General features: G+C 50.4%; 2 protein-coding genes across 2 annotated transcripts; both read left to right on the top strand.

The window, feature by feature from the left end:
• Positions 1 to 34,804: 34,804 nt before the first annotated feature.
• Positions 34,805 to 37,354, top strand: LOC123395774 (probable inactive receptor kinase RLK902). The gene has a single exon (XM_045090803.1). It carries the CDS (start codon positions 35,227 to 35,229, stop codon positions 37,186 to 37,188), a length of 1,962 nt encoding a protein of 653 aa, XP_044946738.1. The 5' UTR covers positions 34,805 to 35,226; the 3' UTR covers positions 37,189 to 37,354.
• A 7,966-nt stretch (positions 37,355 to 45,320) lies between these two features.
• Positions 45,321 to 47,184, top strand: LOC123398405 (probable cinnamyl alcohol dehydrogenase 8C). The gene is made up of 3 exons (XM_045092878.1): positions 45,321 to 45,754; positions 45,888 to 46,001; positions 46,083 to 47,184. The coding sequence occupies exons 1-3, from the start codon at positions 45,483 to 45,485 to the stop codon at positions 46,960 to 46,962; spliced, it is 1,266 nt and encodes a 421-aa protein (XP_044948813.1). The 5' UTR covers positions 45,321 to 45,482; the 3' UTR covers positions 46,963 to 47,184.
• Positions 47,185 to 72,089: the final 24,905 nt, after the last annotated feature.

Genomic DNA, 72,089 nt, shown 5'->3' with positions numbered 1-72,089 from the left:
AAGACGGACTCCTCTTGTCACAACTAGTATTGAAGCAATTATGAACATCCTCCGTCCTGAGATACTAAGAAATCTGAATGATGGTGATATGCACAAGAATCCCCTGGAGCTCAACTCCCAGAAAGAAATCAAGTCAGATAGGAGGCACCAAGACAGAACTTCGTCACATCGATATCATATATATTTCAAAATACCCGCGTGATCCTAATTTTTTTTTGAGCGAGAAGAGGAGTAGAATTAAGATTTCTTAAGTCAAGAACCTCACCAGAGCATAGAAGAGGAGAAAAAAGAAACCTACTCTCCGATATAACTAAGAGTCAAAACATTTTACTAGACTCGACTCGCCCAAGTTCGATCACACAAAGGCTCCTATGGTCGTAAGGCTCTGACTACCAACTTGTAACGACTAAGTTGCGGCCCTCTCCTTATTTGGGGGCGAGGCCTCAAAAGGGGAAAGGGGCGCATCTACGCGTTTCGCAAACGGGATAATCATCACATTACATAAATAATGATTAACAAGTGGGGCATACACTTGCCATCTGTTAAGTATATGTCATATAGCTTACAGACACACATTATTCAGAGTAGCAGCAAGTCCAGCTACGGACTTAAACAGAAAAACAGATGATCTAACCCATCTTGTATGCTAGCCCACGATCGTGACCACGGCCTCAGTCTTCCGGATATTTCACATACAGACGGCTAGAGTCCTCATCAAACTCCCACTTCAGCTGGTTGTCATCAGCATCTCCTGCATCGGGTGTGCCTGAACCTGTTGGGGTTTGAAGTAATCTGTGAGCCACGGGGACTCAACAATCTAATGACCTTGGTACTGAATCTAGTCAAGTTATTAGGTGACGAAGGTTTAGTATATGGGTTTGCAGCAACCTAAGCATATATGGTGGCTACTTACATTGAATAGAGTATCATATGGTGGTATACACGAGCGATCGAGACTAAATGATCACTAAGTGATCCTGAACACCTACTTACGTCAAACATAACCCCACCATGTTCCCAATCGAAGAGTGGTCTACGAAGGAGACAGTCACGGTTACGCACACAGTTGGCAGTTTTATTAGAGTTACTCCAAGTTGTCTACAACTGGATGTTAACATATTATCCATGTTTGCCACATAACCGCAGGCACGGCTTTCCGAAAGATTAAACCCTGCATGGGTGCTCCAACTAGTCCATCACAAACTGCCACGGGCCGGAAAGTAATCCTCTATCACAAAACTCGTGATTTCGTCGGATTCCTCAGAGGAAAACCTCAACTTTGAGGAGACCCAAAGTTTCACCGGGATTCCTATACGCAAGATATATCGCTAAGGTAAGACAAATCTGGCAAGACCTCCCGACGGGTCGACGAACTCGATAGGAGCCGCTTATCTCGTTCTCAGGACACGGTCGGATGAGCGTAGCGTACAGTGGCCTGATAGAAATCTCCCGAGTTGCCCCGGGTTGTTGATTAAATCCTCGGGGTAGCTATTCCCTATGCAAATTATTATTAGGTGATTACCAGATTAAAACCAATGTTGGGTCCTGCCAGACGAGCCTTAACACTACACGATTTATCAAGGGGGTCCCCATAACAACCCCGAACGTGTTAGGAGCGATCAGTTATGGAATCAAACACCGGTAACCGAAACTAAGGCGGCAATAACGGAACAAATCACCTGGCAAAAGGCTAGGCCTTCCTTCATTTACCAAGTATATAGGTGCATTAATTAAATAACAGTTTAAACATAATGATATCAAAATACTCATGTTATCACATGAGACAGCTGGTACCTGCAACTAGCAAAGCTACTCATTAGAGGTTCAGCAAGCCTACCTAGCCAAACAACATTTGTTAGGAGAGGAAGGTGTCTGGGGTTCATGGAAATGACAGGTGGCATTTATATCAAGTGGTAGGCAGCGAGCATGTATTGAAGGAAACGTGATTCTAAGCATAACAAAGCTAGATACGGTATCAAGGTCACGGTCATCTCGCTTGTGATGTCTTCAGCTTGGAACTGCTCTTGATCTTCCTGCACGTACTCTCCAGAATCCACGTACTCGCTCTCTGATCCTGATGCTACCCAAGGTAAAATAACATCCAATGAACACCAACACAACATTATGCAACAAGCAACATGATGCATGTGTGAAGAAGGAAGCATGCATCACTATACTAGTCACTTTCATATGCATTAGTTGAGTTAATTGAATTCTGGACAGAACCTCATATTAAGTTATCTTGACATGCATGGAGATGGCATGAACATGTGTATTACGAGAAAACAATGCCAAAACATATAAAGAACGTAGAGAACGGAGTTACGGTTCAACCGGAAACTACGAAACAAGATATGGAGACCTACGGTTCAAATCAGCCACAAACACACTCCAATGGCACTCCCCTGGTGTTACCATGTTGCCACATGATCAAGCCACAAAATATAAGTGGGGTGGTGCATGGAGACACACCACACCATCAACAATTCCCACACAAGCTTCAAATCAACAAAAACATGCAATCTGTTTTTAACAGCATCATAGCAGTTTGTGTGCAATATTTAAAGTAGCTACAGCCATCCAAATGAGCCAAACAAGATATGAGGCAAAAGCCATCCAAAACCTCTACAACCCTGACCAAGAAGTTAATACGAAATTTTCACCCATGAGCAGATCTATGGACACAAACTTGGACAAAATATTACACATTCTGGGACTTAGTGAAAATCACAGATTTTCACAAATCTGTCAGTTTCAACCAAGTGCCAACTTTGACAAGGCACAATAGGTGCATACAAATTCCTAAGAACAAAAAAAGACCCCATGCTGTAGAGGGTTTCACCCACTACCACTACATCAAGGATTCATCCTCAATGGGTCAAGGCACCACCTAATACAAAGCACTAAACATGGCATCATGACAGAAAATAACAGTTTTATGAAGTTGCTCTAAAGTGAAATCTGATTGCACCAATGGATTCCTGGGATGATTCTACCCCAAAATCATATATAATAAATGGGTACTTGCATGTAACATCAAGACACAAAGCTAGCTCGAAAACTACCACCTAGAATCCAATATGTTATATAGGAACAATATCACATGTAATAGTAGCACATGTTGCATCATCTACACCTACACATGCACACACACAAGCCCCACACACCACTACATCACTTCATAGTGGCAAGAATGAGGGGTTAGACCCTCATGCACAAGTGCATATGCACCCATGCACACACACACACATGCATGAGCACATACACACACATACATGTGCTCACACACACACGCCCTATAATAGTATGTGCAACATGAGGGTTAGGCCCCCTTGCACATGTGCATATGTGCACCCACATGCACACACACACGCACACTCACATGTGTGCACACATTCACTCATGTGCACACACACATATACACACTAGTGCACACACCACCTCTCATGCACACACACATGCACTCATGTGCTCTCACACACATACTAGGCATTAAAAGAAATAAACACCCCCTATTTTTTTAAAAGAAACCTACAGCAAATGGCAGCAAAAGAGAAGAAAGGGAAAAAATAACATAAATTAAAAAAAATCAAAAGGGAGGCCCTGGGTTCGAACCCACAACCTCCTGCACCACTTCTCTCATGTGCACCACTGGGCTACCGCGCGTAGCTGCACTATTAGAGGGGGGACTCCCTCTTAAGCAGGCCCTGCCAAGCAAACAACACCAAGGGAAAAATCCCAGATTTTAAAAGGGGCGCTGGGGCTCGAACCCCAGTCCTGCCTCATGCGAACAATGCCAGCTGAGCTGGTGCGATGCTACTGTCCTAACGGGGATCCACGATAGGGAAACATGAAAAAGGCGGGGCCTTGCTCTGCTTTTGCAGAGAGGCGCCGGCGACGAGGCTCATCGGAGCATGTCGTCCTACACACATTTACGACTACGGGGGTCTACTACGGCTACACTACGTCTGCGAGAGGGAAGCCTCGGCCATGATGCAGACGACGACGCCCATGCACGCGCATGCCACAGCAGTTGCGGCTACTGCTACGTCGCCGGAACTACATGCGCAGGAGCGCTCTACCTTCGGCCACGACTGGCGGCAACCGAGGAGAAGGAGGGGGAAAAGGGGAAGACTTGCTCACCCCAGCACGAGGCTGCGTAGCCGAAGCAGGGGATGTCGTCGATGAAGTAGAGGTCGCCGGAGCAGGGAAGTAGTCGACATCGAGGAGGGCGTTGGAGGGGTCCTCTCCTCACCCTAAGCACGGGAATGGAACCCCACCACCTACCGCTTGCACCTGGACCAGACGGGGAGGAGGCGTTGGCGCGGGACCGCCAGCGACGAGCTCTACCAGGAGCCGGCCATGGCGTTGGAGCAGATCGGGTGCGCCCCCGACGGCACCAGAGAGGAGAGGAGGGGGAAATGGAATGGTCTAGGGCTGGAGAGGGCTATGAGCTGCTTATATGGCCTCGGGATGCGCGCTTGGAGCCGCAAGATCGAAGAGGGGAAGGATCGGTGGTGGAGGTGGAGTCATAGAGGGTGACGACAGCGAGGAGGAAGAAGGAGAGGCGAGCGGGCTGCGCGGGCGACAGAATAGTTGCGGCCCAGGGAAGAAGGAGGGAGCGAGCCCACGTGGGCCTCACTGAATAAAACAAAAGGCTTTTCTATTTTAAAATAAACAACACCAACCAAAATGCCATAGCCTCACAGGGGTTTAAAAAAATAAAATAAATTTACTTAGGGCATAAGGGAATTATGCCCTATTTAAATAAAATATAAAAGTGATTTTTGGAGCAACTAAATTATATTCAAAATAGAAATTAAATATGTTGTTTTGTTGATAAAACCCAATATGACTTAAGTTGTAAAACCCCAAGACAACACCCCTTCACACACAAGATAAAACAACAAATGATCAACATTTTTAAAATAGGTTTTAAACAAGTTAATTCATGAGCTCAACTATTAATAGAGAAGGGGTTTTGAAACCTTGTTTAAAACACCATTGTTTTTCAAAACACCACAACATCAAACACAAGCACACTAGCATTCATAATCACATGAGACTCATGATGACAATCAACATCAACACAATGGGATTGCCATGAATGCAATGAATGCCATGATGCAAGATGGAGACACAAACAAAGCCACATGAAATGATAACTCTTATAGCATTGAAAACATGGTTCCAAAACAGGAAAGGTTCCCAAATTGGCAAGGGTTACATGTGGGCATTACAGGAGGGCCCCAAATTGAACATCAACGTCCACAAAACCTTTTGTGTTCTACTCGAGATAACATCTACGCATGAACCTAGCTCTGATACCACTGTTGGGGAACGTTGCATGGGAGACAAAAAAATTCCAACGCACACGAAGACCTATCATGGTGATGTCCATCTACGAGAGGAGATTAGATCTATGTACCCTTGTAAATCGCTAAGCGGGAAGCGTTTAAGAAACGCGGTTGATGTAGTAGTACACGTTCGTGATTCAAATCACCGTCGTCCCACGATCCGTTCCGATCTAGCGCCGAACGGACGACACCTCCGCGTTCAGCACACGTACAGCTCGATGACGATCTCGACCTTCTTGATCTAACAAGAGAGACGGGGAAGTATATGAGTTCTCCGGCAGCGTGACGATGCTCCGGTGGTGGTGACGATCTACTCCTGCAGGGCTCCGCCCGAGCTCCGCAGAAATCCGATCTAGAGGTAAAACTACGTGGTATAGGTTTGAGTTGCACGTGGCAAAAGTTGTGTCTCAAAAAGTCGTAAAACCATCAGTATATATAGGAGGAGGGGAGGGGCTAGTCTTGGGGCTCAAGGAGCCCCAAGGTTCGTCGGCCGAAGGGAGGAGGTGGACTCCCACCCTATTTCGGTTTGGGGGAAGGAGTCCACTCCTTCCTTCCCACCTCCCTCTTTCCTTTTGTCGTGGGTATAAGCCTGACAATAGATGTGTAGGGTACGAATGAGATAGGTAGAGTCCTAGCTACGGCGAGGTTGTATGAGTTCGGGCCCCTCTGCGGTGGAGGTAACAGCCCTACGTCTCAGTGCTCTCGGAGCTTGTTACCGAGTGTGATATGGAGTACAAAGATTTGCTAACCCTTTTACCAGTGGGGGAGGGCGGCTTATATAGAGTGCGCTGCCCTCCACAACGGTTCTGATTCAAGGGTGGAGTAGTGGAGATTGAATGCATATGTTATAGGTAACGTATGCTCTAAATGCTAGTAAATGCACCCGGAAACGTACAGCAGTTTCCCTCCAGAGAGGTTACGACGCACTGAGTGTATCCAGTCGGTAGGCCCGGTGTTCTCCGAATGTTAGTCTCCGACTGGATGATTCCGGGCCTGCTACCGAGTGGATGATGGGGGCACCTTAATTCAGTCAGGGCATACTTAAGGTCCTGTCCCTTGTGTGGGGTAGCCCTTGGGTAGGACGTGTAGGGCACGCCTATGACCCTACCCTAGGACTATGACCCCATCATTAGTCCATGAATGGATTCGGGTTGAAACGTCGAAGCAGTGCTTGAGGTTCAGATCTCACTGAACTAGGTTCGGCTTGGGCGTTGCTTGCCCTTATCCATTTTATCTCTCTCTCTCGACCAATGCTCCGAGTGGAAGTGCTTGCGAAACAGACTGTCGGGAACCGAGTGCTTCCACGACATCTTTTGACGCGACCGGTCAACTGACAGCGGTGGATTTTCCGGGATCTCAAATTTTGGGTTCCGCGCGCTTAGCGGGGACGACGTCAACGCGCTCGAGTAGCGCCTGACTCCTCGATCCTCGCGCCTTCAACTCCTCCACTGATATCGCCGCGGCTGGTTGGGCAGATAAGATTCCGGGCCCGCTCGTCAGCGACCCAGTCGGTGCTCTATTTAACTCTGGGCGACGAGACCTTTCGGTTACGCTCGCCGAATCCTTTGCTCTTGCTTGCTCCGTCTTCCTCGCCACCTCCTGCGCCTATACGCCCTTCTCTTCCCCTCCTTCTCGAGAGCTCACCGCCGCCGCCATGACCAAAGGTCAGACCAGCAAGATGGAGGCGAGGAAGAAGAAGACCAAGGCGGCGGCTGCTCAGCGGTGGCAGCGACCGTTGCCGGCGGGGTGGATCCAGGGAGACTTTCTCCCCTCCACGGTGACGGTGGGGGACCTGCTGGAGCTGGTAGAGCACGGCCAGCTCGTGCATAAGTCCTGGAGGCTGCCGGCGGACGACGAGGTCGAGCCGGCGCCACGGGAGGGGAGCGCGTCTTGCTCCTCAGCCATGTTCACAAAGGTTTCTCTCTGCCCCCGCATCCTTTCTTCAAAGGTATCATGAATCATTTTGGTGCTCAACTCCATCACTTCCCTCCGAATGCCATCGCCCACCTTTCTGCCTTCATTGTTTTGTGCGAGTGCTTTATCGGTTGCCCCCCCATTGGGGTTTATTCAAACATATCTTCTCCGCCCGGTCTCAAACCATCAAACGTCTTAGTCAGTCGGATGACAAGACGCATCTCCTCCAGCTCTGCGGGGGTTTAGGGTTTCAGAAAAAGAGTCGGAGCAGCTACCCTGCTCTCAAGTTGAGCGAGTCGGTTAGGAACTGGCAGTCGACGTGGTTCTACTGCCAGGACATAGCCTGTCCGAACGCGTCGACTGGGCTGCCTCCATTTAGTCTAGACCGTCCTGCTCCGCCCAAGCAACTCGCCCTCTCGAAAGCCGAGAAGAACGACATCCAGCCTTTGGTCGAGGCACTCGTGGATGTTGTCAGGAGGGGGGTCACCGGTATTGACCAGTTGGAAGTCTTCATCGGTCGGCGAATACAGCCTCTGCAGGCCCGCCACCACGCTATGTGGCACTACACAGGGCCCAAGGATTCCACTCGGACCAACGTGGAGGGCATTCTCGAGGAGAAGGCTACCTCATGGGTGCTCCAAATCACGGGTCCCTGTGAGAACCCCAAAGGAGCCCGTCGAGTGACGCCTTACAGCGCGGATAACCCTCCACCGAATCAGGTGAGTAGCATTAGCCAAGTGCATTGAACTGTCTTGATTTCAGTCGTTTATTTATATCTCCGTGTGATGCTTAATGTTTCCGACTGAACCTCATGCAGGAGTGGACCAACTGGTCCTCCCCCGTCTCGAACGGGAATCCGGAGGAGGAGGAGGAAGAAGGCAGCCAGGAGGGGAGCGTGGAGAGCGACGAATACGTCTCCGACAGCGGGGAGTTGGAGGAGGAAGACAGCGTGGAAGAGGAAGAGGATGAAGAGCCAGATTCGCCACCTCCGCGGCCAGAGCATCGGAGTAAGCGTCGGCATGAACCTGCCGTCCCTTCAGCCCCTCCCACGTCGTCGAGTGCTCCGCCTGCTGCCCCGGCGGTACCGAGTGTTCGAGGCACCAAGAGGACCAGGGACGCAGCCGCTGAACTTGCAGGCCAGTCCTCCAGGGCGCCCAAGCCGAGTGGGCCCAAACCTAGGAAGGCTCTGCCGCGGATGAGGATGGCCATCCCCGTCACCTCCACGTAAGTGAATCTAACTTTCGGCTCTTTCTGTTGACCGAGTGAACTCCTGCTTTACAAGTCGAATGGACTTCACTCGACAGGGTTGCCACTTCTGCGACCTCGCCGGCCCGCCAAGGGGACGACCCCATGGACACGAACGACGTCGTTCTGTCTCAGCCAGGTATGTTGTGGGAGAGTCGGGTATTTTATTCCTGTAGACTGCGCCATCCTTTTCTTTTTTTGAGGCGTTATGTTATTTGGCTTGTCAGGGGCGATCTGCCTGGACGAGGGTGACCAGGGGAGAGTCGACCCCGTCGTGGAGCCTGTCCTAGAGCCTGTCCTGGAGCCTGTCCTTGAGGCCGCTCTTCCTGCTGCCGCCCCTGCCGCCAATGCTCCCCCGACCGAAGTGCCTCCACTGACTGAACCGGTGCCGGTGGGTGAGTAACCTACTGGGGCGGACCTTGGGATGCCCCAGGAACTTCCCACGATTCCCGGTTCGTCGAATGCTGAATTCAGCATTCGGTGTGTCCCAGAGGAGCAGGTGGGGGCGGCAAAGGGGGCCATGATCCAGGCGGAGCTGATGGCCGGAGAGGCCAAGAGGGCTTATGACTCCGTTGCGGCCTTGTACCGGCGGAGCTTGGAGCTGCGCGATGACATCCGAGTAAGTAGTCTAGTAAGTACTTACTTTTCTTCTGTAACCCACTGGGTGTTGTCTGCTGTTTGCAATGGGTTCACTCCGAGTGAACCCAGTGGGTGTAGTCCCCGAGACTTCTGTCGAGTGCTTGCACCGACAGTTGTCTTTATACATTTGGTCTTTAGTTTAGTTGTGTCCGTAGACAATATTTCCGAGTGCAAGTACTTATTGCAGTCGGAGCGCTCTTGCGATAAGAGTCTCCGAGAGTAAGTTGCACGCAGGTGGAGTAGTATTAGCCCCTGAGGCGTAGGTGAAAACATGCATCTCAATAGGGCGGGCCTACTTGAGGTGCATGCCAGTGGGGTCACTCTTAGTGAACCCACTGGGTGTAGTCCCCGAGACCGCTGTCGACTGCTTGCGTCGGCAGGGGTCTGAAGAACTTATACTGTGTATTGAGAAACTTGCTGATTACCCTTTGTTTCATGGTGTAGAAAACTTGTGAAATGGGAACTGCTTATGAAGCCTTGAGGGCGGAGAGGAACCAGTATGCTGGTGAACTGGAAGCTGCAATGCTCGCCATGGCCGGCATGAAGGACGCGCTGGAAGTTCGAGAGAAGTCCTTGGAGGAGGCGCTGGAGGCAAACAGGGTGTTGGTGGCAGAGGTGGAGAGACTGAAGAAACAGAGGAATGAACTGCACAATCTAATGGCTGTTCGGAACAAACGATGGACAGCTCAGGAGAAGTATGTCAACGACTGGGCTGTCCAGATGATGACTCGTCTGGCAGGTAAGTCTTATGCTTTGTCGAGCGGTTGTACCGTGTGACGAACACTCGGTTTTTACTATCTGTTTGCTCGTTTGGTGCAGATTTTTGTGGTGACGCCGAAGCTGAAGCGGCGGCTGTAGAGCGGTCCATGAAGGACAATGTGCCACTCAGCGAGGACGCCAACCGGGATCTGCTCCGGGCACATATCCGTGTAGGCAAAGTGGGTCCTTTCGTTAGCCGACTGAGAGAAGTCATCGGCCGCATTGAGAAGGAGCTTTGGCCCAGAAGACGAGTCACGACAGGAGATGGAGACTCTGTTGGGGCGACTGGAGGAGATTCTGGACCGAGTGCAATCCTGGAAGAAATCGGCAGCGCGTTGCGGTGCTGACGTTGCGCTGTCCTTGGTCCGAGTCCATTGCAAGGAGGTGCGGGAAGATAAGCTGAAAGCACTGAAGGTCGCCAACACGAAGAAGCTTCAATTTGAAGACTTCATGGAGACGTTCCTTGAGACTGCCACCCGCATCGCTGATGGAATCGACTTGGACACTTTTCTGGAGCCCTCTAGTCCTGACGCCGGCCCAGCTGACGCGTGATCAAACTTTATCCTCGGTATGCCGAGTGTTTACCTGTAAGATACTGTGGCCACTTCTGTTGGCCGTCATACTTTTAGATCGGTGCGGGTAATCTTGATCCGCACTGAGTCAGCTATCGTTTTTGGACTTATGTTGTCGGAATGAAAACATTTAGTCTTTTTTTGAAATGTTGTTTCGAGTGGAACACTTAGTGCGTACTCGGAGAAGATTAAGACTTAGGTGATTCTTGGTCACGTCTAAGACCCCGAGTGGGACTTGTAGTGCACACTCGGAGGAGATTAAGACTTAGGCGATTCAGGATCGCAGCTAAGTCGCCGAGTGTGATGTATAGTTCACGCTCGGAGGAAGTTATTACTTAGGTGATTCTTGATCACAGCTAAGTCTCCGAGTGCGACGTATAGTCCACACTCGGAGGGAGTTATTACTTAGGTGATGCAGGATCGCGACTAAGTCCCCGAGCGCGACGTATAGTGCACACTCGGAGGAAGTTAAAACTTAGGCGATGCAGGATCGCGGCTAAGTCCCCGAGTGCGACGTATAGTGCACACTCGGAGGAAGTTAGTACTTAGGCGATGCAGGATCGCGGCTAAGTCGCCGAGTGCGATGTGAAGTGCGCACTCGGAAGGAGTGAATACTTAGGTGATTCTTGATCATAGCTAAGTCCCCGAGTGCGACGTGAAGTGCACACTCGGAGGGAGTTATTACTTAGGCGATGCAGGATCGCGGCTAAGTCCCCGAGTGCGACGTATAGTGCACACTCGGAGGAAGTTAAAACTTAGGCGATGCAGGATCGTGAGTAAGTCCCCGAGTGCGACGTATAGTGCACACTCGGAGGAAATTAGTACTTAGGCGATGCAGGATCACGGCTAAGTCGCCGAGTGCGACGTGAAGTGCGCACTCGGAAGGAGTGAATACTTAGGCGATTCTTGATCACAGCTAAGTCCCCGAGTGCGACGTGAAGTGCACACTCGGAGGGAGTTATTACTTAGGCGATGCAGGATCGCGGCTAAGTCCCCGAGTGCGACGTATAGTGCACACTCGGAGGAAGTTAAAACTTAGGCGATGCAGGATCGCGGCTAAGTCCCCGAGTGCGACGTATAGTGCACACTCGGAGGAAGTTAGTACTTAGGCGATGCAGGATCGCGGCTAAGTCGCCGAGTGCGACGTGAAGTGCACACTCGGAAGGAGTGAATACTTAGGCGATTAGGATCGCGGCTAAGTCCCCGAGTACGACGTATAGTGCACACTCGGAGGAAGGCAGTACTTAGGCGATTCGGGATCGCAGCTAAGTTTTTTTTTTGAGAACTCTGAATCTGCACAAAACTGAATCTGCTGAATATATTATTTCTTCAAACTTGTTCGTTACACTGCTTCAGTCGACGATCACGTATAAAAACGCTTGAGGAGATCTCCGTTCCATGCACGCGGCTCGTCTGTCTCCCTCTGAATGTTGTATAGTCTGTATGCTCCGTTGTTCAGCACCTTGGAAATGATGAAAGGCCCTTCCCAGGCCGGAGCCAACTTGTGTGGTCTTTGCTGATCCACTCGGAGCACTAAATCGCCAGCTTGGAATGTGCGACTCCTGACGTGACGTGCGTGAAAGCGTCGCAGATCTTGCTGGTAAATTGTTGAGCGAGTGAGTGCCATCTCGCGCTCCTCCTCTAGAAGATCGACTCCATCTTGCCTTGCTTGTTCCGCTTCGGCTTCGGAGAAGAGTTCGACTCGCGGGGCATTGTGACACAGGTCACTCGGAAGGACCGCTTCTGCTCCATAGACGAGGAAGAACAGCGATCGCCCCGTTGATCGGTTTGGAGTGGTGCGGAGGCCCCAAAGTACTGAAGGTAACTCGGTGACCCATGCACCAGCAGCATGTCCTACCTCTCGCAAGAGTCGAGGCTTCAAACCTTGAAGGATAAGTCCATTCGCACGCTCAGCTTGTCCATTGGATTGCGGATGTGCTACTGAAGCAAAATCCACTCGGATACCCTTACTCGCACAGAAGCCTTTGAATCTGTCCGAGTCAAAGTTTGTCCCATTGTTTGTGATTATGCTGTGAGGCACCCCGAATCTGGAAATGATGTCCCTGACAAACTTGACAGTTGTTGAGGCATCGAGTTTCTTGATGGGCTTGGCTTCTATCCATTTGGTAAACTTGTCGACTGCCACCAACAGATGTGTGTAGCCTCCTTGGCCTGTCTTGAATGGTCCGACTGTGTCTAATCCCCAAACTGCAAATGGCCACACAAGTGGGATTGTCTTTAGTGCAGATGTTGGCTTGTGGGACTTGTTGGAGTAGAACTGACAGCCTTCACATCGGTCGACCATAGCTTTGGCCATCTCGTTAGCCTGCAGCCAAAAGAATCCAGCTCTGAACGCCTTGGCGAAGATTGCTCTCGAAGAAGCGTGATGGCCGCAGGTTCCCAAGTGGATATCCTCTAAGATCAACTGTCCTTCCTCTGGGGCAATGCAACGTTGGAGGACGCCTGAAACACTCTCCTTGTACAATTGACCGTCAATGACAGTGAATGCCTTCGACCTGCGAACTATTTGTCGGGCTTGGACTTCATCTTCTGGAAGTTCTTGTCTCAAGATAAATGCCATGATCGGCACAGTCCAATTGGGAACGACTACCAGAACCTCTATGACCAGATCAACCATAGCAGGCACATCGACTTCAGTCGGATCTGTTGCGCTTTTGGGTTGTACTGGTTCTTCACTGAAGGGATCTTCTTTGACTGAGGGAAGATGGAGGTGCTCGAGGCAGACGTCGCTCGGGATTGGTCTCCGAGTGGATCCGAGTTTCGCTAACTCATCAGCTGCTTGGTTCTTCAGTCTCGGAACATGATGAAGTTCTAGACCTTCAAACTTCTTCTCCAGCGTCCTAACTGCATTGCAGTATGTCGTCATGGTGGGGTTCCTTAAGTCCCACTCTTTCATCACTTGGTTACCCACCAAGTCCGAATCGCCGTAGACCATCAGGCGACGGACGCCGAGTGAGATGGCCATGCGCAATCCATAGAGAAGAGCTTCATACTCTGCCTCGTTGTTAGAGGAATCAAAGTGTATCTGAAGCACGTACTTGAGCTTGTCACCTTTTGGCGATATGATCACAACACCAGCGCCTGATCCATTCAACATCTTAGACCCATCGAAGAACAATGTCCAATGAGCCGAGTAGATGTGAGTCGGTTGCTGTTGTTCTACCCATTCTGCTATAAAGTCAGCCAGGGCTTGAGACTTAATAGCTTTCTTGGCCTCGAACTTGATGTCGCAGTACAGCATCTCCATCGCCCACTTCGCCACTCGGCCCGATGCGTCCCGATTGTGGAGAATTTCCGACAACGGAGCATCAGAAACGACAGATACCGAGTGGTCTTGAAAATAATGGGCCACCTTCTTCGCAGTCATATAGATCCCATAGATAAGCTTTTGATAATGGGGGTACCCCTGCTTGGAAGGGATCAGGACTTTGGAGACGTAGTACACTGGCCGCTGAACTTTGTATGCCTTGCCTTCTTCTTCTCGTTCGACTGTAAGAACAGTACTGACGACTTGATTTGTAGCCGCGATATATAGAAGAAGGGGCTCTTTACTGAGCGGAGCAGTAAGAACCGGCTGGGTGGAAAGTAGGACTTTGAGGTCGTCGAATGCGATTTGAGCTTCGTCTGTCCACTCGAAGGTATCTGACCTCTTCATGAGTCGGTACAGAGGAAGTGATTTTTCGCCGAGTCGACTCATGAACCTGCTCAAAGCCGCTAGGCAACCTATGAGCCGTTGAACATCGTGTATTCTGACCGGCCTATCCATTCGGACGATGGTCCCGATCTTTTCGGGGTTAACATCGATCCCTCGTTCGGAAACGAAGAAACCGAGTAACTTTCCGCTGGGAACACCGAATGAACACTTGGCTGGGTTTAGCTTGATATCGTACCTACGAAGGCTGGCAAATGTTTCTGCCAAGTCAGTCAGCAGGTCGGAACCTTTGCGTGACTTGACTACGATATCATCCATGTATGCCTCCACATTGCGACCGATCTGGTCGAGGAGACATTTTTGGATCATGCGCAAAAAGGTAGCTCCTGCATTCTTCAGACCGAAAGGCATAGTGATGTAGCAGAAGCACCCAAACGGGGTGATGAAGGCTGTTTTTAACTCATCGGGACCATACAGACGGATCTGATGATAACCCGAGTAGGCATCAAGGATTGACAAACGCTCGCATCCCGCAGTCGAATCAACAATTTGATCTATGCGGGGGAGCGGAAAATGGTCTTTCGGGCAGACCTTATTGAGGTGCTTGAAATCAATGCACATTCGGAGTGATTTGTCCTTCTTGGGCACCATGACGACATTGGCGAGCCACTCGGAGTGGTGAACCTCGCGAATGAAGTTGGCAGCCAGCAGCTTGGCCACCTCTTCTCCGATTGCCTTCCTCTTGTGTGCGGCGGACCGACGCAGGCGCTCTCGGACGGGCCGAGCGACGGGATCCACATGTAGTCGGTGCTCAGCCAACTCCCTGGGAACACCCGGCATGTCAGAAGGCTTCCATGCGAAGATGTCCCAGTTCTCACGGAGGAAATGGGTGAGCTCGGCTTCCTATTTAGGATCGAGGGTGGTGGAGATGTTCGTCGGGGCGGCAGACTCGTCCGTCGGGTGGATGCTGACTTTCTTCGTCTCTCCCGCCGACTGGAACGCGGACTCAGAAGCTCGTTTCTTCGAGCGCATCAGGTCGGCTGGGTCGACTGTCTTCTTGTACTCTTCGAGCTCAAGTACAGCCATCTGCTGGTCGGCGATCCTTGATCCCTTTTGCAGACACTCCTCAGCTCGCTGACGGTTGCCGGTGATGGTGATAACGCCTTTTGGACCTGGCATCTTCAACTTCAAGTACACATAGCACGGGCGTGTCATGAAACTCACGTACGCCGGACGGCCCAGAATTGCATGGTAAGCGCTCTGGAAATCCACCACCTCGAATGTGAGCTTCTCCTTGCGAAAGTTTTTGTCAAAGCCGAAAGTGACGTCCAACGCGATTTGGTCGAGTGACTTGGCCTTCCGTCCTGGGACGACTCCGTGGAACTGCATATTGCTCTCGCTGAGTCTGGACATCGGAAACCCATTCCCTTGAGGGTGTCGGCGTACATGATGTTCAGTCCGCTACCGCCGTCCACGAGGACTTTGCGCAGTCGGACTCCTTCCACTACCGGGTCGACGACCAGAGCCTGTCTTCCTGGAGTGGGGACATGCGTTGGATGGTCCGACTGATCGAAGGTGATCGCAGTCTGAGACAATCTAAGGAACTTGGGAGCAGTCGGAACGGCCATGTTGACCTCTCTGTTCACTAGCTTCAGTCGACTCTTGCTTTCGACGTCAGCAAAAATCATGAGGGTTTCATGGACTTGGGGGAAAGGATCCTCCTTATCCTCCTCATCTTGTTCAGGATTCTTCTCACTCGGTTGTCCTTCGCTGAACCCCTGGATCAGGAGATGACACTGCCGAGTGGTATGCTTCGCGTATATGGGATTGCCTTCTTTGTCCATCTTCGTGTGTATTGGACAAGGCTGGTCCAGGATGGGATTATTGAACGGCTTCTTCTTGGGGGTAAACTGCACTTTCCCTTTGCCCTTGAACTTGGCGCTGGTTACAGCTGCAGCTTCTGCTTGCGGTGTGGGTCGAACCTTCCGTTTCTGCTTCCGAGTGTTACCTCCGTCGGTATCGCCGACTGTCTTGTGTTTGCCGCTCCGGATGCGGTCTTCTTCCTCGCCATTTGCATAACGAGCAGCTATCTCCATCATCTTGCTCAAGGAGATGTCATCTGTCCGGCCGAACTTTAGGTACAACTCTCTGTACCGTACGCCTGCCTTGAATGCGCAGACTGCTTGATGCTCGGTGACGCTCTCCACCGTGTGATAAAGAGTCGTCCATCGCTGGATGAAGTCGCGCAAGGGCTCATTCGGCTTCTGGACACAATGCTGAAGCTCCACAAGGCCTGCAGGGCGTTTGCACGTCCCTTCGAAGGTCCTGATGAACACTCGGGCAAGATCTGCCCAACTGTAAATGCTTGAGGGGGCTAACTGGTTCAGCCAAGCTCGCGCCGAGCCGTCGAGCATTAGAGGGAGGTGCTTCATAGCGACGTAGTCGTCCCCTCCTCCGATCTGGACTGCCACTCGGTAGTCGTCTAGCCATGTTTCAGGCTTGGATTCCCCCGTAAATTTACCGATTCCCGCTGCCAAACGGAAGTTGGGCGGGATGTCAGCCGAGCGGATGGCTCGACTAAAACACTCGGGGTCGGACACGATGGTCCTGCCGTCACTTGGATGATCCAGATCGTGGCCATCGCGGTGGGCTCGACCCCTGTCGACTCTTCGCTGGGCGATTCGCCCTCTTGCGTCGGGCCTCGGGTCGTAAGTGTCGCCGACTGAACGCCGATCATCATGATGTCGATCATCGCCGCGGAGGAGTGCGCGAACGGCGACGATCTTCACGGACCATGGAACGACTGCCTCCCCTGTGGTGCTGATAGGAGCCGGGGCTGTGAACCGACCGATGTGTGTTTGCATGGGCGGAACTATTGTGGATCCGATTGTGCGACTGGGAGACTGCCGAATTCTGCTGCTGCGCCGTGTGCAACAGAGCACGGATCTGCTCGATTCCTCTTCCTGCCTCTGAATCAGTCGGCTGGAGGGAATCGGCGATCTTGGCTGCCGCAGCCAAGTTGAGGAGAGGTGTGCGGAACAACTCTACGTTGCTCTGTCGGGAGTGCCGACTGGCAGAACGGCGAGGCGGACGGCGTGCACCAGATGCTTCACCGGCTTCGCGCTCGTTCCGGCCAGCCTGATGGGGATCTTCATGGGTGTTGGCCATGTGAACTTCTGCAGCAGGCCCGAGGCCCATGTACTCGGAAGGGAGCTTAGTCGGAACCGAGCCCGAGCATTGGGGACGCGGGGCAACCACAACAGACTCCAGAACCGCCATTTGAGAGGACGCAAACTGACGCGCTCGGGCATGTTGCACCCAACGTTGTAGACGCGGACTGCGAGATCTCTGCTGCGGCGCGTGACGAAGGGGCAAGCTGGCAATGGAGCCGATTGTTGGAGAAGAAGAACGCCGCGAGCGCCGACACGGAAGTGTGTGGCCCCGCGACGGGGAAGCGCCTCGACATCGAGAGGTGCCTCCCGAAGCCACGCCGAATCGTCGACGATGAAGGAGAGAGCTCCGAAAAGGATCTGGTGACCCATGCTCGAACCTCCACCGGACGACATGATGAAAGGAAGTAGTCGCAAACTCGCCGGAAGTCGCTTAGACGCCTGCCCCAAGGTGGGCGCCAACCAACTGTTGTGGGTATAAGCCTGACAGTAGATGTGTAGGGTACGAATGAGATGGGCAGAGTCCTAGCTACGGCGAGGTTGTATGAGTTCGGGCCCCTCTGCGGTGGAGGTAACAGCCCTACGTCTCAGTGCTCTCGGAGCTTGTTACCGAGTGTGATATGGAGTACAAAGATTTGCTAACCCTTTTACCAGTGGGGGAGGGCGGCTTATATAGAGTGCGCTACCCTCCACAACGGTTCTGATTCAAGGGTGGAGTAGTGGCGATTGAATGCATATGTTACAGGTAACGTATGCTCTAAATGCTAGTAAATGCACCCGGAAACGTACAGCAGTTTCCCTCCAGAGAGGTTACGGCGCACCGAGTGTATCCAATCGGTAGGCCCGGTGTTCTCCGAATGTTAGTCTCCGACTGGATGATTCCGGGCCTGCTACCGACTGGATGATGGGGGCACCTTAATTCAGTCGGGGCATACTTAAGGTCCTGTCCCTTGTGTGGGGTAGCCCTTGGGTAGGACGTGTAGGGCAGGCCTATGACCCTACCCTAGGACTATGACCCCATCACCTTTTTTTCTTTCCTTTGGTGTTTTTCCACTTGTGGCGCCATGGCCCTATTGGGCTGGCCTCACCAGCCCACTAAGGGTTGCTGTGCCACCCTAGGGTCACTGGGTTGACTCCCGGGTGGGTGGGTCCCTCCCGGTGAATACCCGGAACCCATTCGTCACTCCCAGTACACTACCGGAAGTACACGGTACTTTCCGATGACCAAATGGAACCATCCTATATATCAGTCTTCGTTTCTGTACCATTCCGAAACCCTCGTGACGTCCGTGATCTCATCCGGGACTCCGAACAACCTTCGGTAACCACTCATATAACTCAACTATACTAAAACATCATCGAACCTTAAGTGTGCAGACCCTACGGGTTCGAGAACTATGTAGACATGACCTAAGACACTCCTCGGTCAATATCAAATAGAGGGACCTGGATGCCCATATTGGATCATACATATTCTCCGAAGATTTTATCGGTTGAACCTCTGTGCCAAGGATTCATATAAACACGTATGTCATTCCCTTTGTCCTTCAGTCTGTTACTTGCCCGAGATTGGATCGTCGGTATCCGCATACCTATTTCAATCTCGTTACCGGCAAGTGTCTTTACTCATTCTGTAATACAAGATCCCGTGACTTACACATAGTCACATTGCTTGTAAGGCTTGTGTGTGATGTTGTATTACCGAGTGGGCCCGAGATACCTCTCCGTCACACGGAATGACAAATCCCAGTCTTTATCCATACTAACTCAACGGACACCTTCGGAGATATCTGTAGAGCACCTTTATAGTCACCCAGTTATGTTGTGACTTTTGATACACACAAGGTATTCCTCCGGTGTCAGTGAGTTATATGATCTCAGGGTCATAGGAATAAATACTTGACACGCAGAAAACAGTAGCAACAAAATAACACAATCACATGCTACGTTTATAGTTTGGGTCTAGTCCATCACATGATTCTCCTAATGATGTAATCCAGTTATCAAGTGACAAGACTTGCATGTAGTCAGAAAACCTTGACTATCCTTGATCAACTGGCTAGCCAACTAGAGGCTTGCTAGGGACATTGTTTTGTCTATGTTTCCACACATGTATCTATGTTTTCATTCAATACAATTATAGCATGGATAATAAACGATTATCTTGAAATAGGAAATATAATAATAAGTATTTTATCATTGCCTCTAGGGCATATTTCCAACAGTAGACTAGTGGCATGGTGTACCAAGTGGCACCCAGACGGTGAGCTTGGGAACCCTGTGCACATCTTTTGTGACCGTAGCGGAAACATCAGTAGGACTCCTGTGCAGGTTCAGTCTCAAATAGGTGATAAACATGGACTAGGGTATTGTGTGGTTAACGATCATGGCCGAGTCCCTCACTGGGCTCCCACTTGAAGGTTACTGTCGTGGGTATAAGCCTGACAGTAGATGTGTAGGGTACGAATGAGATGGGCAGAGTCCTAGCTACGGCGAGGTTGTATGAGTTCAGGCCCCTCTGCGGTGGAGGTAACAGCCCTATGTCTCAGTGCTCTCGGAGCTTGTTGTCGAGTGTAATATGGAATACAATGATTTGCTAACCCCTTTACCAGTGGGGGAGGGCGACTTATATAGAGTGCGCTGCCCTCCACAACGGTTCCGGTACGGGGGTGGAGTAGTGGGGATTGAATGCATACGTTACAGGTAATGTATGCTCTAAATGCTAATAAATGCACCCGGAAACGTACGACCGTTTCCCTCCAGAGAGGTTACGATGTACCGAGTGTAACCAGTCGGTTAGCTTGGTATCCTCTGAATGCTAGTCTCCGACTGGATGATACAGGACATGTTGCCGACTGGATGATGGGGACTCCTTAATTCAGTCGGGGCAGACTTAGGGTCCTGTCCTTTGTGTGGGGTAGTCCTTGGGTAGGACCTGTATGGCAGGCCTATGACCCTACCCTAGGACTATGACCCCATCATTAGTCCCCGAATGGATTGGGGTTGAAACGACGAAGCGGTGCTTCAAGTTCGGATCCGACTGGATTAGATTCGGCTTGGGAGTTGCTTGCATCTATCCATTTTATCTTTTCTGACCAATGATCCGAGTGGAAATGCTTGCGAAACAGACTGTCGGGGGCCGAGTGTTTCTGCGGCATCTTTTGACGCGACCGGTCAACTGACAGCGGCGGATTTTCCGGGATCTCAAATTTTGGGTTCCGCGCGCTCAGCGGGGATGACGCCAGCGCACTCGAGTAGCGCCTGACGCCTCAATTCTCGCGCCTTCAACTCCTCCACTGATATCGCCGCGGCCGGTCGGGCGGATAAGGTTTCTGGGCCACCCGCCAGTGACCCAGTCGGAACCCTATTTAAATCTGGGCGGCGGGGCTTCTTCATTACGCTTGCCGAATCTTTCGCCCTCGCCTGCTCCGTCTTCCTCGCCACCTCCAGCGCTCCTACACTCCTTCCTTCTCCTTCCTCTAGAGGGTTCGCCGTCGCCTCCATGACCAAGGGTCAAACCAGCAAGATGGAGGCGAGGAAGAAGAAGGGCAAGGCGGCGGCGCCTGCTCAGCGACGGCAGCGGCCGCTGCCGGCGGGGTGGATCCAAGGACACTTCCTCCCCTCCACGGTGACGGAGGGAGATCTGCTACAGCTGGTGGAGCACGGGGTGCTCGTGCATAAGTCCTGGAGATTGCCGGCGGAGGACGAGGTCGAGCCAGCGCCTCGGGAGGGGGAGCGCGTCCTGCTCCTCAGCCATGTCCACCGAGGTTTTTCTTTGCCCCCGCATCCTTTCTTCAAGGGCATCATGAATCACTTCGGGGCCCAACTTCACCATTTTCCTCTGAATGCCATCGCCCATCTTTCTGCCTTTATAGTTTTATGCGAGTGTTTCATCGGTTGCCCTCCCCATTGGGGTTTGTTCAAACACATCTTCTCCGCCCGATCCCAAACCATCAAACGACTTAGCCAGTCGGATGATAAGACGCACCTCCTCCAGAGCTGCGGGGGTTTAGGAGTCCAGAAGAAGAGTCGGAGTAGCTATCCCGCTCTCCAGTTAAGTGAGTCGGTTAGGAACTGGCAGTCGACGTGGTTCTACTGCCAGGATATCGCCTGTCCGAATGCGTCGACTGGGCTGCCTCCTTTTAGTCTAGACCGGCCCGCCCCGCCTAAGCAGCTCGCGCTCTCGAAGGCGGAGAAGAATGACGTCCAGCCCTTGGTTGAGGCACTCGTGGACGTCGTCAGGAGGGGGGTCACCGGCATAGACCTGCTAGAAGTCTTCCTTGGTCGGCGGATCCAGCCTCTGCAGGCTCGCGACCATGCCATGTGGCATTATACGGGGCCCGAGGATTCCACTCGAACCAATGTTGTGGGCGTGACTGAGGAGAGGGTGACCTCGTGGGTGCTCCAGATCACGGGCCCCTGCGAGAATCCCAAAGGATCACGGCGAGTGAAGCCCTTCTGCGCGGATAATCCTCCGCCGAATCAGGTGAGAGACTCTTGTCGAGTGCTCTTAACTGTCTTAATCTTGTCGTTTGCTTGAATCTCTGTGTGCTGTTTGATGTCGCCGACTGAATTTTATGCAGGAGTGGACCAACTGGTTTTCTTCCGTCTCGAACAGGAACTCGGCCGAGGAGGAGGAGGGCAGCCAGGAGGGCAGCGTGGAGAGCGCTGAATATGTCTCCGACAGTGGGGAGTCGGAGGAAGAGTCCAGCGAGGAAGAGGAAGAAGACGAGGGGCACGACTCGCCACCTCCACAACTGGAGCATCGGACCAAGCGCCGACACGAGCCTGCTATCCCCTCAGCTCCTCCCGCGTCTTCGAGTGCTCCGCCTACTGCTCCAGTGGTCCCGAGTGTTCGAAGCGCTAAGAGGACCAGGGATGCCGCCGCTGAGCCTGCGGGCCAATCTTCTAAGGCGCCTAAGCCGAGTGGGCCTAAACCTCGGAAGGCTCTGCCGCGAATGAGGGTCGCTGTCCCTGTCACCTCCACGTAAGTGTACTCAGCTTTCAGCTTTTTCTGATATCCGAGTGAACTTCTGTTTACTAGCCGAATGGATCTCACTCAACAGGGTCGCTACTTCTGCCACTTCTCCCGCGCGCCAGGAAGACGACCCCATGGACGCGGACAACGTCGTCTCGTCTCAGCCAGGTGCGTTGTAGGAACGTCGAGTGTTTTATACTATCGCGTCCCCAGCCAGGTGCTTCTTTCTTTTTCTGAGACCTCGTGTCATTCGGCCTATCAGGGGCGATCTGCCTGGATGAGGGCGACCAGGGGAGAGCCGACCCGGCTGTGGAGCCTGTTCTTGAGGCTGCTCCTCCCGCTGCCGCTCTCGCCGCCGACGTGCTGCCGACAGAGGCGCCGCCACCGACTGAACCAGTGCTGGTGGAGGAGGAGCCACCGACTGGGGCGGACCTTGGGATGCCTCAGGAACCTCCGACGATTCCAGGTTCGTCGAATGCTGAATTCAGCATCCAGCGTCTTCCGGAGGAGCAGGTGGGAGCGGCCAAGGGGGCTATGGTGCAGGCGGAGCTGATGGCTGGAGAAGCCAAGAGGGCCTATGACTCCATTGCGGCCTTGCACCAGCGAAGCTTGGAGCTGCGCGATGATATCCGAGTAAGTGGTCTAGTAAGTATTTACTTTTTCCCCTGTAACCCACTGGGTGAATATCAGTTGTTGTTTGCAATGGGTTCACTCTGAGTGAACCCAGTGGGTGTAGTCCCCGAGACTTCTGTTGAGTGCTTGCACCGACAGTTTTCTTTATACACTTTGCCTTGAGTTTGGTTGTGTCTGTAGATAGGATTACCGAGTGCGAGTAGTTTTTGCAGTCGGAGTGCACTTAGGGTAAGAGTCCCCAAGAGTAAGTTGTACTCAGGTCGGGTAGTATTGGCCTCGGAGGCGTAGGTTATAACATGCATTTCAATAGGGCAGGCCTGCTTGAGGTGCATGCCAGTGGGGTCACTCTTAGTGAACCCACTAGTGTAGTCCTCGAGACCGTTGTCGACTGCTTGCGTCGGCAGGGGTCTGAAGAACTTAGACTGTTAAATGTTGAACTCTCTGATTGTCCCTTGTTTCTTGTTGGCAGAAAACTTGTGAAATGGGGACGGCCTATGAGGCTCTCAAGGCGGAGAGGAATCAGTTCGCTGGTGAGCTTGATGCGGCCATGCTTGCAATGGTCGGCATGAAGGATGCTCTGGCGGAACGGGAGAAGTCATTGGAGCAGGCGCGTGAAGTGAACAAGATGTTGACTGAGGAAGTGGAAAAGATGGGGAAGCAGAGGACTGCGCTGATGAGTCAGATGGATGTGCTGAACACACGATGCAGGGCGCAAGATAAATATGTCAGCGACTGGGCTCGGCAGATGATGACGCGTCTGGCTGGTAAGTCCTGCTTTTTCCGAGTGGTTGTGCTATGCGCGTAACACTCGGCCCTTATTGTCTGTTTGTCCTATTTTTGCAGATTTTTGCTTTGACGCAGAAGCTGAAGCGGCCGGCGTGGAGCGTTCGATTCTTGAGAACGTTCCACTCGGCGACGATGCCAATTGGGATCTGCTCTGTGCGCACATCCGCGTGGGCAAAGTTGGTCCTTTCATCAGTCGACTGAGAGAAGTCGTCGGCCGAATCGACAAGGAGCTTTGGCCAGAAGATGAGTCGCCGCACGAGATGAAGAACCTGATGACCCGACTGGAGGAGATTCCCGACAAAGTGCAGCCGTGGAAGAAATCTGCAGCTCATTGCGGTGCAGATGTTGCTCTGTCCTTGGTCTGAGTTCATTGCAAGGAGGTGCGTGAGGAAAAACTGAAGACACTGAAGGTCGCCAACACGAAGAAGCTTCGATTTGAAGACTTCATGTAGACGTTCCTTGAGAGTGCTACCCGCATTGCCGACGGAATCGACTTGGACACTTTCGTGGAGCCCTCCAGTCCTAGCGCCGGCCCAGCTGACGCGTAAGAAACTTTATACTCGGTATGCCGAGTGTTTGTCTGTAAGGTACTTTGGCCACTTCTGTTGGCTGTCACACTTTTAAATCGGTGCGGGTAAGCTTGATCCGCACCGAGTTAGCTATCTTTGCGAGAATTTTGGAATCTGATTTTTGCTCTTCTGTTGCAATGTTGATTCGTGTTTTTGTTTGGCGGTTCTTGGGGAAGCCAAAGGCAAACAGTCGCTGCTGGATCGCAGCTAAGCCTCCGAGTGTGACGTGAAGTGCACACTCGGAGAAGGTTAATACTTAGGCGATGCTGGATCGCAGCTAAGTCCCCGAGTGTGACATTAAGTGCACACTCGGATAAAGTTAATACTTAGGCGATGCTGGATCGCAGCTAAGTCCCCGAGTGTGACATTAAGTGCACACTCGGAGAAAGTTAATACTTAGGCGATGCTGGATCGCAGCTAAGCCCCCGAGTGTGACGTTAAGTGTACACTCGGAGAAGTTTAATACTTAGGCGATGCTGGATCGCAGCTAAGTCCCCGAGTGTGTCATTAAGTGCACACTCGGAGAAAGTTAATACTTAGGCGATGCTGGATCGCAGCTAAGTCCCCGAGTGTGACATTAAGTGCACACTCGGAGAATGTTAATACTTAGGCGATGCTGGATCGCAGCTAAGCCCCCGAGTGTGACGTTAAGTGTACACTCGGACAAGTTTAATACTTAGGCGATGCTGGATCGCAGCTAAGCCCCCGAGTGTGACATGTAGTGCACACTCGGAGATAGTTAGTACTTAGGCGATGCTGGATCGCAGCTAAGTCCCCGAGTGTGACGTGTAGTGCACACTCGGAGATAGGTAGTACTTAGGCGATGCTGGATTGCAGCTAAGCCCCCGAGTGTGACATGTAGTGCACACTCAGAGATAGGTAGTACTTAGGCGATGCTGGATCGCAGCTAAGTCCCCGAGTGTGACGTGTAGGGCACACTCGGAGAAAGTTAATACTTAGGCGATGCTGGATCGCAGCTAAGCCCCCGAGTGTGACGTTAAGTGCACACTCGGAGAAAGTTAATACTTAGGCGATGCTGGATCGCAGCTAAGCTCCCGGGTGTGACGTTAAGTGCACACTCGGAGAAAGGTAATACTTAGGCGATGCTGGATCGCAGCTAAGCTCCCGGGTGTGACGTTAAGTGCACACTCGGAGAAAGGTAATACTTAGGCGATACTGGATCGCAGCTAAGCCCCCGAGTGTGACGTTAAGTGCACACTCGGAGAAAGGTAATACTTTGGCGATGCTGGATCGCAGCTAAGCCCCCGAGTGTGACGTTAAGTGCACACTCGGAGAAAGGTAATACTTAGGCGATGCTGGATCGCGGCTAAGTTTTTTTTTTGAGACCGGAGTCTGCGACCGCGGAAGAACTTTGAACCTGCAAAAAACTCAATCTGCTTTGTATTATTTCGCCGACACTTGTTCTTTACATCGCTTCAGTCGAGGGTCACGTGTAGAAGCGCTTCAGGAGATCTCCGTTCCATGCACGCGGCTCATCTGTCTCCCTCTCGACGTTGTAGAGTCTGTATGCTCCGTTGTTCAGCACCGATGATGAAGGGTCCTTCCCAGGCCGGGCCAACTTGTGAGGTCTTTGTTGATCCACTCGGAGCACCAGGTCGCCTGCTTGGAATGTCCGACTTCTGACGTGGCGTGCATGAAAACGCCGCAGATTTTGTTGATAAATGGTCGAGCGAGTTAACGCCATCTCGCGCTCCTCTTCCAGAAGATCCACTCCGTCTTGCCTTGCTTGTTCTGCTTCGTCTTCGGAGAAGAGTTCGACTCGTGGCGCATTGTGAAGCAAGTCACTCGGAAGGACCGCTTCTGCTCCATAAACGAGGAAGAACGGTGATCGCCCTGTAGATCTGTTCGGGGTTGTGCGAAGTCCCCAAAGCACTGAAGGTAGCTCGGTAACCCAAGCGCCAGTGACATGTCCTATCTCTCGCAGGAGTCGGGGCTTCAATCCTTGCAAAATAAGCCTGTTTGCCCGCTCTGCTTGTCCATTGGACTGAGGATGTGCTACGGAAGCAAAATCCACTCGGATGCCTTGGCTTGTACAGAAACCTTTGAATCTGTCCGAGTCAAAGTTTGTCCCGTTGTCCGTAATTATGCTGTGAGGTACACCGAATCTGAAGATGATGTCCCTGACAAACTTGACGGCTGTCGAAGCGTCGAGCTTCTTGATGGGCTTCGCTTCGATCCATTTCGTGAACTTGTCGACTGCCACCAACAGATGTGTGTATCCACCTTGGCATGTCTTGAATGGGCCGACTGTATCTAATCCCCACACTGCAAACGGCCACACCAGAGGGATCGTCTTCAACGCAGACGTTGGCTTGTGGGACTTGTTGGAGTAGAACTGGCAGCCCTCACATCAATCAACCATATCCTTAGCCATCTCGTTAGCCTGCAGCCAAAAGAAGCCAGCCCTGAATGCCTTGGCTACGATTGCTCTCGAAGAAGCGTGATGACCGCAGGTCCCCGAGTGAATATCCTCCAGAATCAGCTGCCCCTCCTCTGGGGAGATGCATCGTTGAAGAACGCCTGAGATACTCTCCTTGTACAATTGGCCTTCAATGACAGTGAATGACTTCGACCTGCGGACTATCTGCCTGGCTTGGACTTCGTCTTCTGGAAGTTCTTGCCTCAAGATATATGCCATGATCGGCACAGTCCAATCGGGAATGACAGCCAGAATCTCCATGACCAGATCAACCACAGCAGGTACATCGACTTCAGTCGGATCTGTTGTGCTCTTGGGTTGTACCGGTTCCTCTGTGAAGGGATCTTCTTTGACTGAGGGAAGGTGGAGGTGCTCGAGGCAGACATCACTCGGGACTGGTCTCCGAGTGGATCCGAGTTTTGCCAACTCATCAGCTGCTTGGTTCTTCAGTCTCGGAACATGGTGGAGCTCTAGACCTTCAAACTTCTTCTCCAGCTTCCTCACTGCATTGCAGTATGTGGTCATGGTGGGGTTCCTGACGTCCCACTCTTTCATCACTTGATTGACCACCAAATCCGAATCGCCGTAGACCATCAAGCGACGGACGCCGAGTGAGATGGCCATGCGCAATCCGTAGAGGAGAGCTTCACATTCTGCCTCGTTGTTGGAGGAATCAAAGTGTATCTGCAACACGTACTTGAGCTTGTCGCCCTTTGGTGATATGATCACAACACCAGCGCCGGAGCCATTCAACATCTTAGACCCATCGAAGAACATTGTCCAATGAGCCGAGTAGATGTGGGTCGGTTGCTTTTGTTCTACCCATTCTGCTATAAAGTCAGCCAGGGCTTGAGACTTAATAGCTCTCTTGGCCTCGAACTTGATGTCACAGTACAGCATCTCCATTGCCCACTTCGCCACTCGGCCTGATGCGTCTCGATTGTGGAGAATTTCCAACAACGGAGCATCAGAAACGACAGATACCGAGTGGTCTTGGAAATAATGAGCCACCTTCTTCACAGTCATATAGATCCCATAGATAAGTTTTTGATAATGGGGATACCTCTGCTTGGAAGGAGTCAGGACTTCAGAGACGTAGTACACTGGTCGCTGAACTTTGTATGCTTTGCCTTCTTCTTCTCGCTCGACTGTAAGAACAGTACTGACAACTTGATTTGTAGCCGCGATATATAGAAAAAGGGGCTCTTTACTGAGTGGAGCAGTGAGAACCGGCTGGGTGGAAAGTAGGACTTTGAGGTCATCGAATGCGACTTGGGCTTCGTCTGTCCACTCGAAGGTATCTGATTTCTTCATGAGTCGGTACAGAAGAAGTGTTTTTTTGCCGAGTGGACTGATGAACCTGCTCAAAGCCGCCAGGCAACCTGTGAGCCGTTGAACATCGTGTATTCTGACCGGCCTCTCCATTCGGACGATGGTCCCGATCATTTCGGGGTTGACGTCGATCCCTCGTTCGGAAACGAAGAAACCGAGTAACTTTCCGCTGGGAACACCGAATGAACATTTGGCTGGGTTGAGCTTGATATCATACCTACGAAGGTTGGCGAATGTTTCTGCCAAGTCAGTCAGCAGGTCGGAACCTTTGCGTGACTTGACTACGATATCATCCATATATGCCTCCACATTGCGACCGATCTGGTCGAGGAGACATTTTTGGATCATGTGCATAAAGGTAGCTCCTGCATTCTTCAGAGCGAAAGGCATAGTGATGTAGCAGAAGCACCCGAATGGGGTGATGAAGGTTGTCTTTAACTCATCGGGACCATACAGACGGATCTGATGATAGCCCGAGTAGGCATCGAGAAATGACAGACGCTCGCAACCCGCAGTCGAATCGACAATTTGATCTATGCGGGGGAGCGGAAAATGGTCTTTCGGGCAGACCTTATTGAGATGCTTGAAGTCAATGCACATTCGAAGCGATTTGTCCTTCTTGGGCACCATGACAACATTGGCGAGCCACTCGGAGTGGTGAACCTCGCGAATGAAGTTGGCTGCCAGCAGCTTGGCCACCTCTTCTCCGATTGTCTTCCTCTTGTGCGCGGCGGACCGGCGCAGGCGCTCTCGGATAGGCCGAGCCGTGGAATCCACGTGCAGTCGGTGCTCAACCAACTCCCTGGGTACACTTGGCATGTCAGAGGGTTTCCATGCGAAGATGTCCCAGTTCTCACGGAGGAATTGGGTGAGCTCGGCTTCCTATTTAGGATCGAGGGTGGTGGAGATGTTCGTCGGGGCAGCAGTGGCGTCCGTTGGGTGGATGCTGACCTTCTTCGTCTCTCCTGCCGACTGAAATGCAGACTCTGAAGCCGGCTTTTTCGAGCGCATTAGGTCGGCGGGGTCGACTGTTTTCTTGTACTCGTCCAGCTCGAAGACGGCCATCTGCTGGTCGGCGATTCTTGATCCCTGCTGCAGACACTCTTCAGCCCGCTGCCGATTTCCTGTGATGGTGATCACACCTTTCGGGCCTGGCATCTTCAGCTTCAGGTACACGTAACATGGACGGGCCATGAAGTGCGCATACGCTGGGCGACCCAGAATTGCGTGATAAGCGCTCTGGAAGTCAACCACTTCGAACGTCAGCTTTTCCTTGCGGAAGTTCTTGTCGGAGCCGAAAACGACGTCCAACGCGATCTGGCCGAGTGACTTGGCCTTCCGTCCTGGGACGACTCCGTGGAATTGCATGCTGCTCTCGCTGAGTTTGGACATCGGGATGCCCATCCCCTTGAGTGTGTCGGCGTACATGATGTTCAAGCCGCTGCCGCCATCCATGAGGACTTTGCGCAGTCGGACTCCTTCTACCACCGGGTCGACGACCAGGGCCTGTCTTCCCGGGGTGGGTACATGTGCAGGATGATCCGACTGGTCGAAGGTGATCGCAGTCTGGGACCATTTGAGGAACTTAGGGTTGGAAGGGGTGGCCATGTTCACCTCTCTGTTCACCAGCTTCAGTCGGCTCATGCTCTCGACGTCAGCAAAGATCATCAGGGTTGCATGGACTTGGGGGAACGGATCCTCCTTATCCTCTTCATCCTGTTCATGGTCCTTCTCACTCGGTTGCCCTTTGCTGAACCCCTGGATCAGGAGGCGACACTGTCGAGTGGTATGCTTCGCATATATGGGGTTGCCTTCTTCGTCCATCTTCGTGTGAACCGGACAGGGCTGGTCCAGGATGGGATTATTGAACTGCTTCTTCTTGGGGGTGAATTGAGCCTTCCCTTTGCCCTTGAACTTGGCATTGGTTACGGCTGCAGCTTCTGCTTGCGGAGCGGCCGGAGCTTTCTGCTTCTGCTTCCGAGTGTTGCCCCCATCGCCATCAGCGACTGTCTTGTGCTTGCCGCTTCGGATGCGGTCCTCTTCTTCACCATTTGCGTAGCGCGTTGCTATCTCCATCATTTTGCTCATGGAGATGTCGCCTGTTTGGCCGAACTTTAGGTACAGATCCCTGTACCGCACGCCTGCCTTGAAAGCGCAGATTGCTTGATGCTCGGTGACGTTCTCCACCGTGTGATAGAGAGTTGTCCAGCGCTGGATGAAGTCACGCAGGGGCTCATTCTGCTTCTGGATGCAGCGTTGGAGCTCCGCAAGGCCAGCAGGGCGCTTGCACGTCCCTTCGAAGGTCCTGATGAACACTCGGGCCAGATCTGCCCAACTGTAGATGCTTGAGGGGGCCAACTGGTTTAGCCACGCTCGCGCCGAGCCGTCGAGCATCAGAGGGAGGTGCTTCATGGCGACATGGTCATCCCCTCCTCCGATCTGGACTGCCACTCGGTAATCATCCAGCCACGTTTCTGGCTTGGACTCTCCTGTGAACTTGCTAATTCCCGTCGCCAATCGGAAGTTGGGAGGGATGTCAGCCGAACGGATGGCTCGACTGAAACACTCGGGACCAGACACGGTGGCCCTGCTTCCACTCGGACGGTCGATATCGCGACCATCACGGTGGGCTCGACCTCTGTCGACTCTTCGCTGGGCGATACGTCCTCTTGCGTTGGGTCTTGGATCGTAAGTGTCGCCGACTGAACGCCGATCATCATGATGTCGGGACCCATATGGCCCACCCCGCGGAGGGGTGCGTGAGCGGCGGCGATCTTCATGAATCACGAAACGACTGCCTCCCCTGTGGCGCTGATGGGAACCAGGGCTGTGAACTGCTCGATGCGTATTCGCGTGGACGGAACTGTTATAGATCCGGTTGTGCGACTCGGAGACTGCCGAATTCTGCTGCTGCGTCGTGTGCAATAGGGCTCGGATCTGCTCGATCCTCTGAATCAGTCGGCTGGAGGGAAGCGGCTATCTTGGCAGTTGCAGCCAAGTTGAGGAGGGGTGTGTGGAACAGCTCCACGTTGCTCCGCCGAGTGTGGCGACTAGCGAACGGCGAGGTGGACGATGTGCGCCGGACGCTTCGCCGATCTCGTGCTCGTTCCGGCCAGCCTGACGGGGATCTTCATGGGAGTTGGCCATGTGTACTTCTGCTGCGGGCCCGTGACCCGCATACTCGGAAGGAAACTCAGTCGGAACCGAGTCCGAGTGCTGGGCCGACGGGGCAACCACAACGGACTCAAGAACCGCCACCTGCGAAGATGCGTTCTGGCGCGCCTGGGCGTGTTGCACCCAACGCTGGAGCCGCGGACGGCGGGACCGCTTGCTGCGGCGCGTGGCAGCAGTGTAGGTCGACACCGGAGTCGACTGTTGAAGAAGAAGGACGTCGCGAGCGCCGGCACGGAAGTGCGTAGCCCCGCGACGGGGAAACACCTCGATGTGGAGGGGCGCATCCCGAAGCCACGCCGAGTCGTCGACGATGAAGGAGAGAGCGCCGAAGAAGATCTGGTGACCCATGCTTGAATCTCCACCGGACGACATGACGAAAAGAAGTAGTCGCAAACTCGCCGGAAGTCGCTTAGACGCCTGCCCCACGGTGGGCGCCAACTGTCGTGGGTATAAGCCTGACAGTAGATGTGTAGGGTACGAATGAGATGGGTAGAGTCCTAGCTACGGCGAGGTTGTATGAGTTCAGGCCCCTCTACGGTGGAGGTAACAGCCCTACGTCTCAGTGCTCTCGGAGCTTGTTGTCGAGTGTAATATGGAATACAATGATTTGCTAACCCCTTTACCAGTGGGGGAGGGCGGCTTATATAGAGTGCGCTGCCCTCCACAACGGTTCCAGTACGGGGGTGGAGTAGTTGGGATTGAATGCATACGTTACAGGTAATGTATGCTCTAAATGCTAATAAATGCACCCGGAAACGTACGACTGTTTTCCTCTAGAGAGGTTACGATGTACCGAGTGTATCCAGTCGGTTAGCTTGGTATCCTCCGAATGCTAGTCTCCGACTGGATGATACAGGACCTGTTGCCGACTGGATGATGGGGACTCCTTAATTCAGTCGGGGCAGACTTAGGGTCCTGTCCTTTGTGTGGGGTAGTCCTTGGGTAGGACCTGTATGGCAGGCCTATGACCCTACCCTAGGACTATGACCCCATCAGTTACCAAGGTGCATGACTTGCACATGGTGATAAGTTGCGAGAGTGTGTGTGAAGAAGTACACACCTGCATGATTATCAATATGTTCGAATAGCCGCGTCCTCGGATCTGGAATACCTGGAAACATATGTTGTTCACAAGTAATTTAAATGGACACTCATAAAAGTCTCAAGACAAGTGTGAGTACCATGTATGGCACCCTCACGGGAAGACGGGAGAGGATCCATGGTAGTGTATTGTTGTGGTGATTAGTGGACTTGTGTGCGCTATCTCAACTTACTCAAACTACTGTTAGTCGTAGTACATGATAGCCAAGAGTCAAAGCTGGCTTGCTACATGAAACCCCATAACTCCCCTTGTTGAAAAATATGCATAAGTAGTTAGATCTGATTTAAGACTTGCTGAGTACTTTTGTACTCACGTTTTCTTAATAAACTGTTGCAGAGGAGACCCACGATCCATCTGGTGGGTTCTATCTAGACATCAACGATGATGAGTAGCTGGTATCCCAGCTACGACCGGCCCCCTAGGAAGGGGATTGTAGATAGTCACACCATGTGGCTTTTATGCTTTCATCTGTTTGTACTTAGAGAGTTTTACGCTTCCGTATGGCTTGTATGACTTGAGTGCCCGAACATGTGAGACGTACCTATATAAACCTATTATGCAAGGCTCTCTGAGCCTTTTAAATAATTGTTGTGTTGCAAAGTTTTGTTGTGATGCCATATTGTATCTACGCATATCGTGCATGTTGTACAATCGTGTGACGTGCATTGATATATGTGGGATTCGACACCTAGTTGTCTGCCTTTAGTAGCCCTCTTTACTTGGAACTGTCTCTTTGTGCTTCCACCCACCCATGGTAGCTTGCTACTGCTTCAGTTACATTGATTGACCCGCATCTATCCTTCTTTGATGCTATCGTTGTACCCACGGGGAAATGTCACACGGTGTAAGGGAGTCCATGCAGCCCGCTATGACTCATCTACACGCAGTTGATGACACGAATGTCTCACGGTGTAATGGAGTCCATGTAGCTTGCTATGACTCCTCTACACACAGTTGAGGATCAACACCTGCATTGCTGGGTTACGCATGCATGTTCCTGTACGGATGTGCCACTTGGGTCCATAACTAGTCACGCCGACCCGGGTTCTCTAACATATGATTGGCACCGACATATTCATATACGTGAGCCAAAAGACACAAACAGTCTCAGCCAAGGTAAGGTGGCAGCCGTGGAGTTTACCGTGCGCGAGGCCACAAAGTGATGTGATGTGTTACATGCTAGATTTGCATGGCTTAGGATCGGGATCCTGATAGCGTTGATATCAGAGCATGCCTAACTCTAGGATTACCAAGCCAAACCGGTTAAAGTTGAGTCTAGAAATGCTTTAGTTTTGTATAAGGGAATTGATTATGGAAGGAAACGTAAGGCTCTTTTTCCTTCTTCGCTCGAATCATTCTTATGAGTCACCCTCGTCTTTTCTACGAGGATTAAAAACTAGAATCCTCACCTATTTCTTAGGATCACGAGTTACTACTGTGTAGACTTGTAGGAATGGTTGTTTTGAGTCTCAGTCCAGTTTTTGAGTATTTCCCGTGTGACAAAAACTCTCGGTTACGGAACATTGGAACTATGAAATTGAGTGGTTATGCTACCCAATCTTTTCAGGATGTCTCAAAATACTTTTTGAGCATTTACAACCGTTATGTTGCCCAATTTTTGCTAGGAGCTCTATTGCATTTGCATTATTCACTTACAAAAGATTACGATCCTTTGACGCTAACTACCCCCCCCCCCCCCTCAATTTTCATGGGATAGGCCCTCCTTTCTCTTAATCTACAATCAAAACTAACCAACCTGTAAATCTCCGTACCCCTTTGTATCTATAACATTAATTGGACCGAATTCCTTTGGAAGAATTCCGTATGTTTAGCATTTTATTGTCTGGCACGCTTTTAACCGTCAGATTTTCGGGCTGGGCTGTGCTGAAAGACGTCGAGTTCAAGCATCAAAGGGTGAGCTATCTCAAAAAAAAAAGTTCAAGCGTCAAACACGCGAGTAGAGTGAAGATGGCGCACGACCAACACGCAACAACAGGTGCACACGCCACAGGCCCTCCGACCCCGTGCCGGCAGCACAACCATAGTTCTACCGGTGCATGCGCGTGATTCCTTCGACTCCGAGGCCCGCACGCTCGCGCACGTCAACCGTCCATAGTTTTAGGCTTTTAGCCCCCCCCCCCCCCCCCCCCCCCCCGCGCGATCCGGACGCAAATGGTAATTTAAACCCCCGGCCTGGCGCGCGCGCCCCGCTACTCTACCACCACTATCCAGCCACGCTCCATGCCTCCATGTGATGTGATTCACCGGCTCCCACACCCGCACACGTTAGCGTACCGCACCGCACGCAATCAGCGAACGAGAAGGCTGGCTAATCTGATAGACACGGCTGTCCTTGCAAAGATCGTACAAGGGACGGGGTCTAGACGTAGTACGTCCGAAGGAAACGCTCCAAATGGAAGGCCATGGCCGTGCTTGCTCCGGCCAGCAGCTATCCCGGTCGAGCTGTAGCACACATCAGTCGATTCGTGCACCCTATTCGCCTCTATTTCCTGCAAGGTGCGAACCGCTAGCTTCCATTCGGCACGTCCCTGTCACTCTCACCGGGACACGGACGACTATTCCATGGCTCCCGGTCGATGCGTGGAGTGCTACTGCTAGCCGCATCAGGCATCATCTTCCCGCGTAGATCAGTTTGACTTCTTCCTATAATATGGCCGCACACTCCTTCCACCGAGGGCTAGCAGTAGATTAAGATTAGTAGCCGAGTACTTAACTATAAGGTCTAAGGAGTAGTACGTATACGTAGGAGGCAGCTCTCTGCATTTCCATATCATCCTTACGTCTCTCGGACGATCATCGGGTGACGAGACCAACTCCATCGTTACGGGCTCTGCGCTGCGCGTCAGCTCTCGTCGACCGGTAATGCCGCTGCCGGGGCGCGGCCGCAGCCTGCTGCTCCTCGCCGTCGCGCTGTGGTGCTCCACGCTCCGGTGCGCCGTGCCGGACCTCGCGGCGGACCGCGCGGCGCTGCTCGCGTTCCGGGCCGCGGTCGGCCCCGGGCTCCCGTGGGACGCGTCGCCGGGGGCGTCGCCGTGCGGGTGGCGTGGAGTCGGGTGCGACAACAGCACCGGAGGCGGCCGCGTCGTCGCGCTGCAGCTCCCTGGCGCTGGCCTGGTCGGTCAGCTGCCGGCGGGGACCGTGGGCAACCTCACGGCGATCAGGACGCTGTCGCTCCGCTCTAACGCGCTCACCGGCGGGATCCCCACGGACATCGGCAACTGCGGAGAGCTCCGGTACCTCTACCTCCAGGACAACCGGCTCGCCGGCGAGATACCGGAAGGGTTCTTTTCGCTCGGCTTGCTGCAGCGGCTCGTCCTCTCGAATAATCGTTTCACTGGCGAAGTGTCGCCGGAGTTCAACAAGCTTCCCCGGCTCGCCACTCTGTACTTGGAGAACAACGCCCTTAATGGCACCCTCCCTGCCGACCTTCACCTTCCTAATCTTCAGCTGTTCAACGTGTCCGACAACCAGCTCAACGGCCCTGTGCCAGCGTCGCTCGCCGGAAGACCGGCTAGCGCCTTTGGTGGGACAGCGCTATGCGGCGCCCCTCTAAGCCCGTGCGCGAACACTGCGCCGCCACCACCACCGCCGTCGCCATTGCCATTGCCTCCTCCGGCCTCTCCGGAGGACAGCAAGAGCGGCAAGCTCTCCACTGCCGCGATTGCCGGTATTGCTGCGGGCGCCGTCGCGGCGCTCTTGGTGGTGCTCGCCGTGATCTTCTTCCTCCTATGTTTCCGTCGTCGCAAGTCAAATAAGGCCGACACTTCCACCGAGACGGCGGCCTACGGCGACGAGGACGCGTCACCGGAGACGGTGTCCGTAGCGAGGGCGGAGAAGAGCGGTGTGAAGCCGCCGCGCTCCTCCAAGCCGGCGGCGAGTGACGCCAAGAAGCTGGTGTTCGTGGGAGGTGAGCCGGACGTGGCCTACGAACTGGAATCACTGCTGCACGCGTCGGCCGAGGTGCTCGGGAAGGGCTGGCTCGGCACGACGTACCGCGCCACGCTCGAGGGCGGTGTCGCCGTGGTGACCGTCAAGAGGTTGAGAGAGGTTCCCATCCCGGAGAAGGAGTTCCGCGGCACGGTGGCCGCGCTCGGCGCGCTCCGCCACGAGAGCCTGGTGCCGCTGCGCTCGTACTTCTACAGCAAGGAGGAGAAGCTCATCGTCTACGACTTCGTGAGCGCCAAAGGCCTCTCCTCCCTTCTCCACGGCGCGGGCAGCGAGCGGCTCGACTTCACCACACGAGCGCGCATTGCGCTGGCGTCCGCGCGCGGCATCGCCTTCATCCACGGCGCCGGCGCCGGCTCGTCCCACGGCAACATCAAGTCGTCCAACATCCTGGTCAACGACGCGCGCGACGGCGCATACGTGGCCGACTACGGCCTCGTCCAGCTCGTCGGAGCCAGCGTGCCGCTGAAGCGAGTCACGGGGTACCGCGCCCCGGAGGTGACGGACCCGCGCAGGGCATCGCAGGAGGCCGACGTGTACAGCTTCGGCGTGCTGCTCCTGGAGCTGCTCACCGGGAAGGCCCCCGCCAACTCGGTGCCGGGGAGCGACGGCGCCGCGGACCTGCCGCAGTGGGTGGGCACGGTGGTGCAGGAGGAGTGGACGGGCGAGGTGTTCGACGCCGGCATCGCCAACGAGGCGCATGTGGAGGAGGAGATGGTGCGGCTGCTGCAGCTCGGCACGGAGTGCACCGAGCGGCGGCCCGACCGGAGGCCCGCAATGTCCGAGGTCGCCGCGAGGATAGAGGACATTGTCGGCAGCGCGCAGCGGAAGACGGACTCGGATGAGTTCCACAGCGTATCCGGCGATCGTTCCGCGTAGTAGTCTCCATTTCCGTAGCTGTTTTTCAGCTCCATGCTGCAAATTGTGCAAAACTATACTGGCATTCCTCGACATGTTCATAGAATCTGTTTACTTCGTTGTTTTCCTGCGAATTCTTTGATGAATTCAAGTACAGTACAATATACAATAATCTGTTCGTTGTTTACCCAACTAGTTTCACAGTTAAAAGTCATCAAGTCTCTTCCAAGTACCCAACTCCCAACAATTTGGATCTGCAAGGTGCCAAATGGAGACTGCTTCAGCCAGTCGCCCAGATTGACGCGGTCTGTCAGTCGACAGTCGGCGAGTCCATTTCAGGATGGACGTTTTATTCCAGCAGCGTCAGCGTGCGCGTACCAACACGTTGAACGCTTCTACTCTCTGACCTGGTAAACACTGTCGCTGTTCTGGCCGGCAGACGAGAAAGAGATCGAAGGCGGCAATCGACGAGAGGCGGCTCGTGAGAAATGGCGGCGCTGACAAAACCATCATATTTAGTTGTCTGATGAATGGTGTGAAGTCTGAATGTTGAACAATTCTCTCTGACCGATGCTGTCTGGATCATCGTAGACTCTGACCTCACATACACCCTTTACAACAGTAAATCCGAAAATATACTACAACGATTCAAAAAAAAAAATCGGAGTTCTTTAGCAACAGATATTGATGGGTGTTCCACATGTGTGTAAATTTTTCATTTGAATGCCATCCGTGGAGGTCTGGGAAAAAAACGGATGCTTCAAATAGTAGAATGTTTCTTGAAGCAATTTGAAGCACCTATTTTGGTTTTCTTGCTGAGACCTCCGCGAATGTCATTCCGCCACGTTCATTTGCATGCATATGAAGCACACATCAACGCTTTTTCGTACAAACCAACCTATGCCTAGATGGTTAGAGTGACTAATATCCGTAGCCCACACAGTTTCAGTCTTGTTGTTTGCATTATTTTCGAATTTATTTCACGATTTTCGGCGATGTGCTTTTAGTGAAAAGAGACGTTTCCGTCGATGACGAGACGCCTATTTCGTAAATCTATGATATGTCGGCTCAGTCTCTTGGATGTGTTCATAAGGATAGGGTGTGCGTGTATGTCTTCATAGAGGTGAGTGTATACGCGTGCATATTAACGCTTGCGTTTGTACTGTGTTAAAAAAATTGCCTACAATTTTAGTTTCTATTTATGTTTTATACGTAAGAGCATCTACAACCGAACCGCTCAAACCCTCCTCAAACATCCGGGCAGGCCGCCCGGTCACTGTCCGGTCACAAAAATTCGATCCGGACGGGTCTCTCAAATCGTCCTCAAACGTCCGGGCTGACCGACACTCCCCATTTCTAGCCCAAGTATGGGGCGGATATGGGGGAGCCCACGCACGCCCGTCACGTCGGACCCAACAGCCGACCCTACCGCAAATTGCACCAAATCCACCCTGGAGAACTACCAGATCCATTTCTTATTTTCCTCTTTTCTTCCTTTGCGTGTCGTCCTTCTCGTAGCTCCGCGGCCGCGCGCACTCTGTCGCGTAGTCGACTGTGCCACCCCAACCACTCGGTCAAAGGGATCATCTCTCCCGACCTCTCCGCGCAGGACGTCTTTGCTGGTCCGGAAGACATCGCGGTACATCCGACAACTCTCTGGGTGTGCCTTGCACCGGATGTGTTCGACAGAATGTCTGGCCGGATTTGTTGGCCAGATTTTTAGGAGAAACGATGGATTCAGATGCTTGGTCCGGCGAAGAGTACGGACAAATGGAGCTTGATCAACAGATTCAAGATGAGCTCTTCGATTCATCGGATTTGGACGAAGAAGTGGACATGATAATGCTCATGAGCATGCAAGAGGAAATGGACCGAGAAGTGGAGCACATTCTCAATTTCAAAGGCTCAATCAAAGGGAGAAGAGACATCAACCGGAATAGTGTATCCGGAGCAAAGCTACTGCATAAGGATTACTTTGATCCGGAATCAACTTTCCCTGCTGATACATTTTCTCATCGTCATTTTCACAGATGCATTAGAATCTCCGAGATCATCACGTACACATGCAACTATTTAATGGTCTGGTGGACCATATGTGGACCCACAATGAAAATCAAAGAGCACATGATTGATTGTGCACTTCAAATAAAATTGATGTAAAGCCTTTTTATGTTCGATACCAACATTTATGTTACGTGCGATGCTTGTTATCGGATGATCTACGTGCTGGATTTGAGAGTCCGAAAATGAGGTATGTGGATGCACGGAGCGAAATATGAGGGGCCGTCCGGATGCGTCCGCGGGCGTATAGGGGACGGATTTGCTCAGTCCGGCTATAGATGCTCTAACTTCTCGTGGCTTTCAGTAGGAGCATGGTCGTGATTACGATGAGACTTTTGCTCGTGCGGCCTATTTGACCATTGTTCGCACACTTCTCTACGTGCCTCTGTTTTCCACTGGTCTGCCTTTCTTAATGGTGAGTTGCGTGAGGAATTTTATATGCATTCACCACCTGGGTATTCAGTTTCTGATGGCATGGTTTGCCATCTTCATCGTTCTCTCTATCGCCTTAAGCATGCCCCATGTGCTTGGTTTGAGCGTTTTGCCTCGATGGTCACTGCAACTGGATTTTGTTCGGTGCTCATGATCCAGCGTTGTTTGTTCACCTTTCAGCCCGTGGTCGCACTCTTCTTCTCCTATATGTTGATGACATGATCATCACTCGCGATGATCTTGAGTACATTGCCTTTGTCAAGGCCTGTCTTAATGAGCAATTTTCTATGTCTGATGTTGGTCATCTTCGTTACTTTCTTCGGATTGATATTTCCTCCACCTGTGATGGCTTTTTTATTTCCCAACAAAAATATATCCAGGATCTTCTTGCTCGTGCGGCTCTTAGTGATGATAGCACTGTTGACACTTCTATGGAACTTAATGTGCACCTTCATGCTTCTAATGGTGAGCCCTTGTCTGATCCGACTCTTTATTGTCATCTTGCTGGGAGTCTTGTCTATCTCGCTATCACACGTCCGGATATTTTCTATCCTGTCCATGTACTGAGTCAGTTTGTTTCTTCTCCCACTCTGGTTTACCATAGTCACCTTCTTCGTGTTCTACGATATCTTCGTGGCACGATCTCCCACCGTCATTTCTTTCTCGTTCCAGCTCCTTGCAGCTCCAGGCCTATTCAGATGCTACCTGGGCCAGTGATCCTTCAGATCACTGTTCACTTTCTGCTTACTGTGTCAATCTTTGTGGTTCTCTCATTCCGTGGAAGACAAAGAAATAGAGTGCAGTTTTCCCTTCGAGTGCAGAGGCTGAGTTGCGAGCTATAACTCTTCTCATGGCAAAGGTGACTGGGTTACGCTGGTTACTTGAGGATTTTGGTGTTACTGTTACAACACCTACTGCACTCTTGTCAGACGGTACATGTGCTATTAGTATTGCGCGGCACCCCGTGAAGCATGAGCTTACTATGCATATCGGTGTTGATGCTTTCTTTGTACGCACTGGTGTGCACGATCATATTATTGCTCTTGAGTATGTACCTTGTGAGTTACAACTCGCGAATTTCTTCTTGAAGGTCCAGACTTAAACGCAACATAGATTTTACCTCTTCAAACTCAGTGTTGTGGACACATCATGAGTTTGAGGAGGGGGAATAGAATTGTATTTATGATGGCCTTTGGACTTTTGCATTTTGGCCTTTGGCCTTCCGATGATACAAAGTTCTTGTTTCTAACAAGAAATATGTGTCGTATTATGTATAGGGTCCATGTTATAGGGAAAGGTACTCGGTTCCATAAGATTCTTTTTCCATCGAGTGGCAACACCGTCATGGACGACAACATCCCCCGAAGCAACCAGTCCACTATAGTCTGAAGGAAAATGTAACAAAATGTAACAAGTTGCCGGTGAAGCACAACCTAACTAGGCAAAGTCACACAAAGAATACCATGCAAAAAAAGATCACCCGATGAAGGTAAAAAAGAAAAGGGGACATTTGGCATGCAATTTACTTTGTGAATACACCGTCGATCCATAACAAGTACACTCGACAGTGCTTGTTGCCTTAACTTGTACTTCAAGATAATCATGTACTCCTATATATATGCCCACGAGGCTCAAGCAATACAACTACTATTCCACCAATCTCCCTTCTTCCGTTTAACATGGTATCTGCCGTAAGTTTCTAGACCTAATCGCCGTCCACCGATTCCGCTCCGCGCGCCACCCCCGGGACGGTCGTCCTCCATGACCGCCGTCGGGGGCCGCGCCGCCCGTACCTAGGGTTTGTCCGCCGATCGTGTCGACCGGCTGCCCTAGAGAGTCTTTTCCCGATCTCTTGATCCAGGGCTTTCTCTCTTTCGCCGGTCCCTTTGATCGGCGTTTTCTTTTTGGTTTCCGATCTTAGATCGGTTTGCATCGCCCGCCGCCGTCGTCGACCACCACACCTCTACTCGATCATCGGCACGACCCGACTTCTCCTTCGACCCGGCGGCCTCACGCAAACCCGGTGACCCTTCAACGCCGCCGTTCGTGCGCCGACACGTCCGTCGATCTCCGCCGGCCGTCATCACCCTGTTTCGATCGGGACTCTTGCAGCGCCCCGACACGACGGCCTCGCGCCATGCGGTGGCCCATCACAGCCGCCGTTCGCGCGTCGCCTACCTATCGATCTCCACCGTCGCCTCGTCCGGTCGCGCACCGGCTGCCTCGTGCCGGCTACGTCGTGCTGGCTCAGGCTCCGTCCTCGCCGGGTGCCTCGCGTCGGACGCCTCAGGCCGACTGTTGCGCTGCCTGCGTCACGCCGGCTGCTTCGGGCCGCCTGAGCCTGCGCCGGCTGCCGAAACTGGCCGTCACCCTGCCTCCATCGAGCGACGTCCACGACCTCGCGTGCGATCGAATTGATCACCAGCCCGCGAGCGATCCGCCTCATCTATGCCGTGCGACCAACCTGCCCCGTTGGTTGCGCGCACCTCCGCAAGCCCCGTGAAGACTGTCCCGAGTAAAGCGCGCCCCTTCATCGACCGAGCATCGGGTTGCAGCTGCGTCGCCCCATCGGGCCGCAGCGCCGCCGCCCAGCGGTTCTCCCCGCGGCTGCCCCGACATGCGAGCCGCTGCTACACCACCCCTTCGGGTTGTAGTGCGGAGGCACGCGGTCCCCGCCACCGCCCGAGGCCGTCCCCGTGGCTGCACCGATCCGCGCACCGCTGCTGCGACGCCCGTTAGGTCTTCCGCCGTCGCCCCGACCCACGCGTTGGCGCGCTGCCGCTTCGTCGCCCTTCGGGTCGTAGCGCTTCGGCGCGTGGTCCACCCTGCCGTCCCCGCGTGTCGACTTCCTGTGGTATGCGTCGCGCCATCTCCTTCGGCGCGGTAACGCCATCGTCCATGCCGGTCTTCGTCATGTTGTCGGGCTCTTCCTCGCCTACTTCGAGCATTGCCGTCGCGCTCCTAACCAGCCGCCGCTGCCGCTCTTCTTTGGCGCTGCTACAACTCGCTCATCCGAGTCGCACCGCCCGTCCACCTCCTTCATCTTCGTCCAACACCAGCTCATCACCAGTGTCACCGTCGTCTTCCCCGCCGCTTCATCTACTCCGACCACCGCGGGCAATATCGGCCCCTGCCGATTTGCGCTGCAACCGTCGTCGAGTCCTTCTCTGCTAGCCTCCTCAACATGGCGTACAGGTTATGTGCAGGTTCCTGTCACCGCATGCCCGGTGCTGCCAACACCGACGTGTGCCTTCGTCCCCGTTGTGTTCCTAGGCCTAGCAAACCTGGAGTGACGCATCGTCAACATCGACTTGGTCCGACTACGCATGCGCGGTGCTTGCAACACCGATGCATGCCTTCGTCCATGATGTATCCCCGGGCTTGGCAAACTCGACGCGATGCGTCTCAACTATGTCTACTTCCCGACGCACCACTACTTCGGCACCACTGCGCCCATGACTAACTCAGCGCCTCCTTGCGCCCGCGGCTCCACGGCGACTTCCTCGACACCGACTACCCCGACTCGACATCAACTACGGCGTTCTTCGCACGGCTACCTCGACCACGGCTACACCACCCTACGCTCTCGGCTACCTCGACCAATGCACAAAGGGCTACCGCCTTGCTTGAGCAACCTCGCCGGTTTCCACTTCAGCTACAACTTCCATGATGCATCGATCGTTACGACTGTGGGGGATGACCGTTGTCTTACCTCCAGATTCTTCTCCAGTCTCACCGTCTGCGTCGTTACCGTTGTGACTGCGGGGAGATGTTAAGTAACGTGATTGTTTAGGAAAGCATAGATATACTAGGATTTGTTGAACATGTTGATCTTTTTCTAAAGGTATGAATATGACTCTAGAGAAAAAGACACTATAATCGACGCCAACACACAAATCCACTTCTTTGAAGTTAGTTGTTCCATTGTTTTATAATTGAAGTGTAGCACTTTATACGCATCGATTTTGTATGTTTAAGACTGTTGACAAATACATTACATAACTGATGCTCCAAAGAATGCATTAGTGACACATACAGAGAGATAGAGAGTGTATTTGAGTGAAGTGGCAAAAAATAGTCTTGAACCATTAGAGTAGAGCCCCGTTTGAAATAGGTGTAAATTATACATCCGGATTTAATTTATAAGTGTATAATACCGATCGTAGTATGATTTCCATCCAGAATAAAAACGGTTGTCTGAGGTCTCTATCAATTATACACCCGTATTAAAACTAAACCGATAATCCAAGCGCGCCCTAGGCGAGTAATTTTTTGTTTCTAGTGTTTCACTGCACGGTCTTTTTTGCTAGTTAAGTTAAAGCAGAACAAAGTGGTATATATTGACGCCAAGAGTCTCTGCTCTTCAATGGCTGATAAAAAAAATAACAATCCCTAACTAGCTATCTTTCGAACTACTATCAAATCATGATTCCAGTGTAGCCACGGCCGACACTGAAGAAACATGATCTCATTTACGTTGCTTTTCCTTTGGTAAATGCTTGGAAACAGTGTGTCGGCTGAAGTTTTGGCCGGCCGCCTTCATCCACGCGCGCATATTTCTTTTCCGTTCCTTTTTTATTTTGACAAAAAACACCACAACTCTCATTCATGATGGACTGCAATCTTCGTCCGTCCCTTCGCTAAGCGTTTTTGGTTAGATTCCTTCTACTTTCAAGCTGACGAGCCTCCCTTGCCAGACTGGTCCGTCGGCTGTCATGAAGTCATGCCCCTTTCCCGTCAGCACGGGGGAGATCCCCTTCCCGCTCCTCACTTTTTTCTCCTCCGGCGAGCTTGCCGCCGTCTCCCACACCACACGTCTCGATACCCTCCCCCACCAACCGTGATGCAGCAGTCGTCATGGATGTGCCAACAACACCTTCAACCCCCCGGCAGTGAGATGTTACAACCCCTCATGAGAGATGCTACAACCAGTAGACGAATATGCTACAACCGTGCTAGTTTTTTGTTACTACGGTGATGGAAATTTGCTACATCCCCCGAGGGAGAGTCAACCCACGTAGTGGGCGGCTGGAGGCGGGCAACCGTGATAATGTTGGAACCGGCTTCGAGATTTGCTACAACTGGCATTTCGAATTGCTGGAACCGGCCACCATGTTTGTTGCAATCATTGTCACGATGCAATGTTTTTTTGCTTCAACCAACTGTGTATTTGCCTCAAACGTCATCGTTGAAAGCTACAACGACGGGCGTAGCTGTTGCGTGTATCGAGACGCCGACGAGTACGTTCAGCGAGGGTGGGGACCGACGACAAGGATGGTCGGCAAGGGCACCGACGACGAGACCAACAATGAGGATGGCCACTTGTGAGGACAAAATGTGGATGCAGACCGAGGAAGAAGAAGGTGTCGGGGCTAAACTTTTTTTTTTTTTTTTTGCAGAAAGAAGGTGCAACGCGAACCGTATTTTTTTAGGATCTAGCAGTCGTCGTGGCTCACATCCAAAGAATGAGATGTAATCGGCCAAAGCATTGGACCGGCTCGTCGACGCATAGCATTGCCTTTTTTCTTTGCTATCTCCACGTACGATACTCTTGTTGTTTTTTCTTAAGGGAAGATACTCTTGTTTTCAGTTGCTCCCGGTTCCTAAACTGAGAAAGTACCCCCGCCCTGCTCCAGGGCCACGGATTCCTCTTATCCTACGTGACCAATAAGCTTGCGAGCAGCACATGCGCAGCCAGCTCCACAACAGTGCAGTTACTCTCACTCAAATTCCTGCTCACCACGCAAAAATATCAAGCGCGCACCGAAAAATCGCAGGGCGTCATCAAACATCTCGTCATCGTACAGCGGGACTGGGGCGTCATGTCGCAACATTTCCACCTGCGCAACTCGGTCCTTCCCCTGTCCTTCTTCCCCGGCGAGCTCGGCGCCCGGTTCTCGCCCACTGAGCCCAGGCATCTGACGAGCAGCGTCCGCGTCGCTGTTGCGTCGCCGTCAAGAGCCCTGCGGCCCCACATGGCGAAGGCGGTGGCGAAGGAGGTGGGGGCGCAGGAGGCGGCGCAAGGCAGCGCGGCGCTCGGGTGGGCGGCCAGAGACGCCTCCGGTGTCCTCTCCCCGTTCGACTTCTCAAGAAGGTGCGTGTGACTGTGTCCTCGCCATCAGCAAGTTCATCTGCCGTCTATGTTTCTCTGTGCGCGGCACACTCTGCTTTGCCGCGTCGACTTTAGCCGCTGGTGGAGTCATTCACGGTTGATTACAATATTTCAGGGCTCAGAAGGACGACGATGTGACGATCAGGGTGCTCTACTGCGGGATCTGCCACACTGACCTCTACACCATCAAGAACGAGTGGGGCACCGCCATGTACCCCGTCGTCCCCGGGTAATTAAATCCCTCGACATAATGGAGTGCTAGCACAATTTGTCGTGGTACTGGAGTGAAATAATGGCCTGGGCTGGGCAGGCACGAGATCCTGGGCGTCGTGACCAGCGTCGGCAGCGGCGTCAGCAAGTTCAAGGCCGGCGACACGGTGGGCGTGGGCTACTTCGTCGGGTCGTGCCGCTCCTGCGAGTGCTGCGGCAACGGGTACGAGAACTACTGCTCCGGCATGGTGCTCACCTCCAACGGCATCGACCCCGAGCACGGCGGCGCGGTCACCCAGGGGGGCTTCTCCGACGTCATGCTCGTGAACGAGGACTACGTGGTCCGCGTCCCGGACGGGCTGCCGCTGGACAAGGCCGCGCCGCTGCTCTGCGCCGGCGTCACGGTGTACAGCCCGATGATGCGCTTCGGCCTGAACGCGCCGGGGAAGCACCTGGGCGTCGTCGGCCTCGGGGGCCTCGGCCACGTCGCCGTCAAGTTCGGCAAGGCGTTCGGCATGCGGGTCACCGTCATCAGCACCTCGCCCGGGAAGCGCGAGGAGGCGCTGGAGCGGCTGGGCGCGGACGAGTTCCTGGTGAGCCGGGACCCCGAGCAGATGCAGGCGGCCGTGGGCACCATGGACGGCATCCTCGACACGGTGTCGGCGTGGCACCCGATCTCGCCGCTGTTCGCGCTGATGAAGCCGATGGGGCAGATGGTGTTCGTGGGAGGGCCGACCAAGCCGCTGGAGCTGCCGGCGTACGCCATCGTGCCGGGCGGGAAGGGCATCGCCGGGAACTGCGTCGGCGGCATCAGGGACTGCCAGGCCATGCTGGAATTCGCGGCAAAGCACGGCATCACCGCGGAGGTGGAGGTGATAAAGATGGACTACGTCAACACGGCGCTCGAGCGGCTCGCGAAGAACGACGTCCGCTACCGCTTCGTCATCGACATCGCGGGCAGCCTCGGCTCAACCTCGTGAGCTGGAATAGCCACCTTGTTCATTTTCTTCAGGGAATTTAGAGCTCTTAGTAACTGCGCCCAGCGCCCGTTAAACCACTGTTGTGTCTTGTGTGGATGTGCTCTCGCGTGGAGCTTCGTCTTCGTTATTTAGTTATGGGCAGCGCTAGACATCAGACTACTGGTGATTTGCTAACTATCAGACTAGTTGGTAGCCGTCAGATGTGATCAGTGGTGGATGAGACATGACTGCATGCAGCCCATCCGGCGTGATAGTTTCCTAAACAGAAACCAATGTACGTACATTACTCACAATTGCATGCAGCCGTAAATTACTCACAATTGCCGATTTTTAAGAAAGTAATCATTATAGATTTCAGTGAAATAAATTAGTTACAATAGAAAAATTATTTCCAAACATGGCATCAATGATATTTTCTTTCTACTATTTGCTGATGTTGCTTCCGACGCATCTGAAGCTTACTTCGATCTAAAGCACCGGCTATGAAATTAGAGTCCAATGTAGTCACGTGCTTTCTAATTTTATGTTGCTTCTATATATAGTTTCGCTCCAGGTCCCTGTTATCATATCCTTTCATTCCATATATATACTTTGTTTCCATCATAAGACAAACATGCTTCCACCATTGCATACCATGCTTCATAATTTGTGCTATGAAGCAGGTCCGCTTGTATTCCGAAGCACAATTTTATGATGGTTGAAACCATGTCATGTAATATTGATGCATTTATGTGTTGGTGAGCCACTGGAAACATTGCTTGATAATTGTTGAAGCATGAACTAGGTAGTACCGATGCATTGTTGTGATTTTGTAAAAGAAGGAAGCAATTACGTAGATACTTGAGAACATATTATACATAAGCTCGAAGCATGCCATGTATTTCCACGAAGCACGTATGTCTTACTAAAACCATAAGAACCCCGTGCCTAGGCACTAGGAAACTTAATGCACAGAACACCGAAGCATTGCATCCATGACAACAAAACACGACATCCCCACTCTCAGGTACACAACAAGACATGTCAAGGAACAAGTGGTGTCAATGGTACGAAGCATCCAAGGCAGTGGTGACTCTGACAAGGTAACATGCAAACAAACGTCTCCATGTCGCCATGGACTGAAGATGTCGAACTCCTTGTGGTAGCAGCCGGCAGCACAGCAGGACCCGATCGGTCGCAAGAATTAGGACGACTCCTAGCCAAGGTGCCCCAGCGTAGATGGGGGAGTTGCCGATGCTATGGAAAGTGACGTCGTGTATGAGATCCATATGGTGAGATGATCGATCTCACATGGCCGCTCACCATGCAAGAGATCCACCATCAATTCAAACGCCTCAGCAGATCTCAGCCATGCACATCGAGGTGAATTAGCCGACGCTTCTCGTCGATGGCTTGCAGATGTACTCTCCAAGGAGATGCTCCTCATCCCCGCTCGCCATCGACATCCTGACCAACGTAGTCTGCGGGAGCCATGACGAACATGAAGTTTTGCGATGGCGGAGGCCGGAGCGGGACATGCTGGTCACTAGCGAAGGAAGCTCTGGCGTCGAGGGGTCTGGCGAGCTCGGTGATGGAGCAGTTCTCGGGACAGGCGAGCCAAGGAAGAGGATTCATATGGGTCAGCGTAGGTGAGATTTATCCGGCATATAGAAACTGACGAGAGATTATAGGGGGTCGTGGCGAAAAAAATGACCTAATTGAGAAAAACAAGAAGGATTTGAAAAGCAACCAAGCCGTGTGATTAAAAAAAATCGACGTCGGTTGAACAGTCTGACAAATTCCTCGTATCAGGTGTATGGTAGGAAGCGTTTCCCTTTAGTTATCAAAGACGGGCCAAGTTATCAATAGCAATTCACCAGACGCCAATTATCAAGGTGTGACATTAAAAGTTTAAAACTCAAAAAAAAATAAAAGTTCAAGGTGTAACATAAAGACAACAGCAAATCTACCCAACATACAGAGGACATTGTTCCACCTGTTAGAGTAAAACGAGATTGAATGAAAATGAATGGACGATTAGTCCTGATTTCTATTGATTCTCAAGTATATATACATCTGGAAGATGTGTCTGTTCAGACGCATCCCTCCAGAACAGGTGCTTGTTAGCAATAAAGAGAGAGAGAGGAGACACGACTGTTCGGGTTGGACACATCCCTTGAATTAATATACTAATTAATTTCTAATACTCCCCCTTGTACAACACCGCTCCTTAAATGTTTCATCGTTGAAAGCTTCTTGCATATAGATCTTCCATCTTGAGAAATCTTCCAGATAATCTTGAGAGTCTCCCCTAAAAATCCCGTGGGAAAAATATGAGGAGAATAGAGTAGATATGTTGCTAAAACTCCTTCAAACCCAATGGGAAAAATAAGGAGAAAATTATGCAACATATGATGATCATTGTCTCTTGATAACTCATATGAGAAAACCTTTAAAGAAGGAGAAAACTCATTGATAAGTTTAGAGAACAATTAATATATCTTGAATACTTTCTTTAAAAAACCCTAGTAGGGAAAATAGAAAGTATGACATATGATCTTTGAGAAGATATTGCCTCACTAAAAACCATTATGAGAAACTTGAGAGAAAACTCATAAGGGAAAAGAGTGCAATCGTACATGCCATTGAAAACTCCTTTAAAACCCAGTGGGAAAATACAAGGAGAAAATGATATGGCATATAAAGACACTTGTGTTTATATTATCTTGTTAAAAACCTTTTATGAAAAACCATTATGGAAAAACTCATCAAGGGAAAAAGAGTACAATATATGCAATCTGATGATTGCTAATAGGTTATAGCCTAGGAGATTACTCCCCCTGAACTTTTCAAATATGGAGGATGTCTCATACCATTACCATTGACATGAACATGAAATTGAGTATTGTTGGAGCATATATCTCCATATGTGGTTTTGGTACTTGATGACAATTCCTATGGACTAATGGTTGCCTTAAGTTACATGGTATGGATTTGTCCATAGGCACTTCTTGAAGTCCATCTGTTGGGTTCAAGGAGTTTATATGATGACCAAGATGGTATTCAAGGTATTATCTAAAGAATGGTCATAGAGACACATGGTTGATCAAGATCTCAGACAAAGAGTAAATCAAGATGATCAACACACAAAGCGTACAAGATGTACCGAGAGGGATCAAGTGATCCCATGGTATGGTAAGCATTGTCCATTACGTGTTTGTGTACTAACCCATGGTCTTCGTGAGAGTTCTATGTGGGGGTTAGGTGTGTTTACATAGGCTTGCGTCAAAGGGAAGATCTCATACAGCCCATGGAGTATGACGTCAAGTTGTGATCATCATCAATGGTTGATCAAGATCTCAGACAAAGAGTAAATCAAGATGATCAACACACACAGCGTACAAGATGTACCGAGAGGGATCAAGTGATCCCATGGTATGGTAAGCATTGTCCATTACGTGTTTGTGTACTAACCCATGGTCTTCGTGAGAGTTCTATGTGGGGGTTAGGTGTGTTTCCATGGGCTTGCGTCAAAGGGAAGATCTCATACAACCCATGGAGTATGACGTCAAGTTGTGATCGTCATCAAGATTGCGATGTGCAAGTTCAAGTGGATCAGCACGAAGATAGCATGCTTGAAGCTTGCCGTCCATTGTGGTGGCAATGGACTTGTGAAGATATGCTGAAGAGTGGCTCACCCATAGTGAGTATGGGGGAGCAATCTGTTGGGGAACGTCGCATGGGAAACAAAAATTTTCCTACACGCACGAAGACCTATCATGGTGATGTCCATCTACGAGAGGGGATGTGTGATCTACGTACCCTTGTAGATCGTACAGCAGAAGCGTTAGAGAACGCGGTTGATGTAGTGGAACGTCCTCACGTCCCTCGATCCGCCCCGCGAACAATCGCGCGATCAGTCCCACGATCTAGTACCGAACAGACGGCACCTCCGCGTTCAGCACACGTACAGCTCGACGATGATCTCGGCCTTCTTGATCCAGCAAGAGAGACGGAGAGGTAGAAGAGTTCTCCGGCAGCGTGACGACGCTCCGTAGGTTGGTGATGACCTTGTCTCAGCAGGGCTCCGCCCGAGCTCCGCAGAAACGCGATCTAGAGGAAAAACTATGGAGGTATGTGGTCGTGCAACCGTGAGAAAGTCGTCTCAAATCTGCCTTAAAGCTCCATATATATAGGAGGAGGGAGGGGGACCTTTCCTTGGGGTCCAAGGGACCCTCAAGGGGTCGGCCGAGCCAAGGGGGGGAGGACTCCCCACCCCAAACCGAGTTGGACTTGGTTTGGTGGGAGGAGTCCCCCTCCCTTCCCACTTCCTCCCTTTTTTTCTTTTCCTTTGATTTCCTTTTCTTGGCGCATAGGCCCCCTTGGGGCTGTCCCATCAGCCCACTAAGGGCTGGTGTGTCTCCCCAAAGCCTATGGGCTTCCCCGGGGTGGGTTGCTGATGGGGAACGTCGCAAGGGAAACAAAAATTTTCCTACGCGCACGAAGACCTATCATGGTGATGTCCATCTACGAGAGGGGATGAGTGATCTACGTACCCTTGTAGATCGTACAGCAGAAGCGTTAGTGAACGCGGTTGATGTAGTGGAACGTCCTCACGTCCCTCGATCCGCCCCGCGAACAATCCCGCGATCAGTCCCACGATCTAGTACCGAACGGACGGCACCTCCGCGTTCAGCACACGTACAACTCGACGATGATCTCGGCCTTCTTGATCCAGCAAGAGAGACGGAGAGGTAGAAGAGTTCTCCGGCAGCATGACAGCGCTCCGGAGGTTGGTGATGATCTTGTCTCAGCAGGGCTCCGCCCGAGCTCCGCAGAAACGCGATCTAGAGGAAAAACTATGGAGGTATGTGGTCGGGCAGCCGTGAGAAAGTCGTCTCAAATCAGCCCTAAAACCTCCGTATATATAGGTGGGAGGGAGGGGAGGAGGCAGCCTCAAAACCTAAAGGTTTGGCCGAAATTGGAGGTGGAGGAGTCCTACTCCAATCCTACTTGGAGTAGGATTCCACCTTCCCACTTGGAAACTCTTTCCACCTTGTGTTTTTTCCTTCTCAAACCTTATGGGCCTTAGTGGGAACTTATTCCAGCCCACTAGGGGCTGTTTTATCTCTTCCCATAGCCCATGATACCCCTTGGGGCGTGACACCCCTCCCGATGGTCCCCGGCACCCCTCCCGGCACTCCCGGTACACTACCGATGAGCCCGAAACTTTTCCGGTAATGCACGAAAACCTTCCGGTAACCAAATGAGGTCATCCTATATATCAATCTTCGTTTCCGGACCATTCCGGAAACCCTCGTGACGTCCGTGATCTCATCCAGGACTCCGAACAACATTCGGTAACCAACCATATAACTCAAATACGCATAAAACAACGTCGAACCTTAAGTGTGCAGACCCTGCGGGTTCGAGAACTATGTAGACATGACCCGAGAGACTCCTCGGTCAATATCCAATAGCGGGACCTGGATGCCCATATTGGATCCTACATATTCTACGAAGATCTTATCGTTTGAACCTCAGTGCCAAGGATTCATATAATCCCGTATGTCATTCCCTTTGTCCTTCGGTATGTTACTTGCCCGAGATTCGATCGTCAGTATCCGTATACCTATTTCAATCTCGTTTACTGGCAAGTCTCTTTACTCGTTCCGTAATACAAGATCCCGCAACTTACACTAAGTTACATTGCTTGCAAGGCTTGTGTGTGATGTTGTATTACCGAGTGGGCCCCGAGATACCTCTCCGTTCACACGGAGTGACAAATCCCAGTCTTGATCCATACTAACTCAACTAACACCTTCGGAGATACCTGTAGAGCATCTTTATAGTCACCCAGTTACGTTGCGACGTTTGATACACACAAAGCATTCCTCCGGTGTCAGTGAGTTATATGATCTCATGGTCATAGGAATAAATACTTGACACGCAGAAAACAGTAGCAACAAAATGACACGATCAACATGCTACGTCTATTAGTTTGGGTCTAGTCCGTCACATGATTCTCCTAATGATGTGATCCCGTTATCAAGTGACAACACTTGCCTATGGCCAGGAAACCTTGACTATCTTTGATTAACGAGCTAGTCAACTAGAGGCTTACTAGGGACAGTGTTTTGTCTATGTATCCACACAAGTATTGTGTTTCCAATCAATACAATTATAGCATGGATAATAAACGATTATCATGAACTAAGAAATATAATAATAACTAATTTATTATTGCCTCTAGGGCATATTTCCAACAGTTGCCCCCCGGTGAACTCCCGGAACCCATTCGTCATTCCCGGTACATTCCCGGTAACTCCGAAAACCTTCCGGTAATCAAATGAGGTCATCCTATATATCAATCTTCGTTTCCGGACCATTCCGGAAACCCTCGTGACATCCGTGATCTCATCCGGGACTCCGAACAACATTCGGTAACCAACCATATAACTCAAATACGCATAAAACAACGTCGAACCTTAAGTGTGCAGACCCTGCGGGTTCGAGAACTATGTAGACATGACCCGATAGACTCCTCGGTCAATATCCAATAGCGGGACCTGGATGCCCATATTGGATCCTACATATTCTACGAAGATCTTATCGTTTGAACCTCAGTGCCAAGGATTCGTATAATCCCGTATGTCATTCCCTTTGTCCTTCGGTATGTTACTTGCCCGAGATTCGATCGTCAGTATCCGCATACCTATTTCAATCTCGTTTACCGGCAAGTCTCTTTACTCGTTCCGTAATACAAGATCCCGCAACTTATACTAAGTTACATTGCTTGCAAGGCTTGTGTGTGATGTTGTATTACCGAGTGGGCCCCGAGATACCTCTCCGTCACACGGAGTGACAAATCCCAGTCTTGATCCATACTAACTCAACTAACACCTTCGGAGATACCTGTAGAGCATCTTTATAGTCACCCAGTTACGTTGCGACGTTTGATACACACAAAGCATTCCTCCGGTGTCAGTGAGTTATATGATCTCATGGTCATAGGAATAAATACTTGACACGCAGAAAACAGTAGCAACAAAATGACACGATCAACATGCTACATCTATTAGTTTGGGTCTAGTCCATCACGTGATTCTCCCAATGACGTGATCCAGTTATCAAGCAACAACACCTTGTTCATAATCAGAAGACACTGACTATCATTGATCAACTGGCTAGCCAACTAGAGGCATGCTAGGGACGGTGTTTTGTCTATGTATCCACACATGTAAATGAGTCTTCATTCAATACAATTATAGCATGGATAATAAACTATTATCTTGATACAGGAATTATAATAATAACCATACATTTATTATTGCCTCTAGGGCATAATTCCAACAGTCTCCCACTTGCACTAGAGTCAATAATCTAGCCCTCACATCACCATGTGAATTACATTGTAATAAATCTAACACCCATACAGTTCTGGTGTCGATCATGTTTTGGCCGTGGAAGAGGTTTAGTCAGCGGGTCTGCTACATTCAGATCCGTGTGCACTTTGCATATATTTACGTCCTCCTCCTCGACGTAGTCGCGGATGAGGTTGAAGCGTGGCAATGGCACCAGTGTACTCTGCTTCTTGTGAAACCTTGGTTCCTTTGCTAAGGCAATGGCACCAGTGTTGTCACAGAACAAGGTTATTGGATCCAGTGCACTTGGCACCACTCCAAGATCCGTCATGAATTGCTTCATCCAGACACCCTCCTTAGCCGCCTCCGAGGCAGCCATGTACTCTGCTTCACATGTAGAATCTGCTACGACGCTTTGCTTGGAACTGCACCAGCTTACTGCACCCCCATTAAGAATAAATACGTATCCGGTTTGCGACTTAGAGTCGTCCGGATCTGTGTCAAATCTTGCATCGACGTAACCTTTTACGGCGAGCTCTTCGTCACCTCCATACACGAGAAACATCTCCTTAGTCCTTTTCAGGTACTTCAGGATATTCTTGACCGCTGTCCAGTGATCCACTCCTGGATTACTCTGGAACCTACCTGCCATACTTATGGCCAGGCCAACATCCGGTCTAGTGCACATCATCGCATACATGATAGAACCTATGGCTGAAGCATAGGGGACGGAGCGCATATGCTCTCTATCTTCATCAGTTGCTGGGCACTGAGTCTTACTCAATCTCGTACCTTGTAACACTGGCAAGAACCCTTTCTTGGACTGTTCCATTTTGAACCTCTTCAAAACTTTATCAAGGTATGTGCTTTGTGAAAGTCCTATCAGGCGTTTTGATCTATCCCTATAGATCTTAATGCCTAGAATGTAACCACTTCTCCTAGGTCCTTCATAGAGAAACTTTTATTCAAGTAACCTTTTATGCTCTCCAAAAGCTCTACGTTGTTTCCAATCAGTAATATGTCATCCACATATAATATTAGAAACGCCATAGAGCTCCCACTCACTTTCTTGTAAATACAAGATTCTCCAACCACTTGTATAAACCCAAATGCTTTGATCACCTCATCAAAACATTTGTTCCAACTCCGAGATGCTTGCACCAGTCCATAAATGGATCGCTGGAGCTTGCACACTTTGTCAGCATTTTTAGGATCGACAAAACCTTCGGGTTGCATCATATACAACTCTTCCTTAAGGAAACCGTTAAGGAACGCCGTTTTGACATCCATCTGCCAGATTTCATAATCGAAAAATGCAGCTATTGCCAACATGATTCTGACGGACTTAAGCATCGCTACGGGTGAGAAGGTCTCATCGTAGTCAACTCCTGGAACTTGTGAAAAACCCTTTGCCACAAGTCGAGCTTTATAAACGGTCACATTACCGTCAGCGTCCGTCTTCTTCTTAAAGATCCATTTGTTCTGAATAGCCTTGCGGCCCTCAGGCAGTATCTCCAAAGTCCACACTTTGTTCTCATACATGGATCCTATCTCGGATTTCATGGCTTCTAGCCATTTGTTGGAATCTGGGCCCACCATTGCTTCTTCATAATTTGCAGGTTCATTGTTGTCTAACAACATGATTGATAAGACGGGATTACCGTACCACTCTGGAGCAGCGCGTGATCTCGTCGACCTGCGTGGTTCAACAGAAACTTGAACTGGAGTTTCATGATCATCATCATTAACTTCCTCCTCAACCGGCGTCACAACGACAGAGGTTTCCCCTTGCCCTGCGCCACCATCCAGAGGGATGAGAGGTTCGACAACCTCGTCAAGTTCTATCTTCGTCCCACTCAATTCTCTCGAGAGAAACTCCTTCTCGAGAAAAGTTCCGTTCTTAGCAACAAACACTTTGCCCTCGGATTTGAGATAGAAGGTGTACCCAACTGTCTCTTTTGGGTAATCTATGAAGACGCACTTTTCCGCTTTGGGTTCCAGCTTTTCAGGCTGAAGCTTTTTGACATAAGCATCACATCCCCAAACTTTAAGAAACGACAACTTTGGCCTTTTGCCATACCACAGTTCGTATGGTGTCGTCTCAACGGATTTCGATGGTGCCCTATTTAAAGTGAATGCAGCTGTTTCTAATGCATAACCCCAAAACGATAACGGCAAATCAGTAAGAGACATCATAGATCGCACCATCTCTAACAAAGTACGATTACGACGTTCGGACACACCATTACGCTGTGGTGTTCCAGGCGGTGTTAACTGTGAAACAATTCCACATTGTCTTAAGTGAGCACCAAACTCGAAACTCAGATATTCACCCCCACGATCAGACCGTAGGAACTTGATCTTCTTGTTACGATGATTTTCCACTTCACTCTGAAATTGCTTGAACTTTTCAAATGTTTCAGACTTGTGCTTCATCAAGTAGACATAACCATATCTACTTAAATCGTTAGTGAAGGTGAGAAAATAACGATATCCGCCGCGTGCCTCCATGCTCATTGGGCCACACACATCGGTATGTATGATTTCCAACAAGTCACTTGCACGCTCCATTGTTCCGGAGAACGGAGTCTTAGTCATCTTGCCCATGAGGCATGGTTCGCACGTGTCAAGTGAATCAAAGTCAAGTGACTCCAAAAGTCCATCAGCTTGGAGTTTCTTCATGCGCTTTACACCAATATGACCTAAACGGCAGTGCCATAAAAATATGGCGCTATCATTGTTTACTCTAACTCTTTTGGTCTCAATGTTATGTATATGCGTATCGCTATCAAGATTCAATATGAACAATCCTCTCACATTCGGTGCATGACCATAAAAGATGTTACTCATAGAAATAGAACAACCATTATTCTCAGACTTAAAAGAGTAACCGTCTCGCAATAAACAAGATTCAGATATAATGTTCATGCTCAACGCAGGCACTAAATAACAATGATTTAAGTTCATCATTAATCCCGATGGTAGATGAAGTGACACTGTGCCGACGGCGATTGCATCAACCCTGGAACCGTTTCCTACGCGCATCGTCACTTCGTCTTTTGCCAGCCTTCGTCTATTCCGCAGTTCCTGCTTCGAGTTGCAAATGTGAGCAACAGAACCGGTATCGAATACCCAGGCACTACTACGAGAGCTGGTTAAGTACACATCAATAACATGTATATCAAATATACCTGACTTTTCTTTGCCCGCCTTCTTATCTGCCAGATACTTGGGGCAATTGCGCTTCCAGTGACCCATACCCTTGCAATAGAAGCATTCTGTTTCAAGCTTAGGTCCAGCCTTGGGTTTCTTCGGCGGATTGGCAACAGGCTTGCCGCTCTTCTTCGAATTGCCCTTCTTGCCTTTGCCGTTTCTCTTGAAACTAGTGGTCTTGCTCACCATCAACACTTGATGCTCTTTACGGAGTTCAGACTCTGCGACTTTCAGCATTGCAAACAACTCGTCGGGAGACTTGTTCATCCCTTGCATGTTGTAGTTCAACACAAAGCCTTTATAGCTTGGCGGCACTGATTGAAGGATTCTGTCAGTGATAGCTTCTTGCGGGAGTTCAATCCCCAGTTCAGCTAGACTGTTTGAGTACCCAGACATTTTGAGCACATGTTCACTGACAGACGAGTTTTCCTCCATCTTGCAAGCATAGAATTTATCGGAGGTCTCATACCTCTCGATCCGGGCGTTCTTCTGAAAGATAAACTCCAACTCCTGGAACATCTCAAATGCTCCATGACGCTCAAATCGACGTTGAAGTCCCGGTTCTAAGCCATACAAGACTGCACATTGAACTATTGAGTAGTCCTCCTTACGTGCTAACCAAGCGTTCTTAACATCCTGATCAGCCGTAGCGGGTGGTTCATCTCCTAGCGCAGCATTAAGGACATAATCCTTCTTCCCAGCTTGTAAGATTAGCTTAAGATTACGAGCCCAGTCTACAAAGTTGCTTCCATCATCTTTCAACTTAGCTTTCTCTAGGAGCGTATTAAAATTCAGGATGACACTTGCGTGAGCCATGATCTACAACACAAATATATTCAAAGTGGTCTTTAGACTATGTTCAAGATAATCAGAGTTCAACTTAATCAAATTATATGCTAAACTCCCACTCAAAAAGTACATCTCTCTAGTCATTTGAGTGGTTCATGATCCACTTACACTATCCCAAGTCCGATCATCACGTGAGTCGAGAGTAGTTTCAGTGGTAAGCATCCCTATGCTAATCATATCAACTATATGATTCATGATCGACCTTTCGGTCTCATGTGTTCCGAGGCCATGTCTGCACATGCTAGGCTCGTCAAGCTTAACCCGAGTGTTCCGCGTGCGCAACTGTTTTTCACCCGTTGTATGTGAACGTTGAGTCTATCACACCCGATCATCACGTGGTGTCTCGAAACGACGAACTGTAGCAACAGTGCACAGTCGGGGAGAACACAATTTCGTCTTGAAATTTTAGTGAGAGATCACCTCATAATGCTACCGTCGTTCTAAGCAAAATAAGGTGCATAAAAGGATTAACATCACATGCAATTCATAAGTGACATGATATGGCCATCATCACGTGCTTCTTGATCTCCATCACCAAAGCACCGGCACGATCTTCTTGTCACCGGCGCCACACCATGATCATCCATCAACGTGTTGCCATCGGGGTTGTCGTGCTACTTATGCTATTACTACTAAAGCTACATCCTAGCAAAAATAGTAAACGCATCTGCAAGCACATATGTTAGTATAAAGACAACCCTATGGCTCCGGCCGGTTGCCGTACCATCGACGTGCAAGTCGATATTTCTATTACAACATGATCATCTCATACATCCAATATATCACATCACATCATTGGCCATATCACATCACAATCATACCCTGCAAAAACAAGTTAGACGTCCTCTAATTTTGTTGTTGCATGTTTTACGTGGTGACCAAGGGTATCTAGTAGGATTGTTGGAATTATGCCCTAGAGGCAATGATAAATGAAGTTATTATTATAATTCCTGTATCAAGATAATAGTTTATTATCCATGCTATAATTGTATTGAATGAAGACTCGTTTACATGTGTGGATACATAGACAAAACACCGTCCCTAGCATGCCTCTAGTTGGCTAGCCAGTTGATCGATGATAGTCAGTGTCTTCTGATTATGAACAAGGTGTTGTTGCTTGATAACTGGATCACGTCATTGGGAGAATCACGTGATGGACTAGACCCAAACTAATAGACGTAGCATGTTGATCGTGTCATTTTGTTGCTACTGTTTTCTGCGTGTCAAGTATTTATTCCTATGACCATGAGATCATATAACTCACTGACACCGGAGGAATGCTTTGTGTGTATCAAACGTCGCAACGTAACTGGGTGACTATAAAGATGCTCTACAGGTATCTCCGAGGGTGTTAGTTGAGTTAGTATGGATCAAGACTGGGATTTGTCACTCCGTATGACGGAGAGGTATCTCGGGGCCCACTCGGTAATACAACATCACACACAAGCCTTGCAAGCAATGTAACTTAGTGTAAGTTGCGGGATCTTGTATTACGGAACGAGTAAAGAGACTTGCCGGTAAACGAGAGTGAAATAGGTATGCGGATACTGACGATCGAATCTCGGGCAAGTAACATACCGAAGGACAAAGGGAATGACATACGGGATTATACGAATCCTTGGCACTGAGGTTCAAATGATAAGATCTTCGTAGAATATGTAGGATCCAATATGGGCATCCAGGTCCCGCTATTGGATATTGACCGAGGAGTCTTTCGGGTCATGTCTACATAGTTCTCGAACCCGCAGGGTCTGCACACTTAAGGTTCGACGTTGTTTTATGTGTATTTGAGTTATATGGTTGGTTACCGAATGTTGTTCGGAGTCCCGGATGAGATCACGGACGTCACGAGGGTTTCCGGAATGGTCCGGAAACGAAGATTGATATATAGGATGACCTCATTTGATTACCGGAAGGTTTTCGGAGTTACCGGGAATGTACCGAGAATGACGAATGGGTTCCGGAAGTTCACCGGGGGGGCAACCCACCCCGGGGAAGCCCATAGGCTTTGGGGAGACACACCAGCCCTTAGTGGGCTGGTGGGACAGCCCCAAGGGGGCCTATGCGCCAAGAAAATAAAATCAAAGGAAAAGAAAAAAAAAGAGGGAGGAAGTGGGAAGGGAGGGGGACTCCTCCCACCAAACCAAGTCCAACTCGGTTTGGGGGGGGAGTCCTCCCCCCCTTGGCTCGGCCGACCCCTTGAGGGTCCCTTGGACCCCAAGGCAAGGTCCCCCGCCCTCCTCCTATATATATGGGGCTTTTAGGGCAGATTTGAGACGACTTTCTCACGGCTGCCCGACCACATACCTCCATGGTTTTTCCTCTAGATCGCGTTTCTGCGGAGCTCGGGCGGAGCCCTGCTGAGACGAGATCATCACCAACCTCCGGAGCGCCGTCACGCTGCCGGAGAACTCTTCTACCTCTCCGTCTCTCTTGCTGGATCAAGAAGGCCGAGATCATCGTCGAGCTGTACGTGTGCTGAACGCGGAGGTGCCGTCCGTTCGGTACTAGATCGTGGGACTGATCGCGGGATTGTTCGCGGGGCGGATCGAGGGACGTGAGGACGTTCCACTACATCAACCGCGTTCTCTAACGCTTCTGCTGTACGATCTACAAGGGTACGTAGATCACTCATCCCCTCTCGTAGATGGACATCACCATGATAGGTCTTCGTGCGCGTAGGAAAATTTTTGTTTCCCATGCGACGTTCCACAACAGTGGCATCATGAGCTAGGTTCATGCGTAGATGTCTTCTCGAGTAGAACACAAAAGTTTTTGTGGGCGGTGATGTGCGTTTTGCTGCCCTCCTTAGTCTTTTCTTGATTCCGCGGTATTGTTGGATTGAAGCGGCTTGGACCGACATTACTCGTACGCTTACGAGAGACTGGTTTCATCGTTACGAGTAACCCCCTTTGCTCAAAGATGACTGGCAAGTGACGGTTTCTCCAACTTTAGTTGAATCGGATTTGACCGAGGAGGTCCTTGGATGAGGTTAAATAGCAACTCATATATCTCCGTTGTGGTGTTTGCGTAAGTAAGATGCGATCCTACTAGATACCCTTGGTCACCACGTAAAACATGCAACAACAAAATTAGAGGACGTCTAACTTGTTTTTGCAGGGTATGATTGTGATGTGATATGGCCAACGATGTGATGTGATATATTGGATGTATGAGATGATCATGTTGTAATAGAAATATCGACTTGCACGTCGATGGTACGGCAACCGGCAGGAGCCATAGGGTTGTCTTTATACTAACGTTTGTGCTTGCAGATGTGTTTACTATTTTGCTAGGATGTAGCTTTAGTAGTAATAGCATAAGTAGCACGACAACCCCGATGGCAACACGTTGATGGATGATCATGGTGTGGCGCCGGTGACAAGAAGATCGTGCCGGTGCTTTGGTGATGGAGATCAAGAAGCACGTGATGATGGCCATATCATGTCACTTATGAATTGCATGTGATGTTAATCCTTTTATGCACCTTATTTTGCTTAGAACGACGGTAGCATTATGAGGTGATCTCTCACTAAAATTTCAAGACGAAATTGTGTTCTCCCCGACTGTGCACCGTTGCTACAGTTCGTCGTTTCGAGACACCACGTGATGATCGGGTGTGATAGACTCAACGTTCACATACAACGGGTGCAAAACAGTTGCGCACGCGGAACACTCGGGTTAAGCTTGACGAGCCTAGCATGTGCAGACATGGCCTCGGAACACATGAGACCGAAAGGTCGATCATGAATCATATAGTTGATATGATTAGCATAGGGATGCTTACCACTGAAACTACTCTCGACTCACGTGATGATCGGACTTGGGATAGTGTAAGTGGATCATGAACCACTCAAATGACTAGAGAGATGTACTTTTTGAGTGGGAGTTTAGCATATAATTTGATTAAGTTGAACTCTGATTATCTTGAACATAGTCTAAAGACCACTTTGAATATATTTGTGTTGTAGATCATGGCTCACGCAAGTGTCATCCTGAATTTTAATACGCTCCTAGAGAAAGCTAAGTTGAAAGATGATGGAAGCAACTTTGTAGACTGGGCTCGTAATCTTAAGCTAATCTTACAAGCTGGGAAGAAGGATTATGTCCTTAATGCTGCGCTAGGAGATGAACCACCCGCTACGGCTGATCAGGATGTTAAGAACGCTTGGTTAGCACGTAAGGAGGACTACTCAATAGTTCAATGTGCAGTCTTGTATGGCTTAGAACCGGGACTTCAACGTCGCTTTGAGCGTCATGGAGCATTTGAGATGTTCCAGGAGTTGGAGTTTATCTTTCAGAAGAACGCCCGGATCGAGAGGTATGAGACCTCCGATAAATTCTATGCTTGCAAGATGGAGGAAAACTCGTCTGTCAGTGAACATGTGCTCAAAATGTCTGGGTACTCAAACCGTCTAGCTGAACTGGGGATTGAACTCCCGCAAGAAGCTATCACTGACAGAATCCTTCAATCACTGCCGCCAAGCTATAAAGGCTTTGTGTTGAACTACAACATGCAAGGGATGAACAAGTCTCCCGGCGAGTTGTTTGCGATGCTGAAAGTCGCAGAGTCTGAACTCCGTAAAGAGCATCAAGTGTTGATGGTGAGCAAGACCACTAGTTTCAAGAGAAACGGCAAAGGCAAGAAGGGCAATTCGAAGAAGAGCGGCAAGCCTGTTGCCAATCCGCCGAAGAAACCCAAGGCTGGACCTAAGCCTGAAACAGAATGCTTCTATTGCAAGGGTATGGGTCACTGGAAGCGCAATTGCCCCAAGTATCTGGCAGATAAGAAGGCGGGCAAAGAAAAGTCAGGTATATTTGATATACATGTTATTGATGTGTACTTAACCAGCTCTCGTAGTAGTGCCTGGGTATTCGATACCGGTTCTGTTGCTCACATTTGCAACTCGAAGCAGGAACTGCGGAATAGACGAAGGTTGGCGAAAGACGAAGTGACGATGCGCGTAGGAAACGGTTCCAAGGTTGATGCAATCGCCATCGGCACAGTGTCACTTCAGCTACCATCGGGATTAGTGATGAACTTAAATCATTGTTATTTAGTGCCTGCGTTGAGCATGAACATTATATCTGGATCTTGTTTATTGCGAGACGGTTACTCTTTTAAGTCTGAGAATAATGGTTGCTCTATTTCTATGAGTAACATCTTTTATGGTCATGCACCGAATGTGAGAGGATTGTTCATATTGAATCTTGATAGCGATACGCATATACATTGAGACCAAAAGAGTTAGAGTTAACAATGATAGCGCCATATTTTTATGGCACTGCCGTTTAGGTCATATTGGTGTAAAGCGCATGAAGAAACTCCATGCTGATGGACTTTTGGAGTCACTTGACTTTGATTCACTTGACACGTGCGAACCATGCCTCATGGGCAAGATGACTAAGACTCCGTTCTCCGGAACAATGGAGCGTGCAAGTGACTTGTTGGAAATCATATATACCGATGTGTGTGGTCCAATGAGCGTGGAGGCACGCGGCGGATATCGTTATTTTCTCACCTTCACTGACGATTTAAGTAGATATGGTTATGTCTACTTGATGAAGCACAAGTCTGAAACATTTAAAAAGTTCAAGCAATTTCAGAGTGAAGTGGAAAATCATCGTAACAAGAAGATCAAGTTCCTACGGTCTGATCGTGGGGGTGAATATCTGAGTTTCGAGTTTGGTGCTCACTTAAGACAATGTGGAATTGTTTCGCAGTTAACACCGCCTGGAACACCACAGCGTAATGGTGTGTCCGAACGTCGTAATCGTACTTTGTTAGAGATGGTGCGATCTATGATGTCTCTTACTGATTTGCTGTTATCATTTTGGGGTTATGCATTAGAAACAGCTGCATTCACTTTAAATAGGGCACCATCCAAATCCGTTGAGACGACACCATACGAACTGTGGTATGGCAAAAGGCCAAAGTTGTCGTTTCTTAAAGTTTGGGGATGTGATGCTTATGTCAAAAAGCTTCAGCCTGAAAAGCTGGAACCCAAAGCGGAAAAGTGCGTCTTCATAGGTTACCCAAAAGAGACAGTTGGGTACACCTTCTATCTCAAATCCGAGGGCAAATTGTTTGTTGCTAAGAATGGATCTTTTCTCGAGAAGGAGTTTCTCTCGAGAGAATTGAGTGGGAGGAAGATAGAACTTGACGAGGTTGTCGAACCTCTCATCCCTCTGGATGGTGGCGCAGGGCAGGGGGAAACCTCTGTCGTTGCGATGCCGGTTGAGGAAGAAGTTAATGATGATGATCATGAAACTCCAGTTCAAGTTTCTGTTGAACCACGCAGGTCGACGAGATCACGCGCTGCTCCAGAGTGGTACGGTAATCCCGTCTTATCAATCATGTTGTTAGACAACAATGAACCTGCAAATTATGAAGAAGAAATGGTGGGCCCAGATTCCAACAAATGGCTAGAAGCAATGAAATCCGAGATAGGATCCATGTATGAGAACAAAGTGTGGACTTTGGAGATACTACCTGAGGGCCGCAAGGCTATTCAGAACAAATGGATCTTTAAGAAGAAGACGGACGCTGACGGTAATGTGACAGTTTATAAAGCTCGACTTGTGGCAAAGGGTTTTTCACAAGTTCCAGGAGTTGACTACGATGAGACCTTCTCACCCGTAGCGATGCTTAAGTCCGTCAGAATCATGTTAGCAATAGCTGCATTTTTCGATTATGAAATCTGGCAGATGGATGTCAAAACGGCGTTCCTTAACGGTTTCCTTAAGGAAGAATTGTATATGATGCAACCCGAAGGTTTTGTCGATCCTAAAAATGTTGACAAGGTGTGCAAGCTCCAGCGATCCATTTATGGACTGGTGCAAGCATCTCGGAGTTGGAACAAACGCTTTGATGAGGTGATCAAAGCATTTGGGTTTATACAAGTGGTTGGAGAATCTTGTATTTACAAGAAAGTGAGTGGGAGCTCTGTGGCGTTTCTAATATTATATGTGGATGACATATTACTCATTGGGAACAACGTAGAGCTTTTGGAGAGCATAAAAGGTTACTTGAATAAAAGTTTCTCTATGAAGGACCTAGGAGAAGCTGCTTACATTCTAGGCATTAAGATCTATAGGGATAGATCAAAACGCCTGATAGGACTTTCACAAAGCACATACCTTGATAAAGTTTTGAAGAGGTTCAAAATGGAACAGTCCAAGAAAGGGTTCTTGCCAGTGTTACAAGGTACGAGATTGAGTAAGACTCAGTGCCCAGCAACTGATGAAGATAGAGAGCATATGCGCTCCGTCCCCTATGCTTCAGCCATAGGTTCTATCATGTATGCGATGCTGTGCACAAGACCGGATGTTAGCCTGGCCATAAGTATGGCAGGTAGGTTCCAGAGTAATCCAGGAGTGGATCACTGGACAGCGGTCAAGAATATCCTGAAGTACCTGAAAAGGACTAAGGAGATGTTTCTCGTGTATGGAGGTGACGAAGAGCTCGCCGTAAAAGGTTACGTCGATGCAAGATTTGACACAGATCCGGACGACTCTAAGTCGCAAACCGGATATGTATTTATTCTTAATGGGGGTGCAGTAAGCTGGTGCAGTTCCAAGCAAAGCGTCGTAGCAGATTCTACATGTGAAGCGGAGTACATGGCTGCCTCGGAGGCGGCTAAGGAGGGTGTCTGAATGAAGCAGTTCATGACGGATCTTGGAGTGGTGCCAAGTGCACTGGATCCAATAACCTTGTTCTGTGACAACACTGGTGCCATTGCTCTGGCAAAGGAACCAAGGTTTCACAAGAAGACCAGACACATTAAACGACGCTTCAACCTCATCCGCGACTACGTCGAGGAGGAGACGTAAATATATGCAAGGTGCACACGGATCCGAATGTAGCAGACCCGCTGACTAAACCTCTTCCACGGCCAAAACATGATCGACACCTGAACTGTATGGGTGTTAGATTTATTACAATGTAATTCACATGGTGATGTGAGGGCTAGATTATTGACTCTAGTGCAAGTGGGAGACTGTTGGAATTATGCCCTAGAGGCAATGATAAATGAAGTTATTATTATAATTCCTGTATCAAGATAATAGTTTATTATCCATGCTATAATTGTATTGAATGAAGACTCGTTTACATGTGTGGATACATAGACAAAACACCGTCCCTAGCATGCCTCTAGTTGGCTAGCCAGTTGATCGATGATAGTCAGTGCCTTCTGATTATGAACAAGGTGTTGTTGCTTGATAACTGGATCACGTCATTGGGAGAATCACGTGATGGACTAGACCCAAACTAATAGACGTAGCATGTTGATCGTGTCATTTTGTTGCTACTGTTTTCTGCGTGTCAAGTATTTATTCCTATGACCATGAGATTATATAACTCACTGACACCGGAGGAATGCTTTGTGTGTATCAAACGTCGCAACGTAACTGGGTGACTATAAAGATGCTCTACAGGTATCTCCGAAGGTGTTAGTTGAGTTAGTATGGATCAAGACTCGGATTTGTCACTCCGTGTGACGGAGAGGTATCTCGGGGCCCACTCGGTAATACAACATCACACACAAGCCTTGCAAGCAATGTAACTTAGTGTAAGTTGCGGGATCTTGTATTACGGAACGAGTAAAGAGACTTGCCGTAAACGAGATTGAAATAGGTATGCGGATACTGACGATCGAATCTCGGGCAAGTAACATACCGAAGGACAAAGGGAATGACATACGGGATTATACGAATCCTTGGCACTGAGGTTCAAACGATAAGATCTTCGTAGAATATGTAGGATCCAATATGGGCATCTAGGTCCCGCTATTGGATATTGACCGAGGAGTCTATCGGGTCATGCCTACATAGTTCTCGAACCCGCAGGGTCTGCACACTTAAGGTTCGACGTTGTTTTATGTGTATTTGAGTTATATGGTTGGTTACCGAATGTTGTTCGGAGTCCCGGATGAGATCACGGACGTCACGAGGGTTTCCGGAATGGTCCGGAAACGAAGATTGATATATAGGATGACCTCATTTGATTACCGGAAGGTTTTCGGAGTTACCGGGAATGTACCGGGAATGACGAATGGGTTCCGGGAGTTCACCGGGGGGGGCAACCCACCCCGGGGAAGCCCATAGGCTTTGGGGAGACACACCAGCCCTTAGTGGGCTGGTGGGACAGCCCCAAGGGGGCCTATGCGCCAAGAAAAGAAAATCAAAGGAAAAGAAAAAAAAAGAGGGAGGAAGTGGGAAGGGAGGGGGACTCCTCCCACCAAACCAAGTCCAACTCGGTTTGGGGGGGGAGTCCTCCCCCCCTTGGCTCGGCCGACCCCTTGAGGGTCCCTTGGACCCCAAGGCAAGGTCCCCCTCCCTCCTCTTATATATATGGGGCTTTTAGGGCAGATTTGAGACGACTTTCTCACGGCTGCCCGACCACATACCTCCATAGTTTTTCCTCTAGATCGCGTTTCTGTGGAGCTCGGGCGGAGCCCTGCTGACACAAGATCATCACCAACCTCCGGAGCGCCGTCACGCTGCCGGAGAACTCTTCTACCTCTCCGTCTCTTTTGCTGGATCAAGAAGGCCGAGATCATCGTCGAGTTGTACGTGTGCTGAACGCGGAGGTGCCGTCCGTTCGGTACTAGATCGTGGGACTGATCGCGGGATTGTTCGCGGGGCGGATCGAGGGACGTGAGGACGTTCCACTACATCAACCGCGTTCTCTAACGCTTCTGCTGTACGATCTACAAGGGTACGTAGATCACTCATCCCCTCTCGTAGATGGACATCACCATGATAGGTCTTCGTGCGCGTAGGAAAATTTTTGTTTCCCATGCGACGTTCCCCAACAAGGATCGCATCTTACTTACGCAAACACCACAACGGAGATCTATGAATTGCTATTTAACCTCATCCAAGGACCTCCTTGGTAAAATCCGATTCAACTAAAGTTGGAGAAACCGTCACTTGCCAGTCATCTTTGAGCAAAGGGGGTTACTCGTAACGATGAAACCAGTCTCTCGTAAGCGTACGAGTAATGTCGGTCCAAGCCGCTTCAATCCAACAATACCGCGGAATCAAGAAAAGACTAAGGAGGGCAGCAAAACGCACATCACCGCCCACAAAACCTTTTGTGTTCTACTCGAGAAGACATCTACGCATGAACCTAGCTCATGATGCCACTGTTGGGGAACGTCGCATGGGAAACAAAAATTTTCCTACGCGCACGAAGACCTATCATGGTGATGTCCATCTACGAGAGGGGATGAGTGATCTATGTACCCTTGTAGATCGTACAGCAGAAGCGTTAGAGAACGCGGTTGATGTAGTGGAACGTCCTCACGTCCCTCGATCCGCCCCGCGAACAATCCCGCGAACAATCCCGCGATCAGTCCCACGATCTAGTACCGAACGTACGACACCTCCGCGTTCAGCACACGTACAGCTCGACGATGATCTCGGCCTTCTTGATCCAGCAAGAGAGACGGAGAGGTAGAAGAGTTCTCCGGCAGCGTGACGGCGCTCCGGAGGTTGGTGATGACCTTGTCTCAGCAGGGCTCCGCCCGAGCTCCGCAGAAACGCGATCTAGAGGAAAAACTATGGAGGTATGTGGTCGGGCAACCGTGAGAAAGTCGTCTCAAATCTGTCCTAAAAGCTCCATATATATAGGAGGAGGGAGGGGGGCCTTGCCTTGGGGTCCAAGGGACCCTCAAGGGGTCGGCCGAGCCAAGGGGGGGAGGACTCCCCCCCCCCAAACCGAGCTGGACTTGGTTTGGTGGGAGGAGTCCCCCTCCCTTCCCACTTCCTCCCTTTTTTTTTCTTTTCCTTTGATTTCCTTTTCTTGGCGCATAGGCCCCCTTGGGGCTGTCCCACCAGCCCACTAAGGGCTGGTGTGTCTCCCCAAAGCCTATGGGCTTCCCCGGGGTGGGTTGCCCCCCCCCCCGGTGAACTCCCGGAACCCATTCGTCATTCCCGGTACATTCCCGGTAACTCCGAAAACCTTCCGGTAATCAAATGAGGTCATCCTATATATCAATCTTCGTTTCCGGACCATTCCGGAAACCCTCGTGACGTCCGTGATCTCATCCGGGACTCCGAACAACATTCGGTAACCAACCATATAACTCAAATACGCATAAAACAACGTCGAACCTTAAGTGTGCAGACCCTACGGGTTCGAGAACTATGTAGGCATGACCCGATAGACTCCTCGGTCAATATCCAATAGCGGGACCTGGATGCCCATATTGGATCCTACATATTCTACGAAGATCTTATCGTTTGAACCTCAGTGCCAAGGATTCGTATAATCCCGTATGTCATTCCCTTTGTCCTTCGGTATGTTACTTGCCCGAGATTCGATCGTCAGTATCCGCATACCTATTTCAATCTCGTTTACGGCAAGTCTCTTTACTCGTTCCGTAATACAAGATCCCGCAACTTACACTAAGTTACATTGCTTGCAAGGCTTGTGTGTGATGTTGTATTACCGAGTGGGCCCCGAGATACCTCTCCGTCACACGGAGTGACAAATCCGAGTCTTGATCCATACTAACTCAACTAACACCTTCGGAGATACCTGTAGAGCATCTTTATAGTCACCCAGTTACGTTGCGACGTTTGATACACACAAAGCATTCCTCCGGTGTCAGTGAGTTATATAATCTCATGGTCATAGGAATAAATACTTGACACGCAGAAAACAGTAGCAACAAAATGACACGATCAACATGCTACGTCTATTAGTTTGGGTCTAGTCCATCACGTGATTCTCCCAATGATGTGATCCAGTTATCAAGCAACAACACCTTGTTCATAATCAGAAGACACTGACTATCATTGATCAACTGGCTAGCCAACTAGAGGCATGCTAGGGACGGTGTTTTGTCTATGTATCCACACATGTAAATGAGTCTTCATTCAATACAATTATAGCATGGATAATAAACTATTATCTTGATACATGAATTATAATAATAACCATACATTTATTATTGTCTCTAGGGCATAATTCCAACACAATCAACTAGTCTTCATCAAGCCAACACAATCAAGAAAGGTGGTCCATCTTGAGGAAGCCAAGATCATCATCATCTAGCTCAAGAGGACGAGGTGCAAGGTATAGGTTTGCCCTTGATAGGTTTTCTGGTTAGGATAGATTGTTGTTCTATCAAGGGGGGGCTCTCAAGTGAGTAGCTTGATCGTATCGTTCGTTGAGAGCTCAAACCATTTGCATCCTTGCATCATACTTCTTGGTTCTTGTTTGGTGTTTCTCTTTGTGAGTTTTAGAGCTTATGGTCATCTTCGTGACAAGCTCGAGTTCATCGAAAACGGAGTCCATATGCATCTACTATGATGTTTTCGATGTTGGAGTTTTTGCCGGTTCTTCATTCATAGAGATCTCACATCTCTATATCTTTGGCATATTCATAACCGTTGTTTGGATAGCCCTTGTCGTCCTGAATCCAACAAGCTTGGGTTTGCTCGATTCGGAGCTCGTATGCGAAAGTTATGGTTGTTTCAGTGGCGAGCGGTAGTACCGCTCGACCTAGCGGTAGTACCGCTAGAGTTGGCGGTAGTACCGCTAGAGTTGGCGGTAGTACCGCTGGCCCTAGCGGTAGTACCGCTGGCTCGCGGTAGTACCGCCCCTGGTCAGCGGTAGTACCGCTCCAGGAGCTTAGTACCGCCTGCCTAGCGGTTGTTCGTGGACGGACCTTTTTGCGAAGACTTTCTTGGCGGTGGTAGTGCCGTTGCACTACCAGGGGCCCAGCGGTAGTACCGCTGGGGCCAGCGGTAGTACCGCTGGAGTGCCGGCGGTAGTACCGCTAGCTGGCGGTAGTACCGCTGGAGTGCCAGCGGTAGTACCGCTGGAGCTCGGGCAGAAAGTGGGGGTAACGGTCTGATTCCTTCCGCCACTATATAAAGGGGGTCTTCTTCCCCCTTGGACTGATCCATCCGTTGAACTCTTGTTCTACCTCCATTGTTGACATTCTTAGAGCTTGATTACTCTCTATCCCTCCAATGATTCTTGCTTGTTTTGAGGGAAAAGAGAGAGGAGATCTAGATCCACATCTCCACCAATCACTTTCTCCTCTATGTGAGGGGAACCCCTTGGATCTTGATCTTGGAGTTCTTTGTGAGCTGCTTGTTCTTCCTCTCATATTTCTCCATAGCTTTTGTTATTGTGGAGGGATTTGAGTGTGAGGGACTTGACCACTTCGTGTGTTGTTGCCATTGCATTAGTTGCATAGGTTTGAGTTCTCCACGGTGATACGTGGAAGTGAGAAGTTGAGAAGCTTACTACCTTTGGTACTTAGTACCCTTGATATTGTTCTTCGTGGATGCTTTGGCGTCCTAGAAGCTTGGTGGTGTCTCGGAGCTCAATCATTGTGGTGTGAAGCTCCGGGAAGAGTCGGGGTCTCCAATTAGGTTGTGGAGATTGCCCCGAGCAATTTGTACGGGTACCGGTAACCGCCCCCAAGGGTTGCCACGTGTACGGGTTCGGTGACCGCCCCCAAGGGTTGCCATTTGTACGGGTTCGGTGACCGCCCTCAAGGGTCCCTTAGTGGAATCACGGCATCTTGCATTGTGCGAGGGCGTGAGGAGATTACGGTGGCCTTAGTGGCATCTTGGGGAGCATTGTGCCTCCACACCGCTCTAACGGAGATTAGCATCCGCAAGGGTGTGAACTTCGGGATACATCATCATCTCCCCGTGCCTCGGTTATCTCTTACCCAAACCCTTTACTTATGC

The sequence above is a fragment of the Hordeum vulgare genome, chromosome 5H, assembly GCF_904849725.1.
Source record: "Hordeum vulgare subsp. vulgare chromosome 5H, MorexV3_pseudomolecules_assembly, whole genome shotgun sequence".
Classification (NCBI taxonomy): domain Eukaryota; kingdom Viridiplantae; phylum Streptophyta; class Magnoliopsida; order Poales; family Poaceae; genus Hordeum; species Hordeum vulgare.
Note: the sequence above shows the minus strand (reverse complement) of the source record. Positions and strands in the feature narration are given on the sequence as shown.

Excerpts from the sequence above, each read along its gene's own strand:
- LOC123395774 (XM_045090803.1), top strand. The coding sequence starts at position 35,227 with ATGCCGCTGCCGGGGCGCGGCCGCAGCCTGCTGCTCCTCGCCGTCGCG.
- LOC123398405 (XM_045092878.1), top strand. The coding sequence starts at position 45,483 with ATGTCGCAACATTTCCACCTGCGCAACTCGGTCCTTCCCCTGTCCTTC. Across the intron at positions 45,755-45,887 it reads CCGTTCGACTTCTCAAGAAG|GGCTCAGAAGGACGACGATG; the intron begins GTGCGTGTGACT and ends ACAATATTTCAG. Across the intron at positions 46,002-46,082 it reads ATGTACCCCGTCGTCCCCGG|GCACGAGATCCTGGGCGTCG; the intron begins GTAATTAAATCC and ends TGGGCTGGGCAG.